This window comes from Euleptes europaea, chromosome 17, assembly GCF_029931775.1.
Source record: "Euleptes europaea isolate rEulEur1 chromosome 17, rEulEur1.hap1, whole genome shotgun sequence".
Classification (NCBI taxonomy): Eukaryota; Metazoa; Chordata; class Lepidosauria; order Squamata; family Sphaerodactylidae; genus Euleptes; species Euleptes europaea.
This window is the reverse complement of record NC_079328.1, coordinates 28,652,343-28,706,476: the sequence shown is the minus strand read 5'-3', so window position 1 is coordinate 28,706,476 and position 54,134 is coordinate 28,652,343. Positions and strand designations below refer to the sequence as shown.

General features: G+C 46.8%; 2 protein-coding genes across 2 annotated transcripts; one reads left to right on the top strand and one right to left on the bottom strand.

Annotated features, from left to right (window-relative positions):
• Positions 1–5,032: 5,032 nt before the first annotated feature.
• Positions 5,033–6,712, bottom strand: DDX28 (DEAD-box helicase 28). Its single transcript, XM_056862350.1, has one exon. The coding sequence runs from the start codon at positions 6,710–6,712 to the stop codon at positions 5,033–5,035; it is 1,680 nt and encodes a 559-aa protein (XP_056718328.1).
• Positions 6,713–11,936: 5,224 nt separating this feature from the next.
• On the top strand, positions 11,937–36,634 carry DUS2 (dihydrouridine synthase 2). The gene is made up of 15 exons (XM_056862671.1): positions 11,937–12,074; positions 13,713–13,758; positions 14,259–14,350; positions 15,132–15,175; positions 15,780–15,844; positions 17,122–17,165; positions 19,983–20,048; positions 21,481–21,551; positions 21,726–21,812; positions 27,631–27,799; positions 30,090–30,211; positions 31,691–31,834; positions 32,495–32,582; positions 33,647–33,720; positions 36,406–36,634. Exons 1-15 carry the CDS (start codon positions 11,949–11,951, stop codon positions 36,632–36,634), a joined length of 1,467 nt encoding a protein of 488 aa, XP_056718649.1. The 5' UTR covers positions 11,937–11,948.
• The last annotated feature ends 17,500 nt before the right edge of the window (positions 36,635–54,134 follow it).

Below are 54,134 nucleotides of genomic sequence, written 5' to 3'. Positions count from 1 at the left end.
GATTCTGTGAATCACCAAGACCACCCTGGATTTAAGGTGACCCCCCCCCAAAAAAAAACAATATTGTGCACAAAAAGATTTGTATCACTGTACAGTCAACCCTGGCCTGTATTTAGATGGGAGACCTCCAAGGAATACCAAGGTCGTGACATGGAGGCAGGCAATGACAAACCACTTCTGAACGTCTATTGCCAGGGGTTGCCATCAGTCAAGATGTGACTTGATAGCAAAAAACAACCCCATACTGTAATTTGTATGTGAATGTAAGATGACTCGCTTTTTTCTTGATGGCACAACTGGGGGGGAAAACTAGGGTTCCTTTGGGGTAAATGCAGTATTTGAATATTTCACAGCTTTTCCATAATTTATTCTGCAATATTTACTCATTTGTATGACTCAGTCTAGTTTTGGTATACCAGGGAGGACCCTTGAGCACTGAAAATCTCTTTCCACCCACTTCTGTAGCTTTTGCTCTTTCAAAAAAAGCTGGTTCTCAATACTTAAAAGAAATATTTCACAGCTGTGACACTGACAAACATGTCTGAATTCAGTTTGTGTGTTCACATGGAGACTCCCTAGTAAAAGGATTAATAATTGTAATAAAGCATGTCATTATAAAAAAGATCTTTAAGTGGAGGAGAGGAATGCAAACCAGTTTGGGTCCCTATTTGGGGGAAAGGCAGGGTATAAATAATTTTTTTAAAAGAACTAATCATAATAAATTGGTCACTTTTCTTTGGGCTGTTCATTTGCCCAGTCAAAGAAGATTAATAATTGTAATAAAGCGTATAATTATAAAAAGATCTTTAAGTGGAGAAGAATGCAAACCAGCTTGGGTCCCTATTGGGAAAAAAGGGTACAAATTAGTTAAATAAAAGATTTAAAAAGAACGAATCATAATAAAGTGGTCACTTTCCTTTGGGCTGTTCATTTGCCCAGTTGAAGAATATTTCATTAGTTTACTCGACAACTATGGCTCAAGTATTGTTAAAAGCATTAATTTTATTAGATCCAACCTCCCCAAAAGATACTTTAAACATCAAGAGGTACTTTAATAATCCAATTACCAAAAAAACAAACCCTGCTAGTTTGTATTTATTTTTAAAATTGTAACAAGTGATTATTAACAATGGATTCAATCAAGGGGTCTTAGGTTCCCACTGGGGTCAGGGGATTCCCCCCCTCAAACTCCTGTTTCTTACTGCCGCTTCAACAGCTGGTGGGAGGGGAAAATCAACACCAGGTTTTGCCATACCTGATTTCTAGTACCGATTGAGTGATGTCACACCTTTGCCCGATGGTGCCTCCCGGTGTCCCTGTCCCCCCAGACTCCTGCCAGTAGCCAGGCAATCCTAGTTGTATCCTGCAATCTGTCAGCCAAAGGTTTCCTGGGCTTTCCCCTCCCTCAGCAGACCAACCAGCCCAGGGAAAGTTTATTCCTATGGTCACAGCAGGACATATGTGTAGAATAACAAGCATGCAGGTAAAGAGACTGCAGTGGGGAGGGGGAAAGAGGTGAACCAAGGAGTGATTTCACCCCTTTCTCCTCCCTACTGCAGCCTTCTGACCGCAATGGCTTATGGTTGCCAGGTCCCCACAGAAACTGACGAGGGGCGGGGAGGGACTTACTGGGTGCTGAAGGCCCTTGCTGGTGAGGTGCTGATGTCACCAGCAATGTACCAACACCACTTCCCGTGTGCACCGGAAGTGACATCAGCATGATTCTGGTGATGCTGTGGCATCTGGACAAAAACTCTGTGGTTTAAGCCGGGGAAGGAAAATTGAAACTAGCAGACTGGCAGCTCATGTTAAAGAGATGCATCCCCAAAATCTTTCCTCAAAGGTTGTGATTCACGGGAAACAGGTAGATTACAGGAACCAGGGATAGCTGGAACAGGTTTGCCACACCAAAGTCTTGAGACCACTGGAAGATCAGGAGTTTGACTAATAGGCATAATTATGAAGTGTAAAGACTGCAGTGGAAGTGAGAGAAAGGAGTAACAAGCGAGAGAATGAAGAGCAGAGGATGAATCTGAGAAAAAGCCATTCCACTTACTTAGGCTTTGTTTTGATTCAGGATTAAGCCTGTGGAGATTTATAGGTGATCTTTCCAAGTGCTAATCTGCCTCTTTGCTTAAAGGCACTTGGTTACATAGTGCACCATTATTTCATGTTGATGTGCTTTGAACTACCAGTCCCAAGTGGATGAGGTTTTCGCCTCCGTGCCAAAAAGTTATGATTGTGTATAAATGGAGCCGGCGGCTGTATACCTCTTGTGTCACAGAACTACTGTAAACATGGAAAATGCCACCCTATTTGTGTACCAAACGACGGAAATGTCTTTTGTTTGATTCTGCTCTGTAAATTGGAAAGCACCGCATTAAAACATACCACGCTGTTGTTTGAGACTCACTGTCACCATCAAACGGAGCAATTGACTTGATTAAAACCCATTTGTCTAATCCAACCATACTGCAAACAAGAGTGAGTTGTTTTGTGAACTTTGTTTTGTTTTTTTGTTTTTAAAAAAAGCAAAAGTGGAAGCATTTGGAACACAGTCAGAAGGGTGTTCACCTGGCTGCGCCAAGCAATGGTTGGAAGAAAGGAAATGGAACAGAACGATCTGCAAAAGGTATTAATTAAAACTGCAAGAGAATTGTACTACTGTTAATGTGTTGGATTAATATTAGAATCCACGGTTATTCTGAAAGGTCTTTGAAGCTGCTTTCCTTAAAATGGTTATGGAATACCTCGCTTAAATGCTGAAAACAACCAGAATTGTATATCCAAGAGCAGTAACAACATCAAATAGAAATAACGTAGAAAATGTTATTTAAATATATACACAACTATTAAATATGGATGAACTTTGCTCTGAAAATACATCTTTGGACTGCAGGCTCAAATCCCCACACAGCCCTTAAAGTTCATTGGGTGACCTTGTACCAGCCACTCTCAGCCCTACCAACCTCACAGGGTTGTTGTGAGGATAAAATGGGGAGATCCATACATGCTACCCTGAGCTCCTTGGATAAAAATGGACTACACAGAATTAATTCCCCCCTAGGTTCAAGAAAGAACCATTAAAAAACCCATTTATAGTCTAGTCTTGCTAGTCATGCTAGGAAAGGTTGAGGTAAGCAGGAAAAGAGGAAAACCCAACAAGAGATGGATTGACCCTATAAAGGAAGCCACAGCCCTCAATTTGCAAGATCTGAGCAAGGCTGACAAAGTTAGGGCATTCTGGAGGACATTGATCATAGGGTCGCCATGAGTCGGAAGCGACTTGATGGCACAACACACACACTTGGGGTTTCTATTCTCATCCTCAAACCCAACATTGGCCAATGTTCATTTGAGAAGGGAAAGATGCCTGGAGAATCTAATTGTTTTTTTAAAAAACATAACTATCGCCATGGGACTATCAACCCATCGGCCGGAAGCAAAGGGAAAGACAAGACAGGAGTTCAACTCGCAAACACAGTGGTAGAAAGAAGGGTGGTGGGGAAGGAGCTGTTAACACTCCACATCCTTTGTTTTGTTTCCCTCTTGAAAGTCAGGAAGCAAGAGCAGCAGGTCCTTCAGGTGTGGGGGAGAAGGACTCTGCACCAGCATTGCCTCCTTTCCTACAGGCTTTTCTCCTTCATGTTTAACAGCAGTCTGCCATGCAGAAATTAAGAGATTCATTGTGGGGTTAGATATAGCAATAGGAAGGCTTTTTATCAGCTGTTGCGATAGGCATAGAGTAATGCAGGGCCGGTCAAAGGTAGCAAAAAGCACATTCAGACATCCAAAAAACTCACAGGAATATGCATTCATGTGAGTGTTGCCAACTTGTGAATTGGTCTCTTTTGCCGTGGTTTTGGATGCAGGAACTAGCAGGTGATAAGGCTCAGCTGCACGCCATGAAGGACCTTTTCTCCCCCAATGAGTCTACATGCCAACTTAGGTCTGCTCTACAAGCCTCGCCCCTAAAGGTACTACATAAACAAAGAACAACGGCCTGAGTTTGAATCAGTGTTCGGCCAACAAGCAGTTTGGGCCATGCCGCTCCTTCCACCAAACCTACCTCACAGGATCACTGTGAAGATACAATGTAGGACTGAATGCATATACTATCCTTGACCACTGGATGAAGAGTGAGATGCATGTTAAAGCAAATATTGTGCAGCACTGCATGGCTAATAAGCAGGTGACTGAAAGTGCTGAAGTTCACACAAATGTAGGGAAAGATTGTTATGCGTGAGACATGTTTATAGCACATGTGGAAACACACACATACACAAACACAAGCTCAAGGGGATCCCCCTCTGGCTTTCAATTTTACAATGATAGTAGCTCTTACCAAGCAATCATGAGATATGTCCAACTTTGATGTGGCACCTGTTAACAAACACCAAAGAATCCCACCCCTTTACCTAAAGACTTGACTTTCAGGCATAAATGTTGAACAAAGATGATCTCAATAAACAAACTTGTAATCCACAATGAAAAACATAGCTCAGATACTGATTACTGTTTACTAGGTACATAGCCTAACCGCACCCCCCCGAAACTGAACTCCACAGCACAAGCACGTTTCACAACTGTTGGTTCCACCTTCCTGCATTAATGCAAAAGCTTACACTAATGAGGAGGGTGGGGGAGAGCTAGAAGTCTGACTTCTGTACCAGAATGCCCTCTCTGCCCCAGACAATTAGGTTAAAGCAACAGGGCAGGGTTGCCGTTTCTTCTTAGATCCCATGGACCCCCTAACTGCTAAAAGAGACAGAAGATCAGGTCCAGTATGCCACTCCCCAGCTTCTAACCTTGTCCACACACAAAGTTAGCCAGCACACACAATCATCAACCCATGGCAGTCAAGCAATTCCACAGAAGCAGTTGTTTACACTTGCAACTTTATTTATCACAAGTTTCTTAGGTTGGGTTGCCCAGTTATTTGGCTGTGGTTTTATGGAGGGGGTATTCAGATCCTCAAGTTAAATGTACAAAACAGTATGCTGCACCTTTGATCAGAACCATGAAGTCAGGTTTATTCAAATGCTATTTTAGGCCCAAAGTCTTCGGTTGGGCTCACGTCTCTTTTAAACAGCAGCTTCTTAACCGGAGGCTCCATGCCCGGCAGCGGAGCCCTTTTGCGAGCTGCCGTTTCTATTTTCTTGACCAGGTCTACATCCCACTTGTGGGTGACGTAGCTGACCACAGTCCCTGGAAACTTGCTGCCTGTGCGGCCCACTCGCCCCACCCGGTGCAAGTAGTCATGCAATGTCAGCGGGAAGTCATAGTTGACCACTAGCTCCACCTGCGTGGTGTCCAGACCCCGGGAGGCTATATCCGTGCATACCAAGATGTCGAACTGTCCTTTCTGGAAGCGGGTGAAGATGCTGCCTCTCATAGCTGCCGGCATCTGTCCCTGCAGGCGGAGGTGTTTCACCTTGTGGTCATCTAAGATATAACCAAGCCAGTTGACGGTGCTGGCGCCATTGCAGAAAATCAGAACAGCTCCAGAGTTGGGGCCTCGATCTTTGAGGAGCTGCAGCAGCTCCGACGCTTTGTCGCTGCCCTTCAGGCGCACGAACTTTTGCTCAACGTGAGGTTGGAGGTAGTGCAGATAACTGCTCGTCAGGATGCGGAAGCTGCTCAAGTCGGTGACCTTGCTCAACAGCTCGCCCACCCCCTTTGGGAGGGTGGCTCCCATAGCCACCAGCTGGGTTTTTGGATCCGAGTCATCCCTTACTTCCTTACTGCTTGTGGCAAGGCGAGTCTGCTGAAGTATGTCTTCCACCAGGTCTACAAACGAGGGATCCAGTAAGGTGTCCACTTCGTCCAACACCAGGAAGCACAATTTCTCCAAGGACAGCATCCGCCTTCGCAGAGCCTTGCACAGAGCACCCGGCGTGGCCACCAGAAGATCAGTGGGTCCGGAATGCAGCTTCCGGCGGACAGTGCCTATGCCCCGGCCTCCACCAATCTCTCTCACGTGCAAGCCCAACCTCACGCACAGGTAAAAGGCAACACTGCGGACCTGTCCCGCCAACTCCCGCGACGGCAGCACTACAACAGCGCGGGGGGAGACGATGGACGCATGCCTTGCAAATATGCTCTGTCCTAGGAAGAGCCGCTGGATTAAGGGCAGCAGATAGGCCAGGGTCTTGCCGCTACCTGTCTCCGCAGCACACAAGGCGCTGCGCCCACCCAGCAGGACAGGGATGGCCCGCTTTTGAACTGCGGTGGGTTCAGAGATAGCCAAAGCCTCTTGTAAGGCGGAGGCTACCTGCGGCTCCACTCCCAGCTCCGGGAAAGAGGAGGAAGAATCGGCTTCGTCTCGTTTCTGGGGCGGCTCCTGCCTCGTCCTCTCCAGCTGGAAATAATCCCCCCGGGACAAGCGATGTTTCCAGCCGTCCGAGACCAAGTGCGGCCGCTGCCAGCGCCCTACACTGTACCCCGTGCCTTGGCTCAATTCCTGCCTCCGGCTCCGCAGCAGCAGCTTCCCGGCCCGAGTATTGGGAGTGGCAGCGGCCTCTGCCAGGCGGGCTCTTCGCGCCGCTTTGGACTCGACCTGTTGGAGCCGCCGCTGCCAAGCGTGGGGGATCTGGATCACGTTCTCCTCTTGCGGCGGCTCTCCGGAGGACAGCCGAGCACCGCCGAGAAGAAACCGGCCGGGAGCCCGGAGAAAGGCCGCCTGACGCGCCCCCCAGAAGGAGAACGCCATCGATGGCACTCTCTCGTGGCTGTGCTCTGGAGACGCAGCCTGATGACGCCATACACCAGCGCCGGAGGGGAGGGCCGCTAACTGGCTTCTCTAAAGGCCGTTAAAGAGTCAGCGGCAGTCTGATGACGACATAAATCGCGGGGAGGAGATTTTTTTTAAAATACATTTATTGGATTATGGGCAAAACGGAAACGTCTTTCCATCTCTATAGGGCAGCTTTTCAGAGTTGGGAAAAATTTTTTTTCTCTCTTCGGTAATTGGAGTCGCGGTGTGATGACGACAGATCCCCGCGCTCCGGCGTCAAGGAACGTTTTGAAAAATGGTTCATGGGCGAAAAATAAGTAGTTCCGTCATTATAAGGCAACTGTGACCAAATAAAAACTTATGGGCGAAAAATAAGTAGTTCCGTCATTATAAGGCAACTGTGACCAAATAAACACTTTCTTTTCCCGCTATGGCACCTGTAGCCACGCATTGCGATGACGCGACCCGCGTCCTGATCGTCCGCGGCTAGTTTCCATGGAAACGTAAAAGGGTGAGAATCTTTTATAACTTCTGTCCAAGCGTCGACTGGTTTTTCCCACGAGAAGTTCTCACCAGAGACGTCTTAAGCGACTCTGAACCCCCAGATATTTTGTTAGTCTTTAAGGTGCTACTGGACTCTTGCTCTTTTCTGCCCCAGAAACCCGTTGCGGATGGCGCATTCTCAATTTGACCCGAAGTTCTGCCCGTCTGTGCTTTTTTTCCCCATTCAGAAAACGTTTAGGATGGAAGGAGGGGCAGTAGCTCAGTGGTAGAGCATCGCCTTGGCAAGCAGAAGGTCCTAGGTTCAATCCCCGGCATCTCCAGTTAAAGGGACTAGGCAGGTAGGTGATGTGAAAGACCCCTGCTTGAGACCCTGGAGAGCTGGGTCTGATTCAATATAAGGCAGCATCATGTGATCACAGCAGCTTTTAAATTTTTTTTTTAAATCCCTTTTTAGACACATCCTTGCTTGCTGTCGCTTACAGCTATGTTTTTCAGCTGGATCCTAGCTACATTCTCCTTTTAAGATAATTCACAGTGATCTCGTCAGATCTCAGAAGCTAAGCAGGGTCGGCCCTGGTTAGTATTTGGATGGGAGACCACCAAGGAATACCAGGGTTGCTGTGCAGAGGAAGGCACTGGCAAACCACCTCTTTTAGTCTCCTGCCATGAAAACCCCAAAAGGGGTCGCCATAAGTCGGCTGCGACTTGAAGGCACTTTACATACACACACAGCTGTGTTAGTCTGTCTGCAGTAGTAGAAAAGGGCAAGAGTCCAGTTGCACCTTAAAGACTTAACAAGAATATTTTCTGGCAGGGTGTGAGCTTTCCTGAGCCACAGCTCACTTCTTCAGATACAGCTAGAATGTGAATCCATCTGTCTTTAAGTAGAGGAGAGTGAATTCAGACAAGCATTAGTATGTCAATGTTAACAGTATGTCAATGTGAATAGCAGGCGTGATGGGATAAGGTGTGGTACGCCCTCTCCTTTTAAGAGGGCACTTCGAACAAGCAGAAGGGGAGGCAGCTCATGTCTTTGAGGAAATCTAGCTGCAGAGAGGTGCAGAAGTCCCAGAAAAGGTCCCAAGTTCAATCCCCGGCATCTCCAGTTAAAGGGACTAGGCAAGCAGGCGATGCGAAAGACCCTGCCTGAGACCCTGGAGAGCCGCTGCCCGTCTGAGTCGACAATACTGACTTTGATGGACCAAGGGTCTGACTCAGTATAAGGCAGCTGCGTGTGTTCATGAGTTGCTATTTCCCCCCTTTCAAGTCGAGTTATTGTAATGATACACAGCCCCCGCCCCACGACTTTCCTGACTCCCAAACGGAAGGGGGGAAGAATGTTGTCGCGGAATAGTGACGCAACGTCGCAGCGTTCGGGAGGCGAAGGGCGGCGCGCGGGGGGCGCTCCAGTGGCGGGCGAGAGCCGGAGAGCGGCCAGGCAGCGGAGGCGGGGCGGAGTGCTGCGCGCGGCGTGGGGTGAGTCTGGAGGGGGGCGGCGGGATCCTCCTCAGGCCGCCCCCTTCGCTTCAGCATCCCCTCGGGGGCGAGATGCGTGTTGCTGCGTCTCCAGCGAAGCCTGCCTTCCTCTGTTCCCCCCTGCAAACCTGTCTGCCTGACACGTGTTTGTTCACTTAGCAAAAAGAAGCACCAAAACTAACTAGTCAAACGGTGCAAAGGAATAGTCACTGGCTCGTGCAATGAATGCAAAATGGTGATATAATTATATACAGGTACAAAAACATACAAGGTGACAATATTACAAAATCACAGCCAATGATAATACACTTATATACATGTGATAGCTAAAAGCTACCAAAAGGAAGTCAATATGTCAGCTATCACATGTATATAAGTGTATTATCATCTGCTGTGATTTTGTAATGTAACCTTGTATGTTTTTGTACCTGTATATAATTATATCACCATTTTGCATTCATTGCATGAGCCAGTGACTATTCCTTTGCACAGTTTGACACGTGTTTGTTGGCTTGTTTGTATGAGGCACCTTAGGTAACACGTGGCTGTCGCACCTGGGTGAGTCAAAGAGAGGATCTGGGCTGCCAGTAGCGACCAGTGGCCAATTTCCAGGTAGAAATCGCATCTAAGAGAGCCCTTCTACTCCCTCTGGTTTCCCCCATACATGTATGTGTGTTATGTGCTGTCAAGTCGCTTCCCACTTATGGCAAGCCTATGAATTGATAATTTCATTTATTGTTATTTTATTAAGCACAGATTTATGAGCCCCGTGGTGCAAAGTGGTAAGCTGCAGTACATGGGAGGTTTTGCCTTAGATTTGCCACTCTTTAGATGCACTTTCCCCCCAGCCATATTCTCAAAACTCAACAATAAGCTCCCATGCAGAGTTTTGAGAATTCGGATGGGGAAAATGTGCATTTATAGAGTGGCAAATCCAATGCAAAACCTTCCATGAATAAATGGCCTAAAGCTCTACTCACAACCTGAGTTCAATCCCAATGGGTAGCCAGCTCAAGGTTGACTCAGCCTTCCATCCTTCCGAGGTCGGTAAAATGAGTACCCAGCCTGCTGGGGGTAAAGTGTAGACGGCTGAGGAAGGCACTGGCAAACCACCCCATAAACATAGTCTGCCTAGGAAACATCGGGATGTGACGTCACTCCATGGGTCAGTAATGAACTGATGCTTGCACTTTTACCTTTTTAAGCACAGATTTATTATCTCCCCCATCCTCTGAGGAGCTCAGGGTGTGCGCTTTCTTATGTGGTGCTGCAGACACCTAGACTGATATTTCTAGTGGATTTAAACATTCATGCTGATGGTACCTCATCAGGACTGACACATAATTTTATAGCTTCTTTGACTGCATTGGGTCTCTACCAAATTGTGACTGGCCCAACATGCAAGAGAGGTCACATCCTGGACTTAATTTTTGGTGCTGAGGTCAAGGGCCTATCTCCATTTTAAGTTTTCCAACTCTAGCCTTTCATATAAAGGCTAAAGGTCTCTATAGAGACATGCTCCTAAATTGGCAGGCCATCCAGTCCCTATTCTTCTCTATGCTGACAATTCTGTTTTACTTTCCCTCTCAGCAGTGGGCATATGTGGTGAGCTCTTAAAATCTTTCCACTTTACTGTGCGATTAAATTTCTCCATTTAAATTTACATAAATCCAAAGTAATGGTCATTTCCAAATCTAGACAGCATCAGTCATTCTCTTGGTCAGATAAACATCGAGCACAGTCCTGAAGGAGGGGGGTAGATCAGTGGTGGCTGGGAGTGGCAGAGCCTCACCGCCTCCTCAAACAGCTTTCCCGGCTGCCTTGGAGCCTAAAAAAGCAGTTTTTAAAATTAAAAAATGGGGGAAATGTCCCATTGAAAACAGTGAGGTTGTGCCACCCAAAAAGGTGGTGGAGCCCCGTCGCCTCTCAAAGGGGCGTTCCCAGGGCGAAAGGGCTGTGGAAGCTACCTAACGGCAGCTCCACCCCCAGGAATGCCCCTGCATGCTGGCGTGGGCTTTCCCTTCTGAAAAAGCCCTGCCAACATGGCTGCGGGGGCTGGTGACGCCCAGATGCCAGCATGTTTGTCCCCGTACCAGCATAGGTGCTACCTTATTCTGTGATAAGGTGGCACTTACACTGGCGCGGGGTCACGCCAGCTCTGAAGGAGTTTTGCCCCCCCCTTTCAGGAATGGGCTGATCACTTTGAGCAAGTTTATTCATTGATTTATTTAGGCTTATTATTTCTTCTTCTATTATTTCATGCCTCTCTCTCATGGACTCCCCATTCCTGTTGAACCTTAGCAAGTACAAATACCAGTATGGCAATTATCTGAAGATTTTTCTTTACCAGTGGTGGCCAGTGTATCTCATCAGCTTTACAAGTGTTTTCAGGCAAAAATCACATCCATACAGAGACCCCATATGGAGTATTATGGTGTAACGGATTTGAACCTGGGTCTCCCAGCTCCTAGTCTGATACTCTGACTGCTACTGCCCAATGCAGAAAGTAGATCTTGTCCAGTGGTGGATTACTGGACAGTTTCTAGTGGACCACTGTTAGTTTTTGATTGAAGGTGTGGCCTGAATATGTCTGTGTTTAATACATTTGGCTGCTGACAATGGAACCAATATGAAATATAACTTTCTTCATCCCAGCTGTGGAAACAGAATTTTTATTGATGTGGCTGAGAGAACTCTTTTCTTAGTCACAACACCGCTTTTTCAAATCTTTCCTTGTTTCTTTGTTGATCTAACGCTCTGAGAGAACCTGAAAACTTCAGAAAGAGAGTAGAAAGTGTTAAATTATTACTGTATATTATTAATAAAATATTTTGCATGGTTTGTATATTTTTAAAGAGGTTAATTAAATGGGAAAAGTTTATTCTAGCGAAAGTATATTGTACACTTTTTAAATTTACACAGATTTTAAAGAAATCGAAAAAACAATCAATGTGTTGCACTGGCGGCTCATTCCGCATCTAATCTCCACTATGTATGTTGCTACTTCTTACAAAGCATCTGGGAGAGAGGGAGAGATTTATCATTGCAGCAGTTCATATCTTTGAACACATTCATACAGGACATCTTGGAGAGGTGTTAAATTTTTTTGCAAGCTTAGGAAAGGCATTTTAGTGACTGTTAAACAACATCGCTGATAGAAGTAAGAAAACAACGTTGATACCTTGTTTCTGATGATCTTTGCTTACTTGTTTTAGATTATTGCAAAGACGTCATGACAGTGAACACGTCATCGCTCTGTTTCAGAAACAAGGCCATTTTGGCTCCTATGGTACGGGTTGGAACCCTCCCAATGCGACTGCTGACTTTGGATTACGGTGCTGATATTGTGTACTGTGAGGTAGGCTTTCATTAATGGGGCGATGCTTATATTTAGGAATCACTAGCTTTGCAGAGAATATCAATGCAAAGATGCCCTGATCTGTTGACTGTTTTGTTTAGCTGTGGTTTTTGGCCATCCTGTTCGTCTGGATAGAAGGAGGAGATGGGCATTTTAAATGCCTCTCAGTGAATTATATGTATGTTTGCTTGATAAATATATTTTGAACTTTCTGTGTGGATTAAATAAGGGGAGGGGCCGTGGCTCAGTGGTAGAGCATCTGCTTGGCATGCAGAAGGTCCCAGGTTCAATCCCCAGCATCTCCAGTTAAAGGGACTAGGCAGATAGGTGATCCAAAAGACCCCTGCCTGAGATCCTGGAGAGCTGCTGCTGGTCTGAGTAGACAATACTGACTTTGATGGACCAAGGGTCTGATTCAGTATAAGGCAGGTTCATATGTTCAAAACTGTTTTGGTTTGCACTCAATGGGTGCAAGCAGGTCTACTTGGAATTGTCGCATTCTATACTGTGGGGCTTACTCCCAGGAAAGGGTTCTCAGAATTGCAGCCAGTGGAGAGAAGGTGAGCTAGGCATTGGGAAAGCATGTTTGTAGTTACACAATCACATAAATATTTGTGAAGTCTTCGGAAGGGATTCCCCCATCCCCATCTTGTTATGAGGCTTTGCCAAACCGTCAGTTGGGTCACAGATCAGGTTCTGTGGGAATCAACCCCCAAATGGTGGTCCAGATATACCCGTCAGCACAGACGTAACCCCACCTCTCTCTTAACCATAGTTAAGGAATTGGGTTTCAATTCCAGGTCTGTGCAGATTCTCCTCCCACTCTCTGGAACAAGTTTTCCCTTTCCTGCTTTAAATGTTCTAAAGTAAAAAATGACGCTAAGCACGATGAATCGAATCTAATATGGCAAGAGGCTTAAATGTCCTATGAAAGATTTGAATATTATGCACAGACTCTTCTGAGATCGAATGGCTGATGAAGACTTTGGCAGAAACAGACTTCTAATTTGTATCCGGAGTGACGTCTCCTTCTTTGATCTCTTTTGAACCTTTTTGATCCATTTTGGATCATTGTTCAACATCCACACTTACCTAACCACCAGTATTCTTCACGTCTTGTTGGATTTCTCTGTCTTATTTACCCACACACGGGGTTGGACTATAATGTCTGTCTACATGTATGTTTAGACACTATATAGATTGCTATACATTGTACCATTTCATGTATGTTACTTGTCTATTTCATTATATACTGTTCCATTCTTTAGCCTGGTGTTGTTTTTGTTCAAACGTTTAAATGTTCTAAAGGAAAATATGGCACTCATCTTAATGGCAGTGCTGATAGGGGTTCCCTTTGACCAAGGTTTTCATTTAACCAGGACTTAAAAACATGGTTTCAAGTGATTTTCACATCCTGGTTAAAAAAAAAATAAGGCACCTGTCAGCATTGAGGATGGTTAAGTTTGGTGCTGATATTTCCTTAGTTACCAATAAGGTGGGAGAGGTGAGGTTTTCTTTTCAGCTACCTTGTCTATATGTTTCCTTCTGCTGCTGGATTGGAGCGTCTGTGCAGATTAATGTACAGAATTTTACTGTTTGGTCTACCATATTTTAGTAACCTTTGCCCTTATTCTTTAGGAGCTAATTGACCTCAAGATGCTTCAGTGCAAGAGAATTGTAAATGGTAAGTAGCTCCTTTTTTCTCAGAGAAAACTATTCTGGAGCATTTGCTCATTTGAGGGTATAACATTCTTGCTCATTTGAAGGTATAACATTCTTGCTCATTCTTTCCCAGTTTAACTGGGAAAAATCAAAGCCCCAACTCTATATCTTTTATGTATATTTAACACTGGCAATAAATTTGTGTCCTGACTTGGATGGCTCAGGCGAGCCTCATCTCACCAGATCTAGAACGCTAAGCAGGGCCAGTCCTGGTTAGTACTTGGGTGGGAGACCACAAAGGAAGCGCAGCGTCGCTACGCGGAGGCAGGCAATGGCAAAACCACCTCCGAACGTCTCTTGCCTTGAAAACCCTACAGGGTCGCCATAAGTCAGCAGTGACTTGATGGGGAAAAAAACAAAAACAAAAACATTTTCACCTTTAAGGTCTTAGTGTGGAAACGTGGATGTTCTTTGTGTGATGTTTGCCTTCAAGCAGTTCTGCTTTCCTTCTCTGTTTTGCAGAGGTGCTTGGAACAGTAGACTTTGTGACTCCTAATGAACGAGTCGTGTTCCGGACCTGTGAAAGGGAAAAAGACTCCGTTGTCTTTCAGATGGTAAGGGGTGACTAGCAGTTGCCTTTCCACTAAATGAAATACAATCTGAGCCATTAACGTCGTGTAACCACTAATCACTCATGTTGTGTAGTGGTTAAGAGCGGTGGTTAGGAGCTGCGGACTCTAAATCAGGAGAACCGGGTTTGATTCCCCACTCCTCCACATGTGCGGTAGAGGCTAATCTGGTGAACCGGGTTGGTTTCCCCACTCCTACACATGAAGCCCGCTGGGTGACCTTGGGCTAGTCACAGTTCTCTTAGAGCTCTCTCAGCCTCACCTACCTCACAGGCTGTCTGTTGTGGGGAGGGGAAGGTGATTGTAAGCTGGTTTGATTCTTCCTTAAGTGTTAGAGAAAGTCGGCATATAAAAACCAACTCTTCTTCCTCTTTTTCCTCCCACTCCATATAAAGGAAGAGTATCCGGTTCCAGAAGTTCATAAATTGACTTACAATGCAGTCCTAAGCAACCTTAGATCATTGTAAGTCCTAAGTCTGTTGAAATTAACACCCTTCTAAGCCCATTGATTTCAATGCACTCAGAAGGGTCTGTTTATGATTGGTCTGTTGGTGGATCACAAGGTAAGGGTCCTGTGGGAAGGACGGAACACCAAACACTGAAGGCTTAATTCTCATTGTTGCTCAGTAACTGTTCTCTCTGAAGCATTGTTTAAAAATGGCTAAGCAAACCAAATCTTTTGCCATTTCTCTCACTGAAGTTTATGTTCCTGAGGTCTGGATATGAAGTATACTGTCTATAATGTTGATTTCTCTCTGTTCCTTAGGGGACTGCAGATGCTGAGAGAGCCCTGGCAGTAGCCCGACTTGTGTAAGTATCTTTCAGATGTTTATTTTTGTGATAGCTTTCTCTCCTTTAGTATTTGCTGAGAAACTTGCTTCATGTAACCTGTGAATCTGCAGCAAATCTTGGTTCATATCATCTTTACCAATTGTCCCTGTCTTAATATCATCATCGTCAAAATTAACCTTGGAATAGGCATAGTTCAAAAGTCATCTCATACAGATTCTCACGATCAAAATCAAATCACACCAACCCAAGATGAACAAACCAGGGCCCCTATCAGGTTCAGAAATATACAGAATATATAAAATATACCACATTATTGAAATTAAGCAAAAGGTTAAAATAATCTGCCCATCCAGCCTGTTTTAATAGTAAGTCTGCAAAAATTGCAAGCTCATGATTTTTTGCTGCACCAGCTTTCATTTGCAAGTAACTTCGATTACACATCTCAGACCAGCATCTTATGCCCTCATTGAGCACAAAATCACAGAAGTCATATTTTTGTAGTAGACAAGTTAAGGGCACGAGAGTGACAGTTCTGCAATTTCACACAGTACAGATGCAGAAGATCCAAAGTGTACGATGGAAATACAGACCTGTCTCTTGTGTTTCCTCTTTGTCTTTTCAGAGAGAATGACGTGGCTGGCATCGATGTCAACATGGGATGTCCCAAAGAATATTCCACTAAGGCAGGTTGAAACTTTCCCACTTAGCATTTTGTTTTCTTTAACGGCCCTTCATCTTGCGTATTGACTCCTATCAATGTACTTAATATTCTTCTGTCTTCAGTGGTTTACAGAATTAAAATAGGATTAGGTCAGGAAGTAAAAACACCAAATGCCCACTAGAATAGGATGCTTGATTGCATTACTGGGCATTTGGTCCAAGCTTGAGCTGTGTGGGGCCTGCCCTGGGTCTGGGCGGGAGACAAGAGGGAGCTTTGCGTCAGCTCCTCTGAGCTTTGCAAGTAATAAATAACACTGTTATGATGGGAGTGTCTCTGGGGAGTAAACAAGGCTGCCTTCCAGCATTTGTGGCAACTTGTGTACAAGAAGCCGTCAAATGTATAAGCCGGGCATTGTGCCAAGAGTTCGTACTGCAGCCAAAGGTAGCCTAAGTTGCGTAGAAGCAAAGATGCCTGATAAAATCTGGGATGCTTTGGAGGTTTCCTACGGGGCTGCTGCAGCACTTTGCTGGATAGTGGTATTTTGTGGTGCGTTTTCTGCTGTTGTAACGACTTGACTAATATGTTTACATATTTTTAAACCTGTAATTGTAAAGCACTATTAATCATTTAATTCTTTTAAAGGTGCTGCTTCTGGGAGGGAAAGTTAAGGAACAGCAGCTTGGGGCAAAGGTAGCAACGGCTCAGCAAAGCAGGGGCATTTGAATCTCGGGGGGAAGGTAGATATTGCCCGTACCCAATGGGGTTGCAGGCTGCAGCCCCTTGATTGTAAAAGGGAAAGGCTACCACTGACTTCTGTGGCAGAAAGTAAATATAGCCCATCATAGTAACATAACTTTCTTCTAGTTAGGTACCGGCACTGTAAAGCTGCGTCTGCTTTGCAAGAAAGATACTAGGTTCTTCTTTTCAGTGAATGGCGAATGCTTGACTTTGCTTTCTCAGATATCCTCCATGTCTTTCCAAACAGATCAATATGAAATCTCTGATATGCATATGGGTACAGATACATAATTCTGGATCTGTTGCTTGACGAGCATGGTGAAGAGTTCCTTTCATTTTGGAATGTGTGAGAACTTTCTATGCTGATCAGCAGCTTCCCTTGTTGGATTGTCATCTGAAGCATAATTTAACATTTTTGTAATTATTTTAACTTATGTTTTAATTATATTGTATTGTATTATATATACTAACTGTTGGAAGCTGCCCTGACCCCAACTTGGTATAAATTGAATAAAATTAAAAATAAAATCAGTTAATGGTCGTCCTTTTTTATTTTCTCAGGGAGGTATGGGAGCAGCACTGTTGTCTGATTCTGATAAAATAGAATCTGTAAGTATTCTCGGTGTCAATGTTTCCTTTGCCTTGTACCATTCATGAAGAATACCGTATATACTCGCGTATAAGCCGAGTTTTTCAGCCCAAAAAAAGGGCTGAAAAAAGCCAACTCGGCTTATACGCGGGTCAATACGGTAGGGTAGGGGAGGAGGGAGGAGGGAAACTTACCATTGCAGCCATCCTTCGCTGCCAGCCCGCTCGCCTTCCCGCGGCCTGGGAGCGACCAGCGGGGCCTGCCTGAGAGCAGGCAGGCCTCGCGGCCGCCCACCCCACCCCCCCGCCGCCGGCCCACTCGCCTGGGAGCGGCCAGCAGGGCCTGCCTGCTCCCAGGCAGGCCTCGCCGCCGCCCCCGCCGCCTCCCCGCTCGCCTTCCTGCGGCCTGGGAGCGGCCAGCGGGGCCTGCCTGGGAGCAGGCAGGCCTCGCCGCCGCCCCCGCCGCCCCCCCCCCCGCCCCGCTCGCCTGGGAGCTGCCAGCGGGGCCTGTCTGCTGCCAGGCAGGCCTCGCCGCCGCCCCCCCTGCCGCCGCCGCCGCCGGCCCGCTCGCCTGGGAGTGGCCTGGGAGCGGCCAGCGGGGCCTGCCTGCTCCCAGGCAGGCCTCGCCGCTGCCCCCCCCCCGCGCCCGCCCGCCGCCGCCGGCCCGCTCGCCTGGGAGCGGCCTGGGAGTGGCCAGCGGGGCCTGCCTGCTCCCAGGCAGGCCTCGCCGCCGCCCCCCCCGCCACCGGCGGCGGCCCGCTCGCCTGGGAGCGGCCAGCGGGGCCTGCCTGCTCCCAGGCAGGCCTCACCGCCGCCCCCCCCCGCCGCCCCCCCCTGCCGCCGCCGCCGGCCCGCTCGCCTGGGAGCGGCCTGGGAGCGGCCAGCGAGGCCTGCCTGGTAGGCTGCCGGGCCCGTGCCGCTTTCCGCCGCCCGGAGCGGCCTGGGGGCGGCCTCCAGCGGCTGCAGGAAAGCCACCCCCACCGGGCCAGCGCAGCTTTTCGCCGCCAGGAGCCGGTCAGGTAAGCCTGCGGGGGGGCTTATACGCGGGTGCCTAATTTTTCCCCATTTTTGGGGAGAAATTAGGCACCTCGGCTTATACGCGGGTCGGCTTATACACGGGTATATACGGTAAGTTGCGGGGAGGGAAGGCTCCCACCTTGTGGAATGGCCTACTTGAGACAGCCAGGAAGGCCCCCATGCTGCTCTCATTCCATAGAAAGCACAAAACAGAAATGTTCCAGGAATAGAATGGGAGAGTAATGGGAGAAGTGCTGGAAGTCACTTTATGTTGGATGAGTTTGTAGTCTGCCCTTTGGCGCAGAGTGGTAAGCTGCAGTACTGCAGTCCAAGCCCTGCTCACGACCTGAGTTTGATCCGATGGAAGTCGGTTTCAGGCAGCTGACTCAAGGATGACTTTGCCTTCCATCTTTCCGAGGTCGGCAAAATGAGGACCCAGCTTGCTGGGAGTAAAGCGTTATACGACTTGGGAAGGCAATGGCAAACCACCCTGTAAAACATAGTAAACATCGGGATGTGATGTCACCCCATGGGTCAGTAATGACACGGTGCTTGCACAGGGGGACTACCTTTACCTTTGACCTTTTCATAGTCTGTCACAATGTTGGTATGTAATACATGGTCTTTTGTCTTTGATACCCCCTTTCTGTATTATAGTCAGTGATGTGGGTTTTTTAGGTAAAATCTGAATTAAAAAGTGTTTTTGATTCAGATTTAAACAAATATTTAAATAGAGTTAGCAAAATTTAAATAGTTGGCAAAAGAAGACAAATACACCATGTAGAAACCTGGACCTTGTACAAACATTGGGGTTTGGAACTGCTTTGTATCTTATCTTTAGCCCATCTAGCATGACTGATTTGCATCACAACAACCTTAAAAACTATAGATAGATTGTATTCACAAATATGGGGTGGAATATTTTCCACAGAAAAATACAGCGTTGGAAAATTTTCCAGGTTTGTTTGTCCAATTCTGTTAACTGGAGGTCTCTGCTGTCTGATGGTTTGATATTCTTTAACCCTCCTTGAGTCTCAGCAAGAAAGGTGGGCTATAATTGATGTAAGTAATGGCACAGAGTGGTAAGCTGCAGTCTTGCAGTCCAAGCTCTGCTCACGACCTGAGTTTGATCCCGACGGGAGTCAGTTTCAGGTAGCCGGGCTCAAGGCTGTCTCAGCCTTCCATCCTTCTGAGTTCGGTAAAATGAGTACCCAGCTTGCTGGGGGTAAAGGGAAGATGACTGGGGAAGGCTGGCAAACCACCCCGCAAACAAAGTCTGCCTAGGAAACGTTGGGATGTAACATCACCCCATGGGTCAGGAATGACCCCGGTGCTTGCGCAGGGGACCTTTACTTAATAAAACATAGGAAAGGTGTACTACAAAGAATGCAGGCTGGGGTTGTCATGCAAGTGTGTGACTTAACTTTGCACACGAGATCTGCTGTGCTGCTCTCTCCTGTCTGGAGGTACAGTTGTCAGGCTGGCCAGATGGTAACCCTCTGCATGCCCAGTTTAGTATTGCAGCTCCAGAGCAAATAGTGAACCAGACAGTTTGATAGCCAAAGGCTTCCAAATATGGGTTTTCCACCAGTCTCATCAGACAATAAAGTGTTCATAAGACAGGGGTCTTGGTTGCAAGGACTGTTCTTTAGGAAAGCCTTAATGTGCTTTTTCCCCCTCTTGCGCAGTTTTTGTTGAGAAAGAAACTGAAGTGGGAAGGGAGCAGAGAGACTGAACTGGCCAGACAATTCAAGATGGAAAATGTTGCATACCCTTTTTAAAAATTTGGTAAACAGTACTCTTCCCCCTCTCTTTCTTTAGATTCTCACTACCCTCGTCCAAGGAATATGTAAGCCAGTGACCTGCAAAATCCGGATCTTGCCATCAGTAAGAACACACTAAGGTGTCTGAAATGTCTGATGTTGAAAAGCAAAATCACTGTGGTGTTCCTAATAAGAAAGAACAAATTGCTAGCTTTTAAAAATAATTGAGTCAGAAGTGAGGGAAGAAAACCTGCTGTTCTTGACAGTCCCTAGTAAAGTTCTCAGTAATTAAGGTTATCAAAGATAGTATATTACAATACTCTTAATTCAGTAGTCCAGAAGACATATTTGGTGTGTGTGTGTGTGTGTGTGTGCACTGTAGACCTCCCATTTGCCTACCTGTGGTGGGGAATTACTTACCTCCACCCACTGAAGAATTGAGGAGAAGGAGAAAAAATAGCTTTCACGTAGGGATGCTCTAGGAATTTCCCCTAATCTCTGTGGTAAAGAGCACAGAGACTAGGTGTGGAAGCCTAGAAGGTCACCTAGAAGTGACATCGCATCCTTCCCAAACTCTGCCCTCCCCAGGCACTACCCCCAAAGTCTGCCAGCATTTGCCGAAGCAATATTGAGAACCCTAATGTGTCTCAGCAGTGCATACTTTAGTACAAACGCAGTGCACCATGTCCCTTGGTGTGGTTCTAGCGATCATCTACTCAGTGGGGAAGTATGCAGAAATGTAGCCACGGAGATGGGAGCAATGGCCTGACAGCCTTCCAAAGCGACAGTTGTGAGTGTTCCTATTTTTGTCCTGGTTCGTTATACAACGTCCTACTCTCTGTGCCACATTTGAAACCTGTAATATACTTGGAAAGTAAACAGAACTTGGAAACAAGTGTGCTTAGAGTCTGAGATTGAGCAGAAGTATAGATCTTTCAGAGGTTTGCTGGGGGGGTTAGCTGTTTTAATTGCCTTTGTAACCTGCTCTTCCAATTAGCATTGAACATTGCTTGCTCACAGGAGTACGGGGCCGGTGTGGCTCTTGCCAAGTGATGGGCCCAGGCAGGTTGAGGTCTGATCATGGTTGTCCTGCTGCAGCTTGCCTGCTGCCTGTGCTTTGGACGATCAGTCTGAAAAGGGGTCTGGCCCATAGAGCTCACAGAACGTAGACCGAATCCATGGCTTGAGCAGGCCACTGCTTTGTGACATCTAGGGCATCGGGTGGGGCTGGCACTCCTGCACTTCCCCCTCCTGCCATCACTATAAAGCTACACATGAACCTGCCTTATACGGAATCAGACCCTTGGTCCATCAAAGTCAGTATTGTCTGCTCAGACCAGCAGCGGCTCTCTAGGGTCTCAGGCAGAGGTCTTTCACATCACCTACTTACCTAGTCTCTTTAACTGGAGATGCCAGGGATTGACCCTGGGACCTTCTGCATGCCAAACAGATGCTCTACCACTGAGCCACAGCCCCTTCCCAAGTACTGCTTTCCTTGAAGTAGAAAACGTGAGTGATGGATGTTTTTCCTTTTCTGCCCTCTTTAATCCCCCTAGACAGAAGAAACACTAAGTTTAGTGAAGAAGATAGAGAAGACTGGAGTGGCTGCCATTGCCGTTCATGGAAGGTAAATCACCCGCCTCTCCGGGGGGCAGGGGCGGGGAGAAGGAATTTTCTCAGCCCTTCAGAGCTGTCGTTCGGCATCAGGAGTACCTGGCTGGCTAGACTTGCCTCCGCATGGAGAGGAACACTGTGCCAGTAATCTTTTTTGATCTGTTTGTTTACTCTGTCCTTTGCAAAGGAAGAAAGAAGAGAGGCCTCAGCATCCCGTCCACTGCGACGTGATCAAAGCCATCTCGGAAGCCGTCTCTATTCCGGTAATAGCCAAGTAAGTGACAGAGAGCGGGCTTCTTGTTTTGAGCCGTCCACAGGCAGCGGGTAATGGAAAATCTGTCAAGAAAAAAACAAACAAAACTAACGGGAAGCCGGCAGCAGAATGGTTCGTCCAGGAAATGCAGTGTTGCGACGGCACCCAGGGGTGGGGTGGGGGGCCTCTTTGTAGCTGGCGTGGGGAAAAAGAAGAGAGAAATCCACCAAGAAGCTGGATTCTGTGACCTCTATAAATTATATGAGCACTTGAAGAATATTCTCATATTTGATGTAATTCTGCAGTTTTTACTGTGTTGCCCACTTTGGGTTTTCTTAGTTCTGGCCCTGTGTTGGGCACAGAAGTCCTCAGGAAAATCATATTAAGCCCCCCTTCTGGCTTTTGAAATTTCAGTGAGCGTTGTCTATACACTTTAAAAGAATATCTTTTCTGATGTAAGATGTAGCAAACCTGTGAGTATCAGTTCTAGGAGGCTTTTGCCTGTATACCCTGTTTGTTGGCCCTTCCAGGGCAACTGAGTTACTATTGTGTGAAAAAGGATGCTAGACTAGATGGTCTGACCCAGCAGGGCTCTTCTTATATTCTTACAAACACCGGGTCATTCCTGACCCATGGGGTGACGTCACATCCCGACGTTTCCTAGGCAGACTTTGTTTACGGGGTGGTTTGCCAGGGCCTTACCCAGTTATCTTCCCTTTACCCCCAGCAAGCTGGGTACTCATTTTACTGACCTCGGAAGGATGGAAGGCTGTGTCAACCTTGAGCCGGCTACCTGAAACTGACTCCCATCGGGATTGAACTCAGGTCATGAGCAGAGCTTTGGACTGCAGTACTTCAGCTTACCACTCTGCGCCACGGGGCTCTTATCGTAGCACGGAGTAGCAAGTATTTAAAAAGGATGCTCTGCATGTAACTGGAAGGCGTTTTAGAGGCCATCTAGCCCAGCTCTCTACTGAGTGCAGGAAATGCAAAGCTAGAGCATTCCTAACAGACTGATGTCACCAGTCTCTGCTTGACTACCTCCAGAAAGTGTGTGGTGCCCCCTGACAGCAACTGGTTCTGTTGTAGAGTTGCTCTCACCATTAGGAAGCTTCTCTTCACATTCAGCTGAAATCAACCCTTCTGTAACTTAAGGCCCACCATATCCAGTCTTGCCTTTTCGGGGCATCTCTTCTGTGAGGCAACCCTTCAGATAACAGAAGACGGCTGTAACATCCTTGTCTTGCTCTCCTCCAGGCTCAGCATTACCAGCCTTTTCAACCTTTCTTCATGGGGCTGGTTTTGTGGACCCTTCCCCAGCCATCTTCTCTGCCCTCCTCTGACTTCTTCCCCTACCAGTCCACGTTTCTCATCTGTAGATCTCCCCAGTGAACTGTCCTTCTTTGCATTGCTTATATGTGTCCTTGATTTTCTCTACTTTAGGCGATTGATTCAATCAAAACTGGTTTATTTAGATGTCTCCCTTTTTACTTTGCCATTAGTCATGTTTGCAATTGGGCATTCAGTACCTTTCTTTTGGGGCAGACTCCCTCCACCCCCACCACATCCCACTCTTGTATTCCTGTGGCTTACTGAGCCATGGATTCCTGCCTAGAATTTCTTTAAAGTTTATTGAAATCAGCTCTCCTGAAGCTCAAGGTATAAAATTCATGGGGTTGCCATAAGTTGGTTATGACTTGACCGGGCAGTTAAAAAGACCAGGTAGAGGAGGGGCTATGGCTCAACGGTAGAGCATCTGCTTGGCATGCAGAAGGTCCCAGGTTCAATCCCCAGCATCTCCAGTTAAAGAGACTAAGCAAGCAGGTGATGTGAGAGACCTTCCTGAGGCCCTGGAGAGCCACTGCCGGTCTGAGTAGACAATGCTGACTTCGATGGACTAAGAGTCTGATTCAGTATAAGGCAGCTTCATGTGTTCATGTGACACATTTGTCATTTTGTTTCAAGAAAGTGTTGCCCATATTCTCTCCTTACTGTAACTGTCCGTAGCAGACTTCCAACCACAATATTCTTTTTCTTACTTTCTTCTTCATTTATTTCTTACCCACATGCTTTCAACAGGGCCAACGTGTCCCGCCATTGTGGATTTCTGTGCAGGTGTGTGCATTTTTTGACCCATAGTATTAATCCTCTTCCTTTTTGGTTCCATCCGTTGTTTTCTCCTATTATCCTTCAGTTATTGTGTTCAAACTATGGGAGTCTTTCAGCCAAGTTTCAGTAACACTTTATTATGTACTTTATATCTCCCCCCCTTGCTTTTTTCTCCCCTTTGACAATTAGTTTGCAACAGATTGACAGTTTTACAATCAATACTGTTAATCAAGCACTGATTTTCCAAGAGAATGAATATTGTTGTTAGGGTTAGAAAGAATATTGTTGTTATTGCAACTAATATTGGTACTCTGTGAATTCATGAACAGTCATGCTATATTCCTTGTGATACAAAACGAGGGGGAACAAGCAGTATAAGATAATACTGCCAGGATTTGCAGATGACAGAACAATCCATTGACTTTTTTTTTACTCTGATGTTTTTAAGATACTATTGATCTGTTGTGGCGTTTAAACTATTGATCCTTTTCTTTGACATTGTTTGCCGCTGATGTGCCATTCATTCTTCTTTTCTTGTTCTCTACTGGCACAAATCCTCCTCCTCCTCTATACAGTGTTATGAGACAATTGAAAAAGCCAGGTATTGTTGGTAGCGCTGACAAAGCCACAGTTATGCAACAGAGATCTCTTCCGAATGCTGCTACCGTGGTGGGAAAAATAGAGTGAACTCATACATGTTGATAAACACAGAGTTGGGTGCTCAGTGACATGCCCAATGAATAGAAGCTGTGCCCCAACCTTTTGTTTCCCCGTTCCTCTAGATAATTATAGACACAGCGGCTCCCAAATACTGTGAAAAGATAGTTAAAAAGATAAAAGCAAATGGCAGAATAATTAAAACCAAGGCCATTTGCCACAGCAGCGAACGTATGTGTTTAAAGTCCTTTGCGTTTCAGTGTCCTGAAGAACCCCCACCACAAAAAGTGATAAAGCCATTGTGCATTTCCCCCTTTGTTCTGTTGTTGTCTTATTCGCTTTAGACTTCTTCATTCTCTTTTCTTTTTTGTGTTTCCCTGGCAACCCCCAAGATTCTGGCCCATGTCCCATGGCGGTCTGCGTTTTTATCATTCACTTACAGTGTCCGCTTAGGATAGGTGTTGCCTACCTCCCAACAGTACAATCCTCTGCCGAGCTACTTTCGTCTCTGCCCGTCAAAAGCTCAGGCTGGAGTCGGTTTGCATCGGGCGGCACTGTAAGCAATGTTTCTAGTAAGCGGAGGGAACCTCTCAAATGAAAATTTGCTGTTGTTTAAAAATGATAGACAACACTAACCTAAACACTGCACATGTATATTAAATACATTTTTGAGTACTAATAAAGAGTTGGGCCATTTCCTCACTTTGAGGCAAAAGTCCAGTGGCACCTGAAAGACTAACAGTTCTTTCAGTAAGAGCTTCCATGAGAGCCAGCGCGTGTAGTGGCTTGGAGTGGTGGGACTCTAATCTGGAGGACCGAGTTTGATTCCCCCGCTCCTCCTCATGAGCGGCGGACTCCTACGCATGAAGCCTGCTGGGTGAACTTGGGCCAGTTACAGCTCTCTCAGAGCTCTCTCAGCCCCACCTATCTCTCGAGGTGTCTGTTGCGGGGAGAGGAAGGGAAGGCTTGAGACTCCTTAAAGTAGAGAAAATTGGGGTATAAAAACCAACTCTTCTTCAGGACTGACAGCTCACTTCTTCACTTTGGGGATGACTGGTTCAATCTTTCTGCTTGTTAGCAGCTGACCATGGTGATCGTAACTGTGGGGCGGGGCCTTCGAGGAGCTTACTCCAGTGCCCGTCCACCCAATGCCTGTTCAGCCCAGGAGAGCTTCCTCGGCCTCAGACCAGTCCGATGGGGAGTCCGAGCTCTCCTCCCCGTCGGTAGTAGCCAGTTTGCCCCTGTTCCGTCACAGTGCAGGTGGTTACCTTCCGCTCTCCTCCTCAGCCTCCGCTCAACCTGGCCATTTATCCCTGGGCAACCCTCCTAGGACCGCCCCCCAATCAGCTGCCTCCACCCCCCTGATCCCTTCACTGGGCTTACATAAAGTCCCTGGGTCCGCCTTCTCCCCCTTTTCCCCAGCTTCCTTCCAGCCTCTGGGCCAGGGAGCACATGGCTTCCTCACTCTCGCCCGGCGGGTTTTGGCAGCGGAACAGCCCACCTCGCTTGGCTTCCTCGTGGCTCCGCCTGGCTTCCCGACTCGCCTGTTGGGCTCCATGGGCTGCGCCGTTCCCGCCACCACCTCTCCGGCACTTCCCATGGCCGGGCCTGCCGCCAGCTTTAGGCCCCCGTCGCCTCCAGGCGCCTCGCCGGTCTCGCCTGGTGTCCCAGAGCGCCTCCTCGTGCTGCAGGGCAGCGCCGCTCTGAGCGGGTCCCCACGCCGTCCCCAGCTGCCTGAGCTGTCGGCGGCTCGCTCTGGCCCTCCCTCCTCCCGACTGGCTGCCCCCGCTCGGTAAGTGTTGTCGGGGCGGGGAGTCCTGGGCAAGAGGGGAGGGCGGCTGCCGGCCCAGGACAGTAACATAACCTCTGAAGGTGGAGAAAGCAGCTACACCAAAGTTATTTTTACCATTGCTAGCGATCAGTAGTTTGTGCAACTGGAATAAGCTGCTTTCTCCTCGTACTAGAAATTGAGCAGGTAATGGAAAGAGGGCTCGGACATTCTTGACTGTTTGTGTCCCATGTCCCAGGATTTGAAATCTTCTGCTATCTTCCTTCCCAAATGTCCGCTGTCACTTACATGAAGCATATCTAGGTGCTAGCTTCTCTCCACTTATGGTCAAAGCTGGTATAATGGAGTGGCTCTGAGCTGAGAAGGCCCTGCTTCAAGCCTCTTTGGCAAGCCCCTGGTCTCTCAGTCTCCCCACCTTCCAGCTGCATGGTGATAACACAGGGCCATTATAATGGTTACTAAGGCATTGTAGACAAAGTACTTTGACTGCTTGGAACATAGCATGTTGGCCCAGAAAAAGGTCTTCAGGCACCAGATGCAGCAGTCTTACTGAAGCTGTGCAGCTCTAGATGATAGGAGACTGCCCGTGGACCCCAAAGGAAAGGCAGGGTTGACATCTAATGCCATGAATAGGTAGCTGTTGTTGTTTCATCCAACTGAACGCGTCGCACACTTTTGAAATGTGAGATAGTCAGGAATAATAAGGAATCCCAGCATGTTGAAGATGTTGGTGTACATGCCATTTGTAGTTTGGAGGTGTGCTAGATTTCTTCCAGCCAGTGTGGTGTAGTGAGCCAGCGTGGTGTAGAGATCTAATGTGGTGCAGTGGTTATGAGTGGTGGTTTGGAGCGGTGGACTCTGAACTGGGTTGGATTCCCCACTCCTCCACATGAGTGGCGGAGGCTAATCTGGTGAACTGGATTTGTTTCCCCACTCCTACACACGAAGCCAGCTGGGTGACCTTGGGCTAGTCACAGTTCTCTTAGAGCTCTCTCAGCCCCACCTACCTCCCAGGGTGTCTGTTGTGGGAAGGGGAAGGGAAAGCGATTGTAAGTCAGTTTGATTTCTCCTTCTCCTCCTCCTCCTCCTCCTTCTCCTTCTTTAAAAGCAAGCAGCACTCATGGTTGTCCTCCTGTGTGACTTTCACTTATTCACGCAACACACAGCACACACCCTTGCATGCTCCGTGCATAAATGCGCCCGTGTCTCCTGTGTGTTTCAAGCGCAGTGGCAGGTTTTGTGCCTTGCCCGTATTGACGAGAGCACCTCCGCTGCTCTTTTCAGTGGAGGCTCCCATGACTTCATCAAAGAACATTCCGACCTGGAGGCCTTCCGGCAAGCAACGGCAGCATCCTCTGTGATGGTGGCTCGCGCGGCAATGTGGAACCCCTCCATCTTCCAGAAGGAAGGATCCCGGCCCCTGAACGACATCATACAGGAATACATCAAATACGTATGTTTTGGGATTCTCTACTTTTTAGATTTTTCACAGTTGCAGTGGCCACATGTGCACCTGAAATCCGCAGAAGGTGCCAAATTCGCCGTCTGTTCCAAATTTAATAGGAGCAGACTTGGGATAATCCTACAAATAGACCTCTGTGCCTGAGTTACTGCCAGTCGTAGCGCTAGGCGAGATGGGCCAATTGTCTGGCCTCTTATGGTGGAGGGGAGTCTGTGACACGGTGGTAGAGCGTCTCATTCGCATGCAGACAATCCCAAGTTCAATCTGTTGTGTTTCCAGTTAGGTACTGGGAGAGACCTTCCTCCTCTCGAGACTGTGGAGAGTTGCTGGCAGATAATTACTACTGGGCAAGAGAGTTGGGCGATCTGACAGTATAAGGCAGCTTCATATCTTCATGTATTCAAAGCCTTGTCTGCCACATGGAGGATTAAAATTCAGTCTTTTTTCTTGCTTTCTTTTTCTTCCTTAAAAACCAAAATGGGTTAGTGTCAAGGGGTGCTTATCCTGGGTCCAGAAATGAATGTCTGAACAAGCTCTTTGTCAGCTGGCTTGCATGCCTTTTTGTATATTAGGTTACACACACACAGCCTAATGATCCTATTGTATAAGTCAGTGGGACTCACTGCAACTCATGGAGAGCCACGTTCCCAAGTACCAGAAGAGCCACATGTCTACTGTATGTCCTGTGCACCATCCTTTAAACATACATGTGTGTGTGTAAAGTGCCTTCAAGTCACAGCCGACTTATGCCGATCCCTTTTGGAGTTTTCAAGGCAAGAGACTAACAGAGGTGGTTTGCCATTGCCTTCCTCTGCACAGCAACCCTGGACTTGCTTGGTGGTCTCCCATCCAAATACTAACCAGGGCTGACCCTGCTTAGCTTCTGAGATCTGACGAGATCAGGCTAGACTGGGCCATCCAGGTCAGGGCATACATACATGTACATGTAACATGTACATACATGTACATGTAACTATTAATATAATATATAATATAGCCAGTGTGGAGTAGTGGTTAAGGGCGGTAGTTTGGAGCGGTGGACTCACCTGGAGAACCGGGTTTGATTCCCCACTCCTCCACATGGGCGGTGGAGGCTAATTTGGTGAACCAGGTTGGTTTCCCCACCCCTACACATGAAGCCAGCTGGGTGACCTTGGGCTAGTCTCAGCTCTCTTAGAGCTCTCTCAGCCCCACCTACCTCACAGGGTGTTGTGGGGAGGAGAGGGGAAGGGAAGGTGATGGTAAGCCGGTTTGATTCTTCTTTAAGTGGTAGAGAAAGTCGGCATATAAAATGTTCAGTATGTCGTCATAACCTTTTACGTGATCAGAGTACCTCCAAGCATGTAGGGTTTTCTCTACCCACCATTGCCGAACCTTCGCTCACCCTTGTGTGTCTGGGATGAGGGAAAGGACCTCCCTCTCTGCCTTCTCGCCCTCTCCTCATCATGAGGCACGACCACCAGGCAAGAGAACGGAGTGAGATTGTCCAGGTGCCAGAAGGAGAGCCAGCTGGCTGTGGAGAAAGGGGAGTAGAAGCGCCGCGACCACCCCACTGTGCAGGAGCGGATTGGGAGGGGAAAATGGCCCTGGAGCAATGCTAGCGGGGAGGCCCCTGTGGTGCTACAGGCCAACATTGCAGGGGTCGTTTAGCTCAGCGGTGCAAACGGTGGGCTCACCCGTCTCTTCCTCTTGAAAACTGACAGCAGAAAAACACAATTGGTGAACTGATTCCAGTTACCATTGCTGATGAAGGGTCTAAACCAGTTGGCCCTGAGGGCTGGCTGGGGCTTGGCTCCTCTCGCTTCTGGCCACTAGTAGCCCTCTAGGGCAGTGGATGACCAGGAAGTTTCCCTGCTGCTGTGGCCAGCTTACTCTTTTCCCTAGTGGCTCTCTGTGGTGGCCAGCGGGCTCTCCTCCTGACAGCCCCCCAGGGGGCTGGGACCAAATTGCAGAGGTGGCAGAGAAAGGGGGATGGGGCTGTTGAAGAGGATGAGCCTTCATCCCAGTTCTACCAGTATTTCAGGGTGGGAATCACTCGTCAACCACAAGCCATACTAGGCAAGGTCCTTGCCAACTTTTCCTGGAATGTGGGGCAGGTGCCTCATTGGGGAATGGTGCTCAGAAGAGCCACAGGTAGCACATCAGCCACATGTTTCTCCCAAGCCACTGCGAATGAGTATCCCTGGCATAAATGAACAAGGTTGAGTGGTGTGGGCAAATCCTCCCAGTGCTTCAGTACTTCCTTCCTTAAATGATTGTTTCTTGTGTCTTTTTCCATCAGGCAGTGTGGTACGATAACCATTACACCAACACAAAATATTGTTTGTGCCAAATGTTAAGGGAGCAGCTAGAAAATGCACAAGGAAAGAAGCTGCATGCGGCGCAGTCCTTGGAGGAAATCTGGTAGGGATTGTTCCATTCAAAGAAAATATCTAGTTCTACCAACGTGATGTATCAGAAGAGGGGGGAGGGTCCTTCTGGAGGTCCTTGGGGAGGTGGTTTCTTTGAGACGCTGTTCTATGCTTCTGCTGATGACGGCCAGTTCCTTTTGTGCTCTCAAAGACTCTTAGCTGATTAAGAAACCCGCTAATTATGTTTTAGCAAAGTTTTTAATTAGTTATTTATATTATTGCAGAGCTTCAATGAGTGTCTTTTAAGGTTCCTGAAGGAAAGGGACAGTTCCTCTATTTAAAGTTTGTTTGTTTGCCTCTCCATCTAGAAAAAGTCTCCCAAGAGGGGTAATTGTGGGCATACAAAGAAACGTTTTGTTAAGCTTACCAGTTAGCCCTCATTGTTTGGAAGCGAAAGGCTTCTTCTTTTATGCAATTTGGGAATACTCCTTGTTAATACCAGAGCACCTTCAAATTGCACAAGATCAGTGTGAAAATCAAAATGTTAAAAGCAGTGTGATTCGTTTCAGTGCTATTTGCCTTTTTTGCCTCTTTGTATCCTGAATGACAGAATACTAGCTAGCTTCAAAAATAAACTTTGAAAGAAAGGGTGTTTTTTTCCCCATTTAGCTGATATCTGGTGCAGGGGAGAGGCAGCCGCTCTCTGTGTGGCCTGCCCAGCTGCAAGTCCTTCATGAGTCCTGGCATCTTTGCTAGTTCAGTCTCGGCTGTTTTTTTCAGCAGTAAATACAAACCTGCGGTTACAAGGGACAAGGTTAAGGATGTAGTTCAGAGATGTTGTGTGAGTGCAAGAAAGCATTTCAGCATCTGCTCCAGGGATTCCTAAATGTTCTTTTCCCACCACACCTCCTTGCACTGAAAGCCACCTCTGGAGAGCTCCTGATTTTTTGGGGTGGGGTTGGGGCTTCTCATTTCTAAAGAATCAACTTTGCATTTGCACACCTGCTATAAATATTAACAATTCTGATGGTAATCATCTCAGTGTCCTATATTCTGCTGATCTCAAAATCCTGACAGACTCTATGGGTTTTTGGGAGGGGCTGAATTATCTTGTTTTGGGGAGGCTTGGGTTCAGGAATGAGTCTGACTGGGGGAGCAGGTATTTCTGCACCAGAAAATGTTTCGTCTCTATTTTGTCCTTTGAATTTTACAAATGGGATGTGAGTGCTTCCTAGTGGTTAGCTGGGGTATTGCAACCCAGACAGATCTTGAGGCCAGAATGGCCCCGTTATTCATCTGCAGCCTCTTTATCTGCAGGGGAGAAGTGAAGGGTGAGATGGGAGTTTCCTTCCCCTCTGCCATCTCTCTTGCAACATCTTTCTTCCCTCTTTCTTCCCTCCTGTGTTCTTGAAAAGTCTTGAAAATTTTCTTTAGTATCACTATTACCTGATATAATTTTCCTGTATGTGATCTGATTGGATCTTTCAAGTCATAACTGAATTGTGTGTGTGTGTGTGTGTTTTTTGATTAGTGAAATATTCGGAATGAGTAGTTTTTACAAAGAAACGTCAGCCATTCTAGAGGTCAAAAAAGCTTCATTGGAAACAAAAGATCGCAATGAAGATGACCAGATGGAAGATGCCGACGTCATAAAGATGGCAGTTAAATTTGACAAGTAAGAAAAATTGACCTTGTTTCCTGTGCTGCTTTAGAATTGGAAAGACAAATGTATGTGTTTCCAGAGGGACAGTCGGATGTCAAGGCAGCGGTCCAGAGACCAAAAGTGTAATGGGTCAAAGTGAACTCACCCCACCATGAATGGTGAGGCTCCGTAATGACGTTGATACCATCTGGCGCACATACTCAGGTGCTTTTCGGGGGGGTTTCCAGTTAGGCTTTGTCAAATGCACACCCCTGCTCCTGAGTTTAAAAGGATTCCATGGAGAAACTCTTAGGAAAAACCTTCCTCTGCTTGAGACTGTGGAGACCTGTTTTTTGTCAGAGAAGACAGTACTGAGCTAGAGGGAGCAATGGGGTCTGACTCTGGATAAAGCAGCTTCATATTTTTCTTAAGGGCTTCCTGGCAGGGCCATGGCTTAGTCGTAGAGTACCTGCTTTGCATGCCAAGGGGCAGTTGTAGGTTGGCAAGTTCCCGGGGTTGGGAAGGACCTTTCTCTTCCTCAGACCCAGGAGTAGCCAGACTGAGCTCAAGGGACCAGTGGTCTGAATTGGTGAAAGGAAGTTTAATTGGTTTACAGCCGTACTTTCTTTGCTGTTAAAAGTACCCCAGCTCCTTCTCCTGCAATGCAGCTATTTGTTTTCCATTTTTTCTCAGGCGAGAATATCCCCCACAGATTACGCCCAAAATGTGTCTTTTGGAATGGTGCAGGAAAGAAAAACACCCTCAGCCTGCATATGAAACGGTGAGTCTTTGCATTCTGCAGACGGGTGCATTAGCCAAGCTAGAGAGCCCAAGAAAAAAAATAACGGGAAACATTATATTTCTTTCCCTTGATGGCTCCCTCTCCAATTTTTTCCAATATAACAATTGGAAATTTAAGGGAGTGATGAAAAAACCCACCAGCGAAATATTTTCTTTTTCAGAATGAGCGGATGGAACATTTATAATTCCTAACTTTGGGGCATGATTTCCGCCATTCATTTAGCGCCACGGAGCTGGTGGTTTTTTTGTTTTTACAAAATGCAGCCAAGAGGGATAAACTGATACAAAATCAAGGTAGAGAAGGGAGGGAAAGATGGTGTGAGGGGAAAAGAAATTCGTTTTCTCAAAGATCCCAATGCTTTTGGCATACAGCTTTGTCAGAGACAAAACGCATTGGGATCTTCCAGTGGAATACATTTTTTCCCTCCGACACCATTGTTTTTTCCCCTTCCTTGTGTGTGTGTATTTTTTTACCAAAGCACATGCATGCATGTCCTTCGCATCGTTCATAACCAGCTATTAGGCTGATCCTAACAGAGAAGAAATGACGCAGTTATGTGTGGTTTCCCTTGAACAATACCAATTGGCTTGCTGTGGCCCTCGTGGTTCACTGTTCGAAGCCCATGCAAGCTGGTCAGGGCTTATCCCTCGCCACTGAAACTGGTCAGAGCAAAACGGAGGTCAGGCTGGCTGCATCGGTCCGGTTCAGCCCTTACACATGGAAGCAGAATGAAACGTGAGCTCACCAGCTGGGAAAGTAGGGTTGCCAACCTTCAGGTACTAGCTGGAGATCTCCTGCCATTACAACTGATCTCTAGCTGATAGAGAGCAGTTCACCTGAAGAAAATGGCCACTTTTCTTTAGTGCACACTGCCTTTTGGCCAGAGCCAGCCCCAAATATTCTGCTCCACCATGTGATCCAAAAGGCGTACCCCCTTGCACATCGCAGCAGATTCTGGGGAGTCGCTCTCAGGCCAGGGGAGCTTATTTTGGTTTTACAGAAGCAGCATCAAGTCATCCCTGGGCCTCTTGCCTTGTTTTTAGATTGAAAGGCCGCTGGATAGACTCTTCCGTTCCGTCGTCACAGTAGCCAAACAGAAGTACAGATCAACCTTTTGGTAAGCCATTTTGGAGGTCGGGGTGGGTGAGAGGGTTTCAAGTGGATGCTGAAAAAAAATATATTTATGTTTGGATTCAGTGCAGATAATATATGAACCCTGAAAGAAAAGATCGTTTATTTTACACTTTGTGAGCCAGCGTGGTGTAGTGGTTAGAGTGTCAAGGACTATGATCTGGAAAACCCAGGTTCTCACAAGAGCTACATTCGTGGTCAGTGTTTCTCAGGCACGGTTAAAAATGCTGGCCTGATCCTGAGCCCAGATTTTGCAGGTCATCTGAAAGACCTCCCGTAGTTACCTGCCTGCCCATTAAGATCTTCTGCAGATCTCCTGGTGCCTCTGTCCTCTGAGATGAGGAGCTGGTGACCAGTCGAGTACCTTCTCGGTGGTGATCCCAGATCCATGGAACTCTTTCTGCTGTGAGGTTTGACTGGTGCCTTCTCTGTCTGTGTTCAGGTGCCAGGTGAATAATTTTCGTTTTGGTTTCTTTGTCTGCATTTGCTTGAGTTTCATTTTCCCCCCACCCTGGGAACATGACCCTCTTGGTTTGTCCCACCCCTCTCTTCCCCTCCATCCATCCCTATTCTCTTCTACGGATAAATTATTTTTAAAAATAGTAATCGCAGCACGTTCCAAGCAGTATCACCCTTCATGCCTGTGCGTCTTTTGGACCCGTGTACTACATGTGCAGAATCTAAATGTGTAAATGTTCACCTCGCTTCTTCTAGATACCCTTCAACAGACCTTTCTCCTTGCCAGACTATTTCCACTGGTTAGAAATTCATAAGTTCAGACGACCTTTCTTATTGGCGAGATGTAATGCCCTAGACACAGCCGAGACACAAGGGCGATACAATAAAATTATTGCAGAAGAACGAAAATGGCCTTTTTGTCCAGATCAAATAGACTCCTTAACCCACATTGTTTTAGCGTGTCCACAAAATAATTTTGCACGAAATAAATATCTCTCTCCTTGAATAAAACAGCTAAAGACACTTCCTGAGAAGTGGATACTGTGTTATCTGCTGTCAAATAGATCGGTCAATTGCGTGAGAGATGGGGCAACTTTTCTCTTTATAGTGTCAAGGAAAAATTAAATTTCATTTCCCCTTTTTATAGTATAGGGAAATGAAATTTTATTTTTCCTTGAACCAGAAAAGCACATTATATTCTTTTTTCCCTTAGATTTAACAGAATCTAAATGCTTTTTTGGTTCATAGCCAGGGTTATGTGTAGAGGTGTTTTGCTATTGCCTTTCTTTGCATTGAAGGCCCAGTCTTACTCGGTGGTTTCCCATCCAAATACCAACCTTGCATAGCTTATGAGCTCTGATGAAATCAGGCAGGTCTGGACTGTTAGAGGTACTACAAGTTGTATGTGCTCTGGACTAAAACATAAGCTCAGAACCCTGCTCTAGGAAAACTCTGAACCACAATGTAAACTGAATTTTGCAAGCCAGGAATTATACCTGTTTGCATCCATTATTGTCGGATCCTTTGGGGAGATAATTTGTTTCTCACTGGCCTACTCTGTTGCCTTGGCCCAGACTTTCATCTTCTTTCTTTCTGTCCCAGTTCCACTGAAGGGAGGCTTGTCCCCAGCCCTGCAAGAAAGCCCCAGATCATTATCTTGCACAAAGCTTGGGTCGGAAGTTCACCTTGATAAGAAGTCTTATTTCTTTAAAAAGTAATATCCTGTTTTAATAGCCCCAACAGATTCTCAGTGTGACATATAATAACCCTCCTGATGAAATCACGTGAAAGGACAGAGTCTGCAATAACAACCATGTGGTTTCCATGGGGTGGCAGGATTGCCGAGATAGCTCCCTGCCCTAACTCGGTCGTGTTTTCTGAGGCTAAGCTGCTGCAACTCGCTCCACCTGGTGGGGGCGGCTTGGCACGGAACCTTTTGCAGAGGGTTTCAGAAGGGCAGCCATGTTGGTCTGCATCGCCCCTAAGCGTTTCCCCCCTGCTCTAAACAAGGTGATTACATTTTGCATCGTGCTTTGCATCCTGACTCCCTTCTTTCACAACACCCATCCCGCCTTCTGATAGGGATATAAGGGCTCAGGGGATCTCCATTCCTACTTGAATCTGACGAAGGGAACTTTGACTCTCAGGAGCTCATACCTTGAAAATCTTGTTGGTCTTCAAGGTCCTGTGTGTGTGTATGTTAAGTGCCGTCAAGTTGCTTCCAACTCATGGTGACCCTATGAATCAATGTCCTCCAAAACATCCTATCTTTAACAGCCTTGCTCAGATCTTGCAAATTGAGGTCCATGGCTTCCTTTATAGAGTCAATCCATCTCTTGCTGGGTCATCTTCTTTTCCTGCTACCTTCAGCTTTTCCTAGCATGATTGTCTTCTCCAGTGACTCTTGTCTTCTCATAATGTGACCACAGTATGACAGCCTCAGTTTAGTCATTTTAGCTTCTAGGGTCAGTTCAGGCTTGATTTGATCTATGACCCACTGATTTGTTTTTTTTGGCAGTTCAGGGTATCCGTAACACTCTCCTCCAACACCATATTTCAAAGGAATCAACTTTCTTTCAAGGTGCTACTGGACTCGAAACTAGCTCTTTTGCAGAGGGGGGATCTGTCATGTTTTATTCTCATTGTATCCTAGGGCGAGTAGCCAGCATAGTTTCTGTGCTGCTCTTAGTTGTTTCACCCATCTCTCCTCCAGGGAGAAGTCCAAGAAGCTGGCAGAACAAGCCGCTGCTATCGTCTGCTTAAGGACCCTCGGCGTGCCAGAGGGGAAGTGGAGCGAAGAAGCCTGTCACCTTGCGAGCAAACGCAAGTGGCCCGACCAAGAACTTTTGTGCAATGGAGGTCACAGAGATGAGCTTGTCGGGGAGGCTACTTGCAAGAAGCCTCATTTTATTCCAGAAGCTTCGGACTCTGGTGTTTCCTAGGGGCTGTTGCAGCACGAAAACAAACGTTGCCCAGCTCTGCACCCATGGATTTCCCCCTTCACCCCTTCAATAATCTCCCTCGTCTTTCTCCCGGATGCTGCCTATTGAGACAGATCGATCTGGAGTTCGAAGCCCACCCCGTACGATACCATGGGTGTCCCATCACTCCCTTCTGGTGCCTTTTAATGGGGACAAATGAGCAGCTCACAGTTTTGCAGGGAATGAGGTTCGTTCAATATTCAAATTATCTTTACGGCAGATATATTCGAAGCTGGATTTGGATGAGTATGGACAATTGTACAAGTTTGGTTGATGTCAGCGGTTCAGTTGCAGGCTATAACAGCAATCTGAATTTGTGGCCAGGGAGGGGTGGGGCAGTGTGGAATACAAATTGTTATGCCTGTTCCCCCCCTCCTTAATTGTACTGAATGTATGTTTTAAAAAAGGATATAACACTATGACTGTTTGAATAATCCACGGACAACATTTGGCTTCTCATTGTGGTGTTCATTCTATAACTACCAATTAAAAAAAATTACATCTCGTCGCCTAAACTATTACACTAGGTTCTGATTGCATGTACATTTCTTTCATTCTGCAGTATGCGGGGTCAAAATGAGATAGAAGGGAGAAGAGGGGGGGGGGAATCCCTCTCCCCCCAATTTCTACTTGCACTTCCCACCAAGCATGACAATACTGACTCAACATCCTCCTCCTGAAATTTTATTTATTTATTTCCTTACATTTATATCCCACCCTCATTCCCAGCAAGCCGGGCCCAAAGCAGTTTGTCTGCCAAAGTCTCCTGCTATGGGAGGGGATTTTCATTTGTCGGGTCTGTACCTCTGGATGGTTGATTTGAGAGATCATTAAATAAAAAGGAGAGCTCAGAGAAGAGGGGTTCATAGCATTTTCAAGAGGTGCGGGTTTTTCTGGAGTGATTGAAGACCAAGTTCACTTGCACCCCAGGAGAACCCATGTTGCAAACTCAGCAGGGCAATTGGGAATTTCTTCTCCAGCTATTTCCTCTGGTACTCAGTAGATGGAGACAGCATAGCATGGATTCCCGTAGCTGTCCAAGGGAATCATGCTTGCAGAGCGAGATGCCAAAAGTATCTGAAACCGAAAGCCCTGTAATATTCTTTATTAAGAACACCCAAAACAACACAACGAGCCAGGTGGCAAGAGTGGTAAGCTGCAGTACTGCAGTCCAAGCTCTTCTTACGACCTGAGTTTGATCCCTACGGAAGACAGGTTCAGGTAGCCAGCTCAAGGTTGACTCAGCCTTCCATCCTTCCGAGGTCAGTAAAATGAGTACCCAGCTTGCTGGGGGTAAAGGGAAGATGACTGGGGAAGGCACTGGCAAACCACCCCGTAAACATAGGCTGCCTAGTAAACTTCGGGATGTGACATCACCCCATGGGTCAGGAATGACCCGGTGCTTGCACAGGGGACCTTTACCTTTTTTAAACAACACAAAACAGTAACCATTTCAGTTCTCTAGAATGCTATTCAGGCTAGATTTTTTGAAGGAGGAGAGATTGGGGAGAAAAACGGGTACCGCAGGCCAATGGCGAGACCTCTCATCCCCTGTATAGGATGCCAGACAGATTGGAATAGGTCATGGCTGGTGTCAGTGTGTAAAGCATGGTAAAGTCACAGCTGACCTGTGGCGACCCAGTAGGGTTTTCAAGGCAAGAGACTAACAGAGGTGCTTGGCCTGCCTCTGTACAGTGACCCTGGTATTCCTTGGTGGTCTCCCAACCAAGAACTTTCTTTCCACATAATGACTTGCTCCCAGAACTTCCTTTTTGAATCCATCTCATACACTGTTGGTTCTGGAGTGGATTAGTATGTGGTTAACCCAGGAAGAGGCCTTGTCAGACACAAAGCACATCAGTCACTGTGCCATCCCAAAAGAGCAATTTGGACAAAGATGACCTCGGTCTCTGTGTAGCTGATGAATCGCTTGCCTCATAGCCCGATCCCACTTCAGGTGGGAACATCCTTTCATTCTTGTGCGACAGGAGATCCTGGCAAAAAATGCGAAAGGAGAGATGTGTCAGAAGGGGGACATGTCGGAATTCTATCAGCTCATTCTGTGTTACGCATAGAATGGGTCTGATGGCTGTAGGTGGGCTTTGCTCCGAGTTGGAATTAAATTAGGAACAGCCAAGATGGCCGAGTGTCGTCCCACAGGAACCGCAGCTGCTTCTTGGCTGGTTTTCCGGTATCTTTAAAGGGATTGGCAAAGCCTGCTTTTGTCAAGCGTTGCCAAGCAGTAAGACAGATGGTTCGTGTTCTGTGCTGGCCGTGAAAACAGCTACAACTTATGGATCTGGGCAAGTCTGGGCGCGGTGTGGGGGGAGCTTTTGTTTGGGAAACAAAAGAGAGATGCTAATTCTGTCACAATTCTCGGAAATCTTGCTTGGTTACATGGATATAGCCTGGCAATAATATTTTTAAGTGCTATGAAGGCCCTGAGAAGCCACTGGCCAGGCATCATCAGGAAAAAGCCAAGAACGCCATGTCTGTATGTCACATGAAACCACAGGTAAAACTAACTGTGCTTAATAAACCAATTTCAAGCCATGGTTTTTAGATTTGGGTTTCCAGTTCTATAGTTAGTGGAGTGGCCCACATTCAGACAACCATGCTAACTAAAGTCAGTTTAAACTAGCGTTTCACATGTCTGAAATGAGCCAGTCTCTTGCATGGCACCATAACTGACTGGTGCATTTTAGCCCTGGTATAAACAGGTTCTACAAATAAAAAAGGTGAAGGCCCCCTGTGCAAGCACCAGGTCATTCCTGACCCATGGGGTGACGTCACATCCCGACGTTTACTAGGCAGACTTTGTTTACAGGGTGGTTTGCCAGTGCCTTCCCCAGTCATCTCCCCTTTACCCCCAACAAGCTGGGTCCTCATTTTACCGACCTCGGAAGGATGGAAGGCTGAGTCGACCTTGAGCCGGCCTACCTGAAACCGACTTTCGTCGGAATCGAACTCAGGTCATGAATAAGCCACTATTAAATAAAAAGTTTTTCTAGGGCCTTCCAGCATCCTTTTTGCCAGGGACAAGATCGCACCTTGGTCTGTAGAATCCCAAACGCTTTGTTGCTTAAGCTGTGAGTGGGTATCTGATAGAACGGCAGAGTCAATTGATCCAGATGACTCAATTGAAAAAGCCAAGTCTCATCCAGCAGAGAATGCAAAAACGCCTCCAGGATTCTAGGCAGAAAGCTGTTCTTCCTGGCCCTGAATAAATGAGTAATGGCAAATGAAAGCAACAGTAACATTTCCAAAGTAGTTAGGTTGATCTGAAGCAGCCTCAGCCTGCTGGTTGTGCTGCATGTTCCTTTAGTACAAGGGTGGGGAACCTTTTTTCCGCCAAGAGCCATTTGGATATTTATAACATCATTCGCGGACCATACAAATTTAGCTGACCAAGCCCCAAGCAGGCAGCTGCCTCAAATGACCCCCCTTGCATGGGCAAGGAGGCAGGCATCCAACCGGTGGTGCACTCGCCCACCTGGTGGCACACGATGGTCTGTTGCACCATGCCGGAGTTGCTCCTGCTCCGCACGGTCGGGGCCGGATTCTACAGCCAGCTCCTGCTACCTCTGCCTGCAGGGATGAAATGAGGACACACTGGCTAAGAACTCCCCCTCCTGTGCATTCTGGCCCTGCCCCCTTTAACCCCTCCATTGTTGCCACTTCCACCCCCAGCCCTCTTGTAGTACAGAGGGAATACCTTTTTCCATGGCCTGGGTGGAAAGGGTTAACACTGTTTCTTGGGCGGTCCTAGCAGCTCCATAGCTAACGACTCTTCTGCAAGGGGGAAAAGGGTTCATTTTCTTGGCAAAACAAACTTACATCTGCCTTGAATAGAGGCTATTCCTGTCCATAGGAGGGGGCGGATCGCCAGTCTTAGATCCTTCTGAGCTAGAGATCTGCCAGGACCAGCGAAGGGCCAGACCAAATGATTTTGCGGACCTTAAACGGCCCCTGGGCCTGACGTTCCCCACCCCTGCTTTAGTACATCAGGAGTCTTCTTTGGGGAGAGGGGACAGTTCTGTCTATCTACAGAAATAGTAGATCTGAACAGGATGCATTCCCATGTTTCTCAAGTTGTTTGGCAAACATTTTAGAAATGTTTCTTTTCTTTTCTTTTTTTGCAAGGCAAAGGGATAATAAGTAAGCTCTAGATGATTCTAGAGCTACTCAACGTCACTTTTGGGTTTTCCCAACATCACAACATTGCCAACATCACGCTCCCCCCCCCCCATTTATCCCCTCCCCTTCCTGCCAGTTGCCAGGCCAAGGCCAGGCTAAACCTGGCAATCCTTGCTTATGGTGACATTTAGGAATCTTGTTGGGTGGTTCTCCTGGAAACCCAATATTTCCAAAAGGTCTTTATCTGATACTGCTGCATGAAATCAAAGGCAATTACTTTATTGTAGTGGTTAAAATGTCAGATGAGGATCTGGGGAGATCCAGGTTCAAATCCCTGTGGAATCTCACCGGCTGACCAGTCACACACTCCGCTTAACCTACTGCACAGGTTTTTTGTGAGGATAAAATAGAGAAGAGATGATGTAAGTCACTTTGGGTCTCCATAAGGGAATAAAGTTAGGGAGATAAAAAACACTTATGTTAGTCTATTGTTACACACACTTCTGGCTGGTCAAATTGACCGTATTGATAAACTTGACTTGTTACACCTACACACACACAGCTGAGTCTTGTGGCACTTAAAAAAACTAATAGATTTGTTGTCATGGGACTAGGGCTGTCAACTCTGGATTGAGAAATTCCTGGAGATTTGGGGGGTGGAGCTGGGGGAGGGCGGAGTTTGGGGAGGAGAAGGAGCTCAGCTGGTTGTGATTCCATAGACTAACCGCTGAAGGTGCCAATTCCTCCAGGGGAGCTGATTTTTGTAGTCTGGAGATTATTTGTAATCCTGGGAGATCTTCAGGCCCCACCTGGAGGTTGGCAACCCTACCTGGGCTGCAGTCCACTTTTGTTGGGTCTGGGCTTTGGCAGGTCTTTGTTGTTCTTATTTCTTACATAACTCACCCCTTTTGCTGGAAAGGCAAGTTCCTTGAAGCTTAAATGCCAGTGGAAGGTGACAGAGGGGATCACCAACATGACTTGAAGGGATTAAGATAAACCCAAAGGAAAAAAAATAGACTGCCAGGAGAACAGAATAGAAATTAGCCTGTTTAGGCCAGCTAAGGGTGTAACAAATGAAAGCTAGCTGAAACACACCCTCTTGTTGAACAAGCAAACTTCCTCACTGCTACTACTATTATACAAATTGGGGCTGTCCGAAAGGTAGTGTATAGGTTGCTCGCCGCCTGCTTCAGAGTCACTCCTGCATCTTCTGCAGGGTCCAAGAAAAAATCGTGGATCACGAAAAGATCAGCTCTAGCCTCTGTTTTTAAAAGTGTTTATTTCATTGGATTCTTTCCCCTGCGCTGCTCAGCAGATAGCTTCATTTCTGGTGAGCTTCCTGGCCCGTGGTCTGTTTCGGGGATAGAACAAAAACGTGGTAACTCGTAGGGTTGCCAGGTCACCCCTGGCCACCTGTGGGGGATGGAGGGGTAGGGTTACCAAATCCAGGCTGGGAAACTCAAGGAGATTGGGGGGGGGTGGAGCCTGGGGAGGACAGGGACCTCAGTGGGGTACAATGCCATAGAGTCCATCCTCCAAAACAGCCATTTTTTCCCAGGGGAACTGATCTCTGTAGTATGGAGATAAACTGTAATTCCAGGGGATCTGTGGGCCACCACTGAGGGAAAAGGCAGGATATAAATGAAGTACAAAAAAAAAAAAATTAAAAAAAAATCTCCTGGTATAGTCGACTCCTGGTATAGATCTTTGGGAGAGGCAAGAACTAGCTTTTCCCCCAGTTGCTGCATTAACTAGCCTCATTTCTTCAATGGGAAAAATCCAGACCTACCTTCAATTTTTCCTAGCATTAATGTCTTTTCCAGGAGCCCGGTGGTGCAGAGTGCTAAGCTGCAGTACTGCAGTCAAAAGCTCTGCTCATGACCTGAGTTCGATCCCGACAGAAGTCGGTTTCAGGTAGCTGGCTCAAGGTTGACTCAGCCTTCCATCCTTCCGAGGTCGGTAAAATGAGTACCCAGCTTGCTGGGGGTAAAGGGAAAATGACTGGGGAAGGCACTGGCAAACCAACCCGCAAACAAAGTCTGCCTTGGAAACGTCGGAATGTGACGTCACCCCATGGGTCAGGAATGACCTGGTGCTTGCACAGGGGACCTTTACCTTTTTAATGTCTTTTCCAGTGATTCTTGTCTTCTCATGGGACCAAAGTACACCAGTCTCAGGGGGTTACCGCACTTGTATTCCCAGTTTGAAAATGTTATAAAAAATACTGTTCGCACTTTGTTTGGCCCCTTTAGCTGTGAAGACGTCTTCCAACCATTTATAAGCCGTGGTATCCAAAAACCCTTTTAAAGCGTTGCTTTTTATAACATTTTCAAACTCTTAATACATCGCTGGGAATACAAAGTGTGGTAACCCCCTCAGTTTTGTCATTTTAGCTTCTAGGGAGAGTTCAGCTTTGATTTGATCTATAACCCACTTATTTGTCTTTTTGGCGGTCCATGTTATCCTCAAAACTCTCATTCAACGCTACATTTCAGCTTACTTTCATAGTAATGGTGAATACTATGGTGTAAACTATCTTGAACTGCCCTTCCAAGTCTCAGTCGCCTTCTGATTTCTTGGCTGCAGTCTCTCTTTTGGTAGACGATTTAGCCAAGGAATAGAAAATCGTTAATAATTTCAATTACTTCATTGTTAACCTTGAAGTTGTGTATTTCTTCAGTCAGTACTCATTACTTTTGAGCTTCAGCTGTAATCCTGCTTTGACACTTTCTCCTGTAACCTCCAACAGTAGTTGTTCCAAGTCTTTACTATTTTCTGCCAGTAATGTGGTGTCATCTGCATATATATAATTGTTAACGTTCCACCAATTTTCACTCTACCTTAACCCAAATCTTATCCATTTTACTGCATATGCTCTGGAGAACCGGGTTTGATTCCCCACTCCTCCACATGAGCGGCGGGGGCTAATCTGGTGAACTGGATTTGTTTCCCCACTCCTACACACGAAGCCAGCTGGGTGACCTTGGGCTAGTCACACTCTCTCAGCCCCACCTACCTCACAGGGTAGGGGAAGGGGAGGGGAAGGGAAGGTGATTGTAAGCTGGTTTGAAACTCCCTTAAGTGGTAGAGAAAGTCGGCATATAAAAACCAACTCTTCTTCTTCTTCTGAAAATTGCTCAGTGCATAAACAACACTAAATATTATGAAATCAAAAATTATGAAATCAGAAAAACATCGCAAAACAGTGCAGAAAAGACAAACTGTTCCTTCCAAAGCTCTTGCCATAAAACTGTAGGGCTGGAAGGAATACTTTCTCCACACATTACCAGCTACTGATTGCCAGTAATTTGACTGTGATATAAGTGGGCAAACGTGTTAAGAAAGACGCTAAACTTTGCCACACACAAGCCTGTGAGGCAGAAGCAACTTACAGTTTCAGGAAAACATGAACAAGAAACCCCACGGTTTAAAAAAACCAAAGCCCTACTATGTGCTAAGCTGGTTGTCTGTAATGACCCAGACAAAAAGTGGGAATGGGACAGAGGCAGAACAGATCAAATGTGAACAGAAAAAGGGGTGTGTAGGCAAGAACTAGGAGCCCTGCGGCGCAGAGTGGTAAGCTGCAGTACTGCAGTCAAAAGCTCTGATCACGACCTGAGTTCGATCCCAAAGGAAGTTGGTTTCAGGTATCCGGCTCAAGGTTGACTCAGCCTTCCATCCTTCCGAGGTCGGTAAAACGAGTACCCAGCTTGCTGGGGGTAAAGTGTAGACGAATGGGGAAGGCAATAGCAAACCACCCCGTAAAACATGGGGGGGTTACCGCTCTTTTTATTCCCAGCGATGTATTAAGAGTTTGAAAATGTTATTAAAAACACCGCTTTAAAAGCGTTTTTGGATACCACGGCTTATAAATGGTTGGAAGACGTCTTCACAGCTAAAGGGGCCAAACAAAGTGCGAACAGTATTTTTTATGTTTTCAAACTCATTACATCGGTGGGAATACATAGAAAGTGCGAACAGTATTTTTTATAACATTTTCAAACTCTTAATACATCACTGGGAATACAAGTGCGGTAACCCCCATAGTCGGCCTAGTAAACGTCGGGATGTGACGTCACCCCATGGCTCAGGAATGACCCGGTGCTTGCACAGGGGACTACGTTTAACCTTTAGAACTACAGAACTCTCTGCTACCACCTATAAACTAACCCCCCATACTGACCCCCCCATACTGACCCCCCCATCTCCTCAGCAGAATCTCCAACACCATCTCCGATAGCAAACTAAAAGACTAGACTAAGGCCTTTTATGCAGGGACATTTCCTCGCAGTCACCCCTGCCAGCTGCTTCAGGGCTTCCTTTCCCACCCATCAGAAGTCGCCTCACTCTCCCTGTACGTTTTGCCCGTGTTTTCCGGATGATGTTTTAGCCAGAATCTGGAAAATGTGGGCAAACTGCGCGGGGAGAATGAGGCGACCTCTCACAGACGGAAAAGGCATGCATAATCAAAAGGAAGCTCTGAAGCAGTCGGCGGGGGTGACCACAGGGAAACATCCCTGCATAAAAGAAAAGTACTAGAGAACAGGACATCCAGGGAGGTTATGCATTTGGTCTACCAACTTGCATGACTCCTCTGTCCTCGGTTTTATAAGTAATGGGGGCCATTTCATATTCAGAGATCTTCTAGATCTGTATATTACTGGATGCTATATTGGATGCTAATATCACCATTATATGTCAGTGAAGTCTTAGTCCCTGTGTGGATGCATACGTGTGCCATCTCCAGGATGGGAAATTCCTGAAGGTTTGGGGTGGAGCCTGGTGAGAGTGGGGCTTGGAAAGGGGAGGGACTTCCGTGGGGTATAATGCCATAGAGCAAACTCATGGCAATTTGGGTTGCTGTCAGACGACACTCAGCTGGTCGGCGAGCAAAAGCAGACTGGCTAAACGGGGGGGGGGGGGGCGGGGGCGGGGGGGCAGTGCTTGTCACAACTGCACAATGACATCATTTCCAGCTGTTAGGACTTGAGTTGCAACTGCCAGTCCGCCAGTATATGCATAGTTCTCAGTGCTAAATGACCCAAAAGTGCAGGCATCATGCTATGGTGATGCTCTAGCATTGGCTAAAGGGATTCAAACCTGGGCCTCCCAGATCCTCATCCAACACTCTAACCACTTCTCTATACTGTCTCTTCTCAAAGAAGATAGGAATCAGCTAAAAACAACTTGCAGCATTTTGTAATTTAACCTTCATAGTTAGTAGGTCTACTCTTGTTGTGGATTTCATGAATGCCTGCATTTGTGTGCCCCCCCCCCAATTTGGCATCATTTCCAAAAAGGGTGCCAGTTTCCTTGTGGCGTTTCTCGCAAAAGGATCAGTTAACATACCTCAGCAGATTTTGCTGGCAGTATGCGAGGAGATCATATTCCTCTTAATTCCTCCCTTTCTCCTTATCACAGATTCTAAACAATCTGCCTTTGGACAGTGCAGAACAAACCAACTCTCTTGTAAGCCATGAACAAATTGAAGTAGCATGCCTTTAAATCCTGGTGATCCCTTGACAACCAGCCTTGTGCTTAACTACCCATTAATATTCCTGCGCTGAATGGCAGCTCCGGGCTTACTCTCATGCCATTTACCCCATTTATGCCATTCCCGGATCTTTAACTATATGAACATAAGAAAGGCCATGCTGGATCAGACCAAGGAAGTCCACGGTCTGTTCACACAGTGGCCAACCAGGCGCCTCTAGGAAGACCACAAACGACTGCAGCAGCATCCTGCCTGTGATCCAAAGCCCCTAATATAATAGGCACGCTCCTCTGATCCTGGAGAGAATAGGTATGCATCATGACCAGTATTCATTTTGACTAGTAGCTACAGATAGCCCTCTCCTCCATGCGCATGACAATTCCCCTCTTAAAGCCTTCCAAGTTGGCAGCCATCACCACATCCTGGGGCAGGGAGTTCCACAATTTAATTATGCATTGTGTGAAGAAATACTGCCTTTTATCTGTTTATGACAACCTCATCTGTGTGGGACGCAATCCCTTGCCCCACTTTCATCAAACTCTTCTCCTGAATGGTTCTGTGTCTTTTCCTTAATATCCCTAAATCCATTGACCCTGATCCAGCTCCAGTTGCAGGCAAGACGTCACGCAAACTATCTCAAGCAGATTAGTGCTGAGCAGAATGTTCTCCAAATTTGATTTTTGCTTCCAAAGTATTGATTTTAGGGAGGGCAAATGTCATTCCCTCCAAAGCCCTTAATCCCATATTTTCCCCCCATGGCTGAGATTGTTTACCTACTCTTTTAACCCTCTGCTGACTCTTCAGCAGCCATGATTATCTTTAGGTCATTTCTCCTCAAACAATCACAAGCAATAAGGAATCACATAGTGGACCTGATGACGTCACAATGCCAGATTTAACTTGTGGTGATGGCGCTAAGGTAGGGTTGCCAACTTCCAGGCAGTAGCTGGAGATCTCCTGCTATAACAACTGATCTCCAGCCAATGGAGATCCATTCACCTGGAGGAAATGGCCGCTTTGGCAATTAGACTCTATGGCATTGAAGTCCCTCCCCTCCCCAAACCCTGCCTTCCTCAGGCTCCGCCCCCCAAACCTCCTGCCGGTGGCAAAGAGGACCTGACAATCAACCCTACGCTAAGGGCTACTGAAACTCAAGGAAAGGGCAATACTTCCTGTATGGGTCCCATGGACAATCCTAGCCAGTCCGGGATACTTCTGAGAACCTGACAGTCCTGTTTCAATCATTCGTGAAAAATCAGTGAAGAGGGAAGGGAGCTCTTGATTTTTCTTTTCTTTTAACTGATACAAGATCTTCCATTAATACGTAATTTCCAATAGGTCCTGATTCAAGATGGGTACTTTATTTAGCACTGAGAACTATGCATATGAGGGGGGGTTGGCAGCTGCAACTCAAATCATAACTGCAGTCCTTGAGTCGAGTCAGCGTTTGCCTGGCAATCAGATGTGTGCAGTGAGTTCCCCTCTGGGAACTCAATTCCCAGGTTTGTGGTGGCCCAATTCAGATCAGGACTTTGGCACGTGCGGGGGGGGGGTGCTATTTACCCTACTGGGAGCTCAATGCCCTGCTATACCCTACCGTTCCCTTAGGTGCTTGAGCGCACCTCATCCCAGCTAGTTCACCAAGTTAAGTCCCATGATGTCCCCCTATCAAGCCCCAGAGTCCCGGTAGGGTTGCCAACCTCCAGGTGTTAGCAGGAGATCTCCTGCTTTTACATTTCCAGCCGATAGAGATCAGTTCACCTGGAGAAAATGGCCGCTTTGGAAATTGGACTCTAAGGCATTGAAGTCACTCCCCTCCCCGAACCCCGCCCTCCTCAGCCTCCACCCCAAAAACCTCCCACCAGTGGCGAAGAGGGACCTGGCAACCCTAAGTCTCGGTCATCCTGAAAGCATCAATCCTGTTGGTTAGGCTACACTAGTTTTGCGATGTGAGAAGGTCAGGAATAGTAAGGAATCACAGCATGTCGAAGATGTTGGTGTACATGCCATTTGGAGTTTGGAGGTTTGTGCTAGATTTCTTCCAACCAGCGTGGTGTAGTGAGCCAGCGTGGTGTAGAGATCTAGCCTGGTGTAGTGGTTAAGAGTGGTGGTTTGGAGCGGTGGACTCTGATCAGGAGAAACAGGTTTGGTTCCCCACTCCTCCACATGAATGGCGGACACTAATCTGGTGAACCAGGTTGGTTTCCCCACTCCTACGCACGAAGCCAGCTGGATGACCTTGGGCTAGTTACAGTTTTCTTAGAGCTCTCTCAGCCCCACCTACCTCACAGGGTGTCTGTTGTGGGGAGGGGAAGGGAAGGTAAGATTGTAAGCCAGTTTGATTATAAAAACTAACTCCAGTTCCTCCTCCTCCTTCCCCATCCACCCTTGTGAATTTTTCTGATTAATATGGCATGGGATCCAAAGAGCTAGTTTAGGATAGCCCAGGTACTGTTAGCTAGTACACTGAGCCCATTAGTTCTGCTGGAATTCCATTTTTTTAAAGTAGCTTACTGGCTACCTGTGCTCAAGATGCAGCTGCCAATTTTAGAGGTTGGTGGCTTTGGAAACAATAATCAAAGCCTTCCAAATGTAAGGGGATAAGCGGTGCCGAGAACCTCATTTTCAGTGAAACAATAGGGGTCAAAGGGCATGCCTATAAAAATGAGAAGGTTAGATTTTTATTTGACTCTTGATGCAGCTGCCCTTGATGGCACCCAGATTCTGCCTTGGTTATCGCCACCGATCAGAGCCATAGCCCAAAGAATTGGTGTGTTTCTCTAACACTGTTGCCAATGCTACTTCCCCAAGTTTTCTTGAAACTTTTGCATTAAAAAAAGTAGTCCTCATTCACAATCCTTGCCAGCTCCACAGATCTCTCTTGGCACATTCAACATTCCTAAGGAACTTCAGGGGAAAAACGTTTGGTGCTCCTTGCTTGCTTGCTTGCAGCATGCTGCGCTTAGAGAAGCAAGAAAACAAAAAAGAAGGTTGAAAGGCTGTCAGTGGAAAAGCTAGGTTGATCTCAGTAGACTTCAGTAGACTCATTAGGGTGTAACAGCTTAGGATTGCATTGTTATCAGTTCAGAAATGTCAAAGGAGAGGCTGACCTTTGTTTCAAATGAGCAAAGGGTGGGCCAGGCAGGTAGTATTAAGTGTCCTTTAGAAGTGACATACATTATGCGTAGACCTCTTGAATTTATGGTTCTGGGCAACTCCCTGGACTTTTATGCAGGGCTGTTTCCCTCAGGGTCACCCCTCTGACGGCTTTGGGTCTTTATTTTGATTGTGCATGCCGTTTCCAGCCATCATAGGCCACCTTGCTCTGCTCGCTGGTTTCAGGGATCTGTTTTATCACGAATTTGAAAATGCAAGCAAAATGTGCAGAAACATAGGGGGAGAGCGAGGCGACCTCTGACGGTTGGAAACGGCATACATAACCAAAACGAAGACCCAAAGTCATCAGAGGGGTGACTGCGAGGAAAACAGCCATGCATAAAAGGCCCCTGAGTAGAGTCTAGGGTTGCCAGGGAAATGTGGGAGATTTTATGGGCAGAGCATGGGGGAAAGACATTGGGATTCCTAGAGTATCGCTTGACACTGTCCTGTCGCTTGATGTCTTTCTTCCAGTGTGGTGTACTGAGAAACAGCGCAGTGAAGTAGTTAAGAGCGGCAGACTCTAATCTGGTGGACCAGGTTTGTTTTCCTGCTCCTCCACATGAAGCCTGCTGGGTGACCTTGGGCTAGTCACAGTTCTCTCCGAACACTCTTACCCCTACCTCCTCACAAGGTGTCTGTTGTGAGAGGGGAATGGAAGGCGATTGTAAGCCACTTTGAGACTCCTTAAAGGTAGGGAAAAAGTGGGGTGTAAAAACCAACTCTTCTTCTCCCCCCCATACCCCCTCACTCCATTGATAGGGTTGCCAGCTCCGAGTTGGAAAATACCTAGAAATTTTTGGGGTGGAGCCTGAGGAGGTCAGGGTTTAGGGAGGAGGGTGACTTCAATGCCATAGAGTCCAATTGCCAAAGCAGCCATTTTCTCCAGGTGAACTGATCTTTATCATCAGGAGATCAGTTGTAATAGCAGGAGATCTCCAGCTACTAACTGGCGGTTAGCAACCCTATCCATTGAGCGGGGGAGGGGGAGGTTTACAGGAAGCATGGCCAGGAGGTTGCCCATGATAAATGGGTAACTAGCAAACCTAGTTTGGTCACAGTCTGAGACCCTGAGGCTTTGGGTTCAAACTCTGAATCTCCTGACTTTATCAGTGCAAGAAAGTCTTGGTTACTACTTACAGAGCAAGATCCTTGTTTTGCAGGCTGACCATCTTCTGAAAATGGCAAAGTGGGACCATTTTACCGAGTCTCAGACCTTTTGACACCACCTCTTTCCCCTTTGACAGTCTTTTCTGGATCAGCCGATCTGGCCTCTAATGTTCAATGGCTATAAAGGGAATTCAACTGAATGGTCAGAATGCACATCCATGCCAGATGTTGCAACCAGTTGAAAAATTTGGCATTTGCAGATATTATTTAGCCTCTGTTACAGACTTTACAACTGAGTCGTCCATGGGTTTCTAGTCCATAGGTTGCACCAAATTGAAGGGTTGCATAATGTAGCAGGGAACAGAATTTACAGCCTTTTACCCTGTAGTGTCTCTGAGTCCAGAGGTTGTAAAAGACCGGTCAACATCTGCAAATTTTCAGATGCAGCATGCATCTTCTGGTGAAAACTAATTGCAAATTCCTGTATGATGTCTGCTTTCTGTAACCTGTTTCACAAGGAAGGGGAAGGAGAAGTTGTATATTGTAGCAGGAACTTCTTCATTGATGAACAGTTATAATTAAGCAGTTGGCTTCAGGCCTAGGTAGGGTTGCCAGGTCCCTCTTCGCCATCTGTGGGAGGTTTTTTGCGTGGACCCTGAGGAAGGCTGGGCTCAGGGAGGGACTTCAATGCCTTAGAGTCCAATTGCCAAAGCGGCCATTTTCTCCAGATGAACTGATCTCTATCGGCTGGAGATCAGTTGTAATAGCAGGAGATCTCCAGCTACTACCTGGAATTTGGCAACCTTAGGCCTAGGGTTGCCAACTCCCGGTTCAGAAATACTTGGAGATTTAAGGTTGGAGCCTGGAAGGGAGTGGTTTAGGGAGGGGAGGGACCTCAGTAGGGTATAATGCCATACAGTCCACCTTCCAGAGCAGCCATTTTCTCCAGGAGAAGTGGAATGAATGTTTTAAATAAACAAATAAATAAGCTATCAGTGTAGTTTGGAGATCAGTTGTAACCCCAGGTGATTCCCAGCCTCCACCTGGAGGTTGGCAACCCAATTCAGGCCTCATTGGAATCTGGATAAGAAATTGGCAAAACATTTGGACTCCCTTCCACTTAGGATTGCCAACCTCCAGGTAATAGATGGAGATCTCCTGCTATTACAATGGATCTCCAGCTAATTGAGGTCAGTTCACCTGGAGAAAATGGCTGCTTTGGCCATTGGACTCTATGGCATTGAAGTCTCTACCCCCCAAACGCCACCCTCCTCAGGCTCTGCCCCCAAAACCTCCCGCTGGTGGTGAAGAGGGACCTGGCAACCCTACTTCCAATTACCCTCTATTTTTTGTCCTGCATGGCAACATTCTGGGTTCTTCTTCTTAGGGTTGCCAACTGCCAGGAAGTAGCAGGAGATCTGCTAATTCAACTGATCTCCAGCAGATAGAGATCAGTTCACCTGGAGAAAACGACAGCTTTGGCAATTGAACTCTATGGCATTGAAGTCCCTCCCCTCTCCAAACCCTGCCCTCTTCAGGCTCCGCCCCCAAAATCTCTCACCGGTTGAGAAGAGGGACCTGGCAACCCCATTTGAAGTTTTAATGGTGGGAGGGGGTAAAGAAATTCATCCATCTTTGTGTGCGGACGTGGAATAAGGAGGGCCGACATCAAAGCTGGAATAATCAAAGGGCCAACTTGTTTTCATTGCTCAAGAGCAGTGGTACCCAACCTTTTTTTGACCAGGGACCACTAGGACTTTTTTGTTCAGTGCAGGGACCCCAAGGTTCAAAATAAAAATTCAGAGAATTTGAAAATAAACTTTAATCATAACTGTTAGTTAAACATTAAACTTAGAATAATATTTGAATATATATTTTTAAAATAGAGAACTTTTAATTGAAAATATTAATTTATTATGGGTTTATAACTTTGTTTCGCGGACTTTAATTTAGTTCTCGCGGACCCCTGGGGGTCCACGGACCCCTGGTTGGGAACCAGTGCTCAAGAGGGATCTGGAGTGCACTCAGGCCAAAACCCCCAGAGCTAATTGCAGTGTGGGCAATTGGCGGGATGCAGAAGAGTCAGGCCTCTCCTCTGTTTCGTGCATCCCTGGTCTTAGGGCGAGGCCACCCTGGCTCCGAGCCCTGAGGCTGGATATGAGCCAATAATTATCACAAAGTCATCCTCCTCAGGAACAGCATTTTGGGCTGCCGTGGGACCTTACTCACTGCTAACACGTCCACTGAATGGTACATCAGATGACGCATGTTACCAAAACACAAAACTGGCAAGTCATTGTGTGGCAGGATTGGCCTCCTGCAGCTAAAGGATTAAACCTTTTACACAACTTAGACCCTCGCAACCATGTCAACACGGCTAGGGTTGGCTTGTTTTTACTTGCCTTGAAGAAAAGCCGTTCTGACAGTCCCACCCGTGACTTTTTTGAATAATGCCCTGGTAATGTTGTGGTTATAGACTCTGAATGAAATCCATCTTGCAACAAAAGGCGTTGGTGTTTACACCCCAACAAAGCGAGCACAGTAAAATGAAAAGCCATGTCCTGAGCATTCCCGTACTGATGCTTAAGAAAGGTGAAGGAGAGGTTAGGGGATGGCAGAAGCAGAAAGTGACAAAGAGGCATCTGAAGAAAGTCATAACCGCATTGAATGTTTCTGGAGTCAGTGAAATATAAAGAGCATTCACATGAGATCAAATGTCAATTTATTTATTTAAGAATAGGCCCAAACAAAAGCCCTTTTTCGGATGACATACCCATGTCTAGCGGGAGCCTGCTAACAAAAAACAAGTGCTATCCACAATATTCTGAACATACACAGTTGCCAGGCTAAACAAACCCAGCTCCTTCAACCTTTCCTCATAGGACTTAGTCTCCAGACCCCTCACAGTCTTTGTTGCCCTCCTCTGGATACGTTCCAGCTTGTCTACATCTTTCTTAAATTGTGGTGCCCAAAACTGAACACAATACTCTAGGTGAGGTCTAACCAGAGCAGAGTAAAGCAATACCATCACTTCGCGTGCCCATCTGTCAGCAATGCTGATTCTATGACCTTAGGCAGCTCATGAGAGGCCATCTTCTGGGCATGGAGTAGGGGGTCATTGGGGGTGTAGGGAGGGAGGTAGTTGTGAATTTCCTGCATTGTGCAGGGGATAGGACTAGATCAAAACTTCTTAAACTGTGGGTCGTGACTCTATGGGGTCACGTAATTAAATGTGGGGGTCGCATTTTTTTAAAAAAAAATTAAAATAAATTTCTTTATGATTTATTATCAGCAAATGTTTGGTTTGTATACCTATTTTATATACCTATATACCCGGGGTCGTTTAAAAATATCTTGGGCAAAAAGGGGTCGCAAGTGGGAAAATTTTTAAGAAGCCCTGGACTAGATGACCCTGGTGGTCCAACTCTGTGATTCTAAGTCCACTTCCTTTGCTATATATGGACAAAACCCCTTTCCAAGTGTTTGAATCAAGTATAGTTTATGGTTGTGCGGGGGCTTGTGCAAACACACCCGAGTCCACACCTGATGCCCACCCTAGTCCTT

Excerpts from the sequence above, each read along its gene's own strand:
- DDX28 (XM_056862350.1), bottom strand. The coding sequence starts at position 6,712 with ATGGCGTTCTCCTTCTGGGGGGCGCGTCAGGCGGCCTTTCTCCGGGCT.
- DUS2 (XM_056862671.1), top strand. The coding sequence starts at position 11,949 with ATGACAGTGAACACGTCATCGCTCTGTTTCAGAAACAAGGCCATTTTG. Across the intron at positions 21,813-27,630 it reads TCTATTCCGGTAATAGCCAA|TGGAGGCTCCCATGACTTCA; the intron begins GTAAGTGACAGA and ends TGCTCTTTTCAG. Across the intron at positions 27,800-30,089 it reads TACAGGAATACATCAAATAC|GCAGTGTGGTACGATAACCA; the intron begins GTATGTTTTGGG and ends TTTTTCCATCAG.